This window comes from Sinohyriopsis cumingii, unplaced genomic scaffold, assembly GCF_028554795.1.
Source record: "Sinohyriopsis cumingii isolate HCF-2022 unplaced genomic scaffold, ASM2855479v2 utg001518l, whole genome shotgun sequence".
NCBI classification, from domain to species: domain Eukaryota; kingdom Metazoa; phylum Mollusca; class Bivalvia; order Unionida; family Unionidae; genus Sinohyriopsis; species Sinohyriopsis cumingii.
The window spans coordinates 411,270-483,358 of NW_028316010.1; the positions used below are offsets into that span (position 1 = coordinate 411,270).

General features: G+C 34.8%; 1 protein-coding gene across 1 annotated transcript; it reads left to right on the forward strand.

The window, feature by feature from the left end:
* The first annotated feature begins 16,359 nt into the window (after window positions 1-16,359).
* Window positions 16,360-55,573, forward strand: LOC149772062 (C-type mannose receptor 2-like). Its single transcript, XM_089947915.1, has 9 exons — window positions 16,360-16,483; window positions 33,120-33,290; window positions 34,671-34,793; window positions 35,354-35,467; window positions 44,251-44,421; window positions 45,219-45,332; window positions 46,337-46,450; window positions 51,830-51,944; window positions 52,477-55,573. The coding sequence occupies exons 1-9, from the start codon at window positions 16,438-16,440 to the stop codon at window positions 52,625-52,627; spliced, it is 1,119 nt and encodes a 372-aa protein (XP_089804041.1). The 5' UTR covers window positions 16,360-16,437; the 3' UTR covers window positions 52,628-55,573.
* The last annotated feature ends 16,516 nt before the right edge of the window (window positions 55,574-72,089 follow it).

A 72,089-nucleotide genomic window follows, 5' to 3' on the forward strand; every position in this document is an offset into this window, starting at 1 on the left:
TTATATATGTAGCTAAACTATGGGCTGCTGTTCCACAAACACAGCTTGATATGTGTATTAGATGTGAAAATGTTTATACAGACTTGATACTTCATTGTTGTGTTAGTTGTCCTTATATGTGTCGAACTTTCGAAATTCTTTCTGCGATTTTCTTACTGATAAATTTGCCCTGAGCCTGCTCATTACGTTATTTAATGTAGAAGATGAGCTGCAACTACAATATCATTTAGGTAAAAGGTTACCATCAGGAGTAATCGACAAAGAAAACTCCAAGCTATTCGTCCTGTATGCAGAATAATTTGTCATGCAGTGTGCAGCTATCTTCTGTAAATAACTGAAACTTACAACTTATGAGTTGACGAACACTTTGTTGATTGATATTGTGTAAGAATTTGTATTCTAATATATAATTTTTTTAAAATTTATTTTTTTCAATATTTATTGATTGTATTCAGATGATTTATTCTTATATCATGTAATCTTCCATGGAAGGAAATAAAGATGATGATGATGATGAAGCATAAATTATCACCTAGCAAGACAAATAAACAACAATAACCAAACACATATAAATATGGCTAATACTGTGAACAAAAGTGACATTTTAAAAAAATACATTTTAGATAAAGATGGAAACCATTTAAACGCAAAAAAAAGAATAAATAGCGGAAAATGTAATGTCAAAGCTGGGGATTATTAGAAAATACTAAAAAACATGGGAAAGGGAGATGACGATAAAAGCGTTAAACTCGAGGATCTATGTCATTAAATGTACCTATATCTCTTTTTAAATATAAGATTTGATGTTCTTCTTATTGCTGATGCATGGTGTAAAGTAGTAATCTGACCAATATACTAGTGGAAATGGAATCCACTCTCACCTGATAATTATAGAATGTTTGTGCTGCTTTCTAGTAAACATTTTACATCTACACTTGAATACAGAATTAAGGAGGTTTAGATTTTCACGATGTTTTTAAATGAAACCAAGCTTCGAATCAGATGTGTTTCCTTTACTCTCTTATGGAAATTTTAAAAACTTGCAAGATGAAACTATTTGATGCTTTTATTGAGTTTAGTAATGCTTCTGACAATGTTTGTAGGATAGGGCTACTAGTTCACAAGGCTAGTGTGAAATATTTAGAACAATATATGCATCATATAACCAAATCTGCGGTTAATTACGCGAGGAAGCAATTCGCTTTCTTTGAGAGTAACAAGAGTTGATGCGACGTGAAAATCTTTCAACACATTTATTTATCATGCATCTACATCACATATAAATCTATATGTTCAAACTTTAATCCACAGTTTGTATTACAAGTTTATGATCACTCTTATCCTTCGAATTGTGTGCTGCTTCACGATAATGACACTGTAAATTTGGTACTGACGAAAATATTTCGAACACAATTTAAATGTGCTTTACGAATATTTAGAGCTAGGGAAATGGAATATCAATTTCACACATAGTTTTGTGGATATTTGGTACACAAAAATACCAAAAATATAGATTTCAAATTAGTGAGAATCTTAAAGATATTTGTGCTGACTTTAAACAGCTAGGTTCTATTTGTTTGTAAAAATTAAAGGTTTGTTAAGTCAATTAAATTCGACGATGATCAAGCTCGAAATGTCATTATTTATTCATTCAACGGAAGAGGTGAGTTTCTAAAATGATTATATTACGGCAAAACCTCTTTTGTACATTTTTTAACCATATTTTCCAACAAATAATCGCAAAATTGTTCAAAGTCAGTTTAAGATGCAATGCATGAATAAGCTCTATGCGATATGCTAAACATAATTGGCTTTATAAATCAAACACAAAAATAAAAAAATAAATAGTTTTATAAATATTAAATTATTTAGGAAAATTGTCCGATATATTTTACGACTTGATGTACATAATGGAAAATTTATGTTGTGGATGTTACAGTTTTGTACATTAATGAATTATGACACTGAAGACTAATTTTTGCCGTTGGAGATCACGAGACCTGCTCTTTAGTTTTGTATGATATGTTTAATTATTTAAAAAGGAACTACTAAAATACCTATTTCTGTGCTAGACCTCAATGGAGTTTGCATTATTAGAACATAGCCTGATAGCTTTTTTAATAGCCCGACGGTTCCTTACCAATTCCATGCTATTGCATCAAACTGTCATATAATTATGCATTGTTGTTTCTTCCCCGAGCAAATGAGTGCTAATGCTATTTCCTACGTGATCGGAAAAGGCCAACATTTTCGTTGGTATGTGTCTTCATAAATATCTATATTGCCGCCTTAATATGATTCATGCACCTTAAATTATTTTATGTAATAAGGTATCATAAGATACACTGACAAATAGACAATACAAAATTAAATACACTTTAGCACGTACGATATTTTACCTATGTCATCTAGTGATAATCTCTTTATTATTAGAATAATTAATATTGTAAGCGGTGAAACATTTCTTTAATTTGATATCAATAATAATTTTTCAGTAATGATTGGTGCCTAAATTTTGCGAAAAAATGCAAAGGCATCGTGTAAACTTTAAATTGTGTATCATATTATATTAACTTTAAATCAAACATGCAGATCCATTTGTATGGTATATATATATATATATATATATATATATATATATATATATATATATATATATATATATATATATATATATAATCATAACTGTCAAAGTATAAGTATTTCATAATGAGATTCGATCACAGGTCCGCGGGTTGCTGCACCTATCGCCTTGACTGCAAGCTCGAACTCAATACCCTACTACCAAGCATACACCCTTAAGGATGATTGGTGATATGAAGGAAATGCTTAGATAAAAGGAAAGGTTATTGTGCTAAAGGTTAGATAATTTTGAATTTACACTTATATTAACATTCGAAGCCTGCTTATCGCGTTGCCGACAAGCAAATATATATAGAAAGACATAAACATATATATATATATATATATATATATATATATAGAGAGAGAGAGAGAGAGAGAGAGAGAGACAGACAGATATATATATATATATATATATATATATATATATATATATATATATATATATATATATATATATATATATATATATATATATATATAGATATATAGATATATATATATATATATATATATATATATATATATATATATATATATATATATATATATATATATACATATGTATATATAGATAGATAGATAGATAGATAGACAGACAGACAGATATATATATATATATATATATATATATATATATATATATATATATATATATATATACGTGGCTATATGTCGTTGAATATGTTCATTGATCTTTTCTTTCTCGCTAGTTGCCAATTACTTTATAATTTTATTATCGTGTGTTAGTGTTCTATTTTATGTTTCACCCTGTCATATATACAGGATTTCAATTACATATGTTGTATATGTTATATTAACTTTATGTCGTGTCCTGCAATCTTATGAAATACATATTTCCCAAATCAATCACACCTTCAATATTGAATCAGCTCATTATTGAAGGAGGAGTCTCCAGGATCCAATCTAGTATGTCTAGATCACGTGGTTTCCACACGTTGCAGGCATGAGAGTTTTATCATATTATGTTGTGCTTATGCAACCAAATTGATAATGTTTTCAAGGCTATGTTCTCGTTGTGTTTGTACTCTGCTAATTGTCTTTTTCCGATTTGCACATGCCTATCGGTCTATGGATCACTGTGTCGGTCTTGAGGAAGAGAACCTGACCTCTCAAACAAAACAAGTTCGAAGTGATCTATATTGTAAGCACCAGATAAGTGCATTAACAAAGACTTTAGTTCCTGTATTTTTTACTAGACTGTCGTTAGCCATTTAATTGGTGTGTAGATGATTAGAACCGTACATCGGCTATCAAAACCTTAATCAACGCTCTAAATATATGCATAAGAAATTATATGCATAGTACTAAAAGCTACACAACAAAAGGAAAACTTTGCCTTCAAATTAGGCAATACATCCTTTCGTGATTTTCTTGTGTCAATATCCTCACAGTATTGAACTACAAATATGTTTCAGTAACAATTTACTCCTTTGCATCGATATGTTTTTGCAATCAGTACAAAAGTTGCGGTGTGACAAATTATATAAGGTATTTAGATACAAATGCACAATATATTTAATTTCATTACGTTCGTTTATAAATACCATATTGTTAATGGATGTAGGCTTTTTTATTTCGTACCTATGCGTTTTGTCCATAAGCAACTGACCAAACAACCCTCACTTAAAAGTGTGTAACAAAAGAATTATGTTGTATGTGTTTCGTATGATATGTTAAAGAAAACAATCCAAATTGAATGTATATAGTTAAAGAAGAATTAGTTTCAATACATGTTTATGCCACTATTTTTGAGGAAACAGTATATGTTTCGAGTTTAGCAGACACTCCGCCAAGGCAAATAACTATTACATTTAGAACGGTTCATACGTTTAAAAAAATATTGCTTTTTATTTGAATGTTAGTTGATAGAAAGTTTGAAAACATCTTTAGCTTCCAGGTTTTTGCAGCAAGTTTTAAAGGAGCTTCATACTTTATAAGATCACCAAGACAGCTCATACATATATCATTACCATTAGACAAAGCTTGATCTATCTAACTTTACTATTAATACTCTTGCATAGATTGTTGGAAACCTGCAGTTGAATTATGTGTCTCTGTTGTTTAACTTTTCACGTAATATATTTACAATGTATACATCATTAACTATAGAAAAACTTGTTTAAAAAGTAACGTTATTGACATTATAAGGATACTGTCGTTCTCGGGACAGAAATTGGCAGTTCAAGATCCACCCGAACTGCTTTGTTTTTTTGCCATTTGCACTGCCAATTTGTAGCGTTCGCAAGAGGATGGAAGACTCTAATGAAGCAGTTGCAAACTCGTCCGACTAGGCAAGCAATTTTTGTACTTTGACATGCTTCATTAGACGGATATATCCAAGTCATGCCGTACTTTTCCGTGGGGGTAAGACGTCTATGCAAAGTACGTCTCAGAAAATAGAGATGGGCGCCTGGTAGCGTGGCATTTGTACAATATTAACGTTTAAAGTTGCATGTGTACTTGATATAAATTGGAACCTGCTGGTCTACTGCACGAGCAATTTGGCACCCATCGTTATGGTCGACTCAATGGTCGAGCAACATACTCTTTTTTGTTTCGCACTCGCAACCCGAATCTGATGCACAACACATCAGAATGGAGGATAATGCTCAGTTACGGCTCCCGAGAGTGCTTTTTTTTAGCTCTGCTCTCAGGCTTCCTCCACTCGCTAAATGAGTTTGGACCGGGCTGCGGTAGTTACTTTGCCCAGTGCAGTAAGAGCCTGGCGGCAATTATTTTGTTGTATCCAGTGGAACGTCCAAGTAACCGTGGTAAATCGCGGTTCAACGTCTGCACCTTTCAGTTCCAAGCGCAGCGAACAAAGGCCGTTTCTACCAGTGGGTAAGGGCTTGCGCTCATGGCACGATAGTCTAGGCCGTATAGGGCAAAGGAGGTTTAGTTTCACATTAGGTAGGTTCAGGCTTCATGCGACGTATTGCAGAATGTGCTAAGAATCACGTACACTCGGTCCTCATTATGACAGGGAGCGCAGCATGGATTGCCAGACTGATACAATTAAGGCAGAAACCCAAAATGGAAATGGGTTACGACTCAGGTACACCGAGGCAATGTTTCCTAAATTGCCTGGAGAGACTATCACCAAGCTTTCTCCATGTATACTCCCAGGGTACTGTGGGCAGGGTCTCTGTCGCCTTGGAAATCTAAACGATAGTTCAGATTGACAAGATGGTAGCTATCGCTTAACCGGCTTGAAGCAGCTGTTCCGTTTTTTATTGCCGTTTTCATGATATGTGTGCTTGTTGCCTGTTTTCATCTACATTATTGTGTTAATTATGTATTGGATGTTAAATTCGTATGTGTTTCTTCATCTCCTTGTTTTGGAAATAAGAACAATTAGACTTTTTCTCAGCTGTCTTGCTCCACTGTTTTTGAGCAAACCGCCATCACGTGATACTCGCCAGTCAACCCGATTATGCTACGATGGACCCTCATTAAATGCTTTAAATGATCACTCGTTGGCTCTCCACACTGCATTGTGCTCTAGACTATACGAACTGGGACTACATTCATCATTGCCTAAATGTAAACAGAAGCGAAAAAAGAAACGTTGTTTCAAACTGGCTGGCGTAAAACAGGAAGAAGAATTCAAGTTATCTCCTTTATTTCGGCTCAAAAATTTTAAAAAAAAATTCGACCGTTAATTTAGATAACCTAATTCAAATCCCTTTTTATTCGTCAACCTTTGTGTCAACTATCAAGGATATACCTCTGCGTATTGCATTATTCAATACCCAGTCAGTAGGACCACCGGAAAAGCGCACATAAATAGTTAATTATATCAACGACCAGAATATTGACGTCTTTTCCTGACAGAAACATGGCTAAAAACATCAGGTGATGAGCCCACGTGTGCAGATCTAACACCCACTGGTTACTCCATCAAGTCGTTCCCCCCCACCCCCGTAATTCTTGCGGAGGTGGAACTGCTGTCATCACAAAGAACTCCATGATAAAACGTCTTAACCAAACCATAGCATTTAATTTCGACCACACAACGTTTGAACTAGTCCAAACCACGCTCACACTGGAGCAAAGGTCAGTCCATTTTTTCTGCCTATACCGCCTTCCTCCTAGTAGAAAAAACAAGTTGGCTGACTCTCTCTTTTTGGAGCAGTTTCCGAATCTCCTGGACTAAGGAAATTTGATAGGTGGCAACCTGATTTCAAATTTCACTCTGACTGTCCCGGAAACCCAAATACATCAAAACTCATAGATTATATTAATGTTTTCAACCTCAGTCAGTTAACCAACGCACCCATAAACATGATCACATTTTAGACTGGAATCTTCATAGCCCTGATGATAACATTATACGGTCCTCCCTGGTATCCAATGACCTTGCATCAGATCACCTCTGAAATATATGCCATCTTGACTTATCAGTCCCTAACCCTCCATCTTTATTTGCTTTAATGGAAACATCCGTATGATAAATATAACCAAACTAATGCACGACATCCAAGCTAACCTAACAACTTGCTTACCTCCTACCGCAGAACAACTCGATAACTGCCTGCGTTCATTGCTTGACAAACATGAACCAGCCACCAAGTGCAGAGTATCAATTCAAAGGTGTTCTCCATATTATATCAGTGTTAGTGACCAGCGCTTCGCACTGCTATAATAGACCGCCAGAAATCTGAGAGGCTTTGGCTTTCCACCAGACTCACTATTCTTAAGCAAATATATGAAGCCGCTAAGAAGAGTGTCACAGATAGTCCATGCAGCAAAATCAGCCCACTACACTACTAAGATCATGGAAAGTTAGAGCTGCAAAGAGCTCTTCGAGATTACTAACCAGATTATGTCAAGGAACAAATCTACACCACTTCCAACTACTTTCTCTCTAGTTGACCTTCCGGACATGTTTGCATATTTCTTCCGTGATAAAGTACACACCATTAGAGATAAGCTTGACACTACAATTTCAATCTCCTCGTCGTCACCTTACATTTGGGATACAGAATTTGAACGGCAACCATTAGCAGCATTTGAACCTGTCTCTATGGATTTCGTACGTACAATCCTGATGAAGAGTGCACCAAAGTCATGTGAACTTGATCCAATTCCAACATCATTGCTGCTTGAGTGATTAGATCCAGTAATGCCTTCACTAACTGATGTTATTAATCCCCCTCTCTCATCCGGGGAATTCCCATCATTTTTAAAAAACTGCCATTGTAAGGCCTCTGGTGAAGAAACCAACACTAGACCATAACGATTTAAAGAACTACCGCCCAGTTTCTAATCTCCTATTGATATAAAAAATCTTAGAAAAGGTTGTTCTATTCCACCTTGTATCTCATCAAAATTCAAACAGTCTTTTTATCAATGTACAATCTGCATATCGCCCTTGCCACATTACTGAAACTACTCTTCTAAAAGTAGTTAATGACATTATATCTGCTTTGGATAGCGGAAAGATTACAGTCCTGACCTTCCTTGATTTTTTTCTGCAGCATTTGACACAATAGACCGTGATATATTACTTCACCGTCTCCAGCATGTATTTGGCATTCATGATCCAGCCTTACTGTGGTTCAAGTCCTACTTGGTCAAGATGACACAAATTGTATCTGCAAATGGAATACACCGCAGCTAAGTTGATCTGTGTTGTGGTGTTCCACAGGGGTCTGTTCTCGGACCTGTCCTCTTCATTATGTACACTCAGTCGCTCTCAGGTGTTATAGAACATCATGCAGTGTCTCACCAATTGTACGCTGATGACACCCAAATATACAAATCTAGCCATCCAACTAAAGTTGATGCTACCATCCAAGGTGTAGAGAGGTGCATTTCTGGTGTGAAATCATAAATGACATGTAACACGCTGCATATGAATGATGATAAAACTGAGGCCATTCTGATTACAACACAAATACTTTCTCATTCACATCCTTTACCCCAAACAATACATATCAGCAACACCAATATTAAATTCACACAATCAATACGAAACCTAGGTGTTACTCTGGACAGTACCCTCACATTGCACCAACATGTCATGAACATATGCAAGGCTGCATATATTGAGCTGAGATTCATCAGCTCCATTCGCAAATATCTTTCAGCTGATGCCACTAAAACACGTGTGTTTTCATTAGTACTTTCAAGACTGGACTATTGTAACTCAATTCTGTCTGGTTCATCTCAATATCTGCTCCAGAAACTTCAAAAAGTTTAAAACACAGCTGTTCGGATCATATTTAGAGTACCGCTATCAGAACACACCTGCTCACTTCTCTGTACCCTAACTGGTTATCCATTCGATCCAGAATCAAGCACAACATTTTTTCTCTGTGCTACATTTCGCTCTCGGACTCTGGTTCAATATATCTATCCGACCTCACCCATGTGTATACACCAGCAAGATACTTACGCTCCTCTTCTGACAATCGTATACTCATTATTCCCAGTACGAAAACAAAGTAATCTGGACAGAGTTATTTTGTATATCAGGGTCCATCAACGTGGAATGAATTGCCCGCTGAACTTAGACACAACGACACAGTGATCACTTTCAAGAGGGCTCTCAAAACTCATTTATTTCGACTGCAAGAACAAACTTAAAGACCTAATAATGTTTTCTACCTTAAATGTTCTCAAATTCTCAGCATGTTTTTTAATGTTTTCTAATTTCATGGTGTTTGGTTTTGTAATCATATCATTATATGTTTTTCATCTTATAGGTGTTGTTTAATGTTGTAAAGCGCTTAGAGCTTCTAAAGATTAGGCACTATACAAAGTCCTCATTATTTTTATAATTATTGTTATTATTATTATTATTATTATTATCATTATTATTATTATTATTATCTCACAACCAAGGCCGTCCATCCAGTTCTTGGATAGCCTATGAGGGCCTTCTCCACGGTTGGCCTCTCTGGTTTGAAACGCTTACAGCGCCACTTTTGTGATGATATATTCCGGAGCTGGATTTGTAATTCAGCGCTTGCGTGGATACCTGTCGTAGTTAGCCACATTTTTAAAAAGCTCTTGTGTATCTAAATACACTTTTTTCCGGTTAAAATAACACATGTTGCTGCGCTTTCCGCGGTAATGAGTCCCTACCAGCAAATCCTCGACAATAAAGGAAAGCTTTCGCCGATGCAGTTATCGACTACGTGCGCCTTCCTTGGGACATCCTGCATACAAAGTTGGGATTCGAGCGTGTTACAAACTTGATAGTAAAGTTCATAATCATTAAAACTCTATCTACCTAAAATGTTTATCAAACAATATAGCTGGTAGATGAGTACACGTTTGTATAGGTATCTTACTTGAATAATGCAATATAGATAATGGCCTGTAAATAGGTGTCAGGTTACTCAGGTACACAACAAGCAATAATATGTGCTGCATGTGTTGCATGAAGGAGCTTTAGCACCAACTGTTCCTATAAAGATCTTAATTTGTACAGCCAGGCATTTTTGCAATATGTCACAACATGACAATTACAAATTGCGATAAGTCTAAGTGCCAGTGTACGAGGAGAGTACGCAACAACTGGACACAAATACATGATATTAAAACTATCATTTAATGTATGTCAAAACATTCAAATTTACAATGAACATTATTCACATTTAATTCAATAAACAATACATTAAAGCATCACTACATTTAAGCTAATCAATATGAAAATATGTCAGTAGTCCTATGTTCATAAATGTTTCTCACAGAATTTAGTCTTCACATGGACAGGGAATATGACATCTATTCGTTCCCACCATTTCTGCTGTGCATGCCTGCTTAAAACATCTGCTCAAGATTTTTAGATACCTATGCAATGTAATTTTCTTTACTCAAATCCATGACGTTTTCCACAGTTTTAGTGTTTCTGTTTTTGAACCATCACGTTTTACCTTTCTCAGTGGCACGTATATACTGAAAATAAATTCCCTTGCAAAGTTTGTATCTGATCATCATATTACGAACCGTACTGCTTCTGATGAAAGTTGATACTGTCCTATATAATCATAAAAATGACTTTCCAGTTACTTAGGAATTGTCACAGGACACTTATTTCATAACGAATCTGGCTTCTAGTATCAACTGGGGAGCAGCAGTGAACATTATATGTCAATCAACGACTTTTAATATCAACCCTTATATTCGACTCTAGAAATCACTCTTTATACAACTTATAATTTTAGACAGAAGAACAATAAGGAAAAGAGAAAAGAGGTCTATCAAGATTTAGAAGAAATGGAAGTGAAAAATGTAGTGCTCGTGTACAGTTCAGTTGCTGCCATACCTAATATGTATTGTAACATCGACGACAATTGCTAAAAAAGAAATGAACGAAATATATTGAAATTAGGCACATACACCTAACCATTTGATGCAAATATTATTGGCCGCAACAAACGTGAGAGACGAGGTATTGAAATACCATTCTGATCATTTTAACAGTGATGTAGGAGAAATGTTCGTATGTGTTGCTAATGAAATGGTTTAAATTAATATATCCTCAGAATTAATTTAATATTTGTTCATGCGATGGATTTACTTTACTGTACATATCAAACATGCCACCATAAATTTTTGTACAAGATTGACACACACACACACACACACATATGTATATATATATATATATATATATATATATATATATATATATATATATATATATATATATATATATATATATATATATATATATATATATATATATATATATATATATATATATATACGTGATGACGGACAATTGCCGAATTCAAATAAAGATCATTCATTTTTTTAACGTTGAAGGATACTTGGGTTAGACAAAATATGCATTATTAACAGACTGAATAGTTGTGTCTGCTTATGGACTTCAATTTGTAAATTCGCATGCACTGCCGTTAAGGCACCACGATGGTAAACATAATTTGCTTCAAAAATAATGTTAAGATATACATTATTGGTATGATACATATCTCATTTAATCATGTCTTTGGGTTTTGTTTTGCAAATCAGTCAATCACGTTCTCACAAATTGATCATATTATTAAGAAAATAATCAAGGTTTTATTGATGCGGTTAACAATAAAGCAGACATTATACAAACTCTTAGTATTTCTGCAATAAAGTCCACAATTGATTTATCATGACGGAACATACAATGACCAATGTCAAAATTATCTACAGTATGTGTCAAAAATATTTATTTTTGTCACAATGTGCTTTGATAGTAGATATATGCACGGAATATTATATCTGTGATCTGAACGTTGGCAAGGAATAAGTAAACTCTTGTTGAGTTTGGAGTCTGTCATATAATTGTCGGTTGTATGGCAGATTGAACAACTTTCTTAATATTTTATAAAGCAATCGTTTTATATTTATGAGCAGCATATTTTATAAGTGGTTTCCACTGTATTTGTCCTTCAAATACTTTGTCGCTAACAAAAAGTTAAATAAATTCATAAATATCATATTGGTGAAAATATATACATGTATCGGGAATAACATATTTCTGTTCTAAACTATTTTCTTGAAAGATACAGGTATAATGTGAATACCAAAATTATTTAAGATAGTACATGGAATATAGCGTAATTTGCCAAAAGGTGTAACTGTCTTTCTCCATTTCCGATTCAGTTCTCAATATCGGTAAATAGGGATATCTGACATTGTAGTCTGTTCATCTTTTCATTGTCGTTACGTTATCATGTTTATTTTTATGTTCTATTTCAAGTATATCCCTTTAATATTTAGACATATTAAACTGCATGTATATTTGCTACGTCAGATATGATATCACTTGCACTCTTATTTTCCATCCTGTAGTCTGACGGAGTACAACTTATGTTACATTGTGCAATCTTCAATGTCCTCATCAATATATAAGAAGAGTCCAGATTATGATCAAGGATGCTGAAATCATAAGTTTTATTCAGGTTGCAGGCACTAGTATTTCATAACATATTCAGTTGTGCCTATTTCTCCAGATTAATAATGATTTGCTAATGTATTGATCATTATAGACGGGTGCGTACCCAGTACATTCTTTACGTATCAGTTTTCATACCTGTAGTGCGGTAGTTTCCTCTTGAAGGCTGTCTTCTGGTTCATATTTATATATAGGCTTGAAATGCAAAAACTACAGACACTGTCTAATTAAGTGTTTTGGATAACCAGGACATGAACAACAGTTTTGCATTGCGGCCACAGCCACGTGAATCGCGAAGTGTGTAGTCCAAAAATGTTTTTTTCCTGCAAATAAATGCATATACCGTTTCAACCAGATCTACATACTGTTGGAACCGTATTAAAATTGTGGCACAATGATATTTTTACTTCCTATTAAAATATGATTTTTCGCTGCAATATCAATTATTATGTTAGAGCAATACATTTGAAAACTTCAACAGTAAATTGGATCTGTCCTTGTATCATAATATTCTAATATTGCAAGAGTAATTTTCACAAATTACGATTTCACATAAATTTGAATATAATTGCTGCAGTTTGCTGATATAGGCTTAACAATAATGATTTTTGTGTGATATTGATAAGATAAAGTTTATTGCTACATAGGCAAAAATCATCGCCGGATTTATCTGTAATTAGTAACAGCCACCTAACGCCGGTTAAATTAGTAACGTTTGTCGCTGTGTATAAATATGGATACCTTTGAACATTGTTACTTAAAATACATACGCATTGACATGATATAGGTTAAAAATGCAAGGATAATTTATGGAAATAGTAGAGAACAAATCCGGTTAATGAAAATTACGTCAAAAATATTATCGTATTACTGAGGTAAGAAAGACCAGGATTATATTTAAGATATAGACTATACTTTCGTTTGTATGTGATAGGCCTCTTGTAAAATCATGCCGACTCGGTAGGGTATATTAATTACATATAAATATGATATTATGACAATTGAAATTACATAGGATAATGTCTTATGAATGATGCAAAATATCCGCAAAAATACTGCAATGCAGTACGTCTATGCCCGCAATAGTGCCTTTGCAATCGTAATACATTTTCATCTGATGTGCATAATGTCAATATTATATTCCTTCAGTATCATACTCCATCTCAACAATTTCTGCGTGTTGACTTTTGATTTTGTCAGTGAAATTAAGGGGGTTGGGATGACTGAATACCATAATTGGAGAAGAAACTGACATTCTATCGACTTCAATGTGCTGTAAAACTAATATCAACGCCAAGCATCAATTCTCTATTCTGTAACAGTTTATATGTTGCTTATTTAGTATTGTTAGAAACAAACTTCATTAGATGTTCCACACTATATTTGTCTTCTCCAATTAATACTACCAACCCTTACATCACTTGCATCAACATATAGTTTAAATGATTGCCTAAAATTTGGAGCTTAAAGAACTGGTGCACTTTTAAATATGGCATTTTATTTTTCGAAAGATTCCTGACTCTTGTCAAGCAAAATAAATTTGAATTTCTTACCAAAATAATTGACCGCGGTTAAGCAATTAATCCAAAATTTTGAGCAAACGTTCCGAAAAGATCCAGCATACCACGAACTCTCATCAGCTGGTTTTTACTAAGATACACAATAAATTGAGTGATTGCCTTGAAGTTAACCTCAGGTTTAAAATGACCATGTCCCATAGTTTGTCCTAAAATCTAAAAGAAGCATTTAAAAGCTCATTTTTGCCTAAATTAATTGTCATACTTGTGTCAGTCCGTTGATCTTAGAATTGCAATACGTTTTCCAAAATGTAAAATGTTTTCCAAAATGTAATTGAATTACCGTTATAGATTATGTTCAAATAGGTACAATTACGTTGACTGAATGATACATAGGGTTATCTCTACCAAATTACGTCTTAAATATTTTATGTACCTACGTTATCTGTGTTTCCTCTTAATAGGAGTGCTAATGATTTAAAGTAATACACTTACGTGTTGACAATTATATAAGGACTATGCTATTTAGTCGGAACAGGATTCGGAGGTACGGGTAAGAGAGTCATAACTATATCACCAGGCTGAATACGTCAATTGTAATTGTCATACCTAAATTTTATTTTCGATTGAGTTTAGCAAACATTTGTTCCTACTACTTTACAAGTCTTTGAAACATATTTGAAATCAGAGACATATTCTAGAAGATTCAAGAAGATTAATTTCTGAATAGTCTGTTGAAATAACTTTATAATTTAATAACTTCATTTTTCGTATGATAGGATGGTTGAAACTAGTTCAAAAGGATGAAATCTAAACTTTTCTTCATCTGAACCACTACCATCAGAAAACAACAAAAAAATTAACACTCTCGATACAATCATTTCTTGTATCAAGGTGATATGAGCGAATCATATTTTTCAACGTTTGATGAAAACTTTCAAGAACCCCGTGAACTTCAATGTGATAAGACGAATATGTAAGCTATTTGAGAGCAAATTCATGGATGACTTGTTGGAAAATACCAAACATAAAATTGAACCCTTGAACGGGATGGATTGATTTTGGGGAGACCGAGAAAAGTATGAAATACCCAGTACTTTATCAAAGCGTTCATTAGGCTTTTCGTTTTATTTTTTTTCTAAGGAATTAGCTTTGAAATTCTAGTTAAAATCCTTTTAACGTTCAAACTTTGTGACATATTTTACATTCTAGTTTAGTTAGTTCAGTCATATATTTTAATATATGTTTCTGGCATTTGTCACTTCTATATATTCATACCCAAATGTTCACGCCTTGGAAATTGCAACATACTTATACTTTCTTCGAGTCTCTGAAATGTTTAAAAGTGGCTCATTGAAAGAGTCTCTGAAATGTTTAAAAGTGGCTCATTGAAAGAGAATTATATAAAATCACAGATTAAATGAAGTTATTATGTTTCTTAATAGAGTACTACCTTGGAAACTTAATTTATTATTTGATGAATTCACGTAAGGATTTAATTTAATTCAAACATATAAGTTTTTTAAATAGTTACATTTTACGGGTCAAAAAATAGTTTGAATTGAAACAATATTAAACATGCGCATAAAAGGGTCTTACAACATAAGGTATTATAAAAGATGCTACTACACATGCACACACCACATACAGACATACATATTCTGAAGACAAATGTTGCATCCACCATTAAGACTTTCTGATATTTTCTTTTCGACTAAATTTTATATTTAACTTAATAATATGATGTTATTTCATTACGCTGCATCTGTAGGATGCTATTGAAAGATGCCGATAGTTATCAAGTTCTTATTAAATCAATAAATACTATATGCTGTAATAATGCAGCATTTCTTAAGTTGGTTCAGTTAACGTACCAGACACATGATTGCAAAGATGTCTTGAAAGTTGATAAGATTTTGCTATTTAAAACTATATAAACACTTTGTGTGAATTGGCTTAATATATTTAATTTTGGATTTTAAATCAAAGTTCAAGCGAGATAGCTCCGGTCATATAAATTAAAGTTTCAATCTGTTATATCATTTTGAATATATCTGGAGTGTATAATCTTCTTTGCATAACATTGCGATAATTCGTATTGCAGGTGATGTTGTACCATGCAATATTGCGATCTTTTTAATTGCATGTATATTTGCTACGTATAACGGGATAATATTTATCCACTTCTGTCGTGTCATTGAATATGATGAAATACATGGTAAGCAACTCATGTAACATCCTGGCATCTGCAATTTACTCATCAACATCCTATAAGGTTACAGGACATGATCTAGGATTTTGAGAACATACGACTGACAGGCAGTAGAGAGTACTAACATATTCATCTGTGTTTATGCATCAAGACTGATCATGCTTTTACCGCATTTATTGGTAATTATCGCTGGTTGCATACTCCGTAAGTACTCTTTATATTTAGTTACGCAATTGTATTGCAGTAGTTCACTCTTCTAAGTCGTAATTTGATTCTTAATCAACCAAGTGTTATTTATCTGGATTGGAAGGCAGCTGGGCATAAGGATGTCGGTGTCTGTCCACTTGGTCGTTTCTACAGTGCTAACAGCGTGTTTAAAGTCATTGTTTCAGACACCATAATTGGTAGTTATTTGACATGTCTTTGCAAATACTTCATGACGGGAAGAAGACCTCTCATACGCATCGGATCGTCGTTATACATTGTTATGGGTCTATGCTCTTAAAATAGGTAACGTAAAACAGTGAAGACAATAAGCTATGTAAAATTAACACATACTTTACTTCCCTAAGATACAAAATGAAAAATGAGAAGAATGCATTTACGGTATTGCGAAAAATGTCCACAAAGTACTGCTGTATCAACAGTCTCTTGTTGAATCACATACATAATATTCCAGGTTTGAGTATATTATAAATTCCAGTGAATGCATTTATTCAAGAATTTTATCAGAGCATGTTTGTATTTCCAGAGAAAATAATCACTTGCATTCGATAATTTGAAGACAATAAAATTCAGCCCAAACTGGTCATAATTTAATACAACTTAAAGTGCTGGATGTCAAAGCACGACTGGTAAAATTCTAAGTCACAATATAATATAGTTCTCTGGTTAACATTAGGTCATAATTAGCATTTTCTAAAAACAACTATTACCTAAAAGAAAATAGCCTTCTAGAATGCTCTAATGAGCATTATTTATTTACAACACAATAGTCTACAAAATTCACTTAAGATTCTCCAAAACCCTGACCCTGATCAACATATTTACTCTTTCTTGTTTACCAGAATACTAATCCTGAAAATAACCTCATGCACATAGAGAATAATGAAGCTATTGTAAGTTGGTTACACAAAAGAAATAAATAAAATATTCAATCAAGTAAAGCAGAAATGAACTCAATTTTGGACAAGGTTAAGTCCAGTATACAATGTTATATTTCAATAACATGTAATGAAATAGAAAAACTAAAACAAACAAACAATTGATTGAATTATGCACAATAACATGTATATACATACATACATACATGCGAACCATTCGGCCAATGTGGGTATGTGAGAGAGCTTGCCAGTAGCTTCTCTAGGGTCGGTGGTTCTTTCTGGGGATTTCCCGGGTTTTTCCTCCACCATTAATACTGGCCGCCATGTATAGCCTATCGTGTGCTGAAAAATGGCGTTAAACTCTACAACAACAACAACAACAACATGCGCACCAAGAACTTCTTTTCAAACAGACTGTCTTCCGTTATTTACCTTGGTATCTATACACTACATCAGATTACATCAGCAGTCACAAAATACATGGATGAAACAAAAGAAGATACCTGGCAGGTACATCTATTGTTTTAGTAATCGAATGTGACTATAGTTTTTTCTGATGTGATAATTTTTTCTCACTTTGTACTGGCGCTAGGAAATTACTTAAGTTATTCGAATATAGAACACAGAAAGTGTAGAAGGTATGCAAGTTATTATTTATTGCAAATAATACTATAGAAAATTGCTCCTCATTTTATGTGCATGCAATCCATTGGTAACATAAAACAGACACTTCAACTCAGGAGTTATTTTTTTAAATAATGCACTCATCTGTGAAAAGTGCACAAGCACACTAGTTAACCAACAAATCGGAAAGGTCCTGAGAATGACCAGCCACATAAAACATATTCGGGCATTAATATGGCTAATTTGCCATACGAAAGGGTAAATGTTTTCAGCTTAAACTAATTGGGCCAGAACTGACATCGAAAACAGTCAGATATTGGCTGTGTTTCGTTTTTGGAAGAGTGTATGGGAGAATATATGCTAACTTATTGTTGTAACAGTAATTAGAACAACTGATGTTAACATAATTCAGTTGCGTATACTTACCCTTATCACTTGAAACCCGGTAATTCTCGCTGTTCATGTAGGTGGAAAATTGTTTCATAACAGACGAGTGTAGTTCAGAAGTATGACAAACCAACATTATATTGAAAGGATGCAAAAAACTGATTTCATGGTGTAACACCCTATGGACTCGTCAAGAAAAGCATAAAAACTTAAGGTATATAGTTAATTTGTCTTCGTGTAAGTCAGATATTTTGCATGAACAACCTAGGTATTAAAGTGGATAGACCGTCCGCTTCGGATGCGGGAGACTGCGGGTTCTAAACTCAGCTGTGTCATGTCAAAGACTTATACAAATTGTGTTAGCAGCGGCCTTGCTTGGCTCTCAGCATTAAGCGGTTAGTGTTTGGACTGGTTACGATGGTGTCGGGATCATGTGACTGGGTGTGGCACTATGTTACATGTCTGCGGAATGATGACTCAGTGCTAGACATCGCCATAAACTACCATATTGCAGAATAGTAGCGATATGACTGAGAAAGTGTTCAAGCTACGTTAAAACTCCAGATCACAGACACATATCTTTCCCTAAAATGTGTATCTGTTTACAACAATGAATTAGAAGTATGAAGGACATTTTTTCAGAGATCGCTGGTAATGGATCATGGTAAGTATCGTTAAATATCTTTACTAGCTTAATTACCCGTACTTAAACTGGAGTCATGAGTTAAAGTTTAAACATTAAAACAAAGAAGTAACTATAAAACATTAGAGGCGTGCGTTTAAAATAACGATTGAAGATAACAGTTAAATATTAAATAAAAAATAATAGTAAAAAATGGCTACGAGTTTCGAAAGCGGTATGGGACAAACATAAAGAAAAACAAATGTCGGTGTGGGTGTTTATATATAAGATAATATGTTATTTATGCAATACTAATCTTTGTTTATCGTGTATTTTACTCATGAAGTCGTTGATATGTACTAATTTGTCTTGACTTTCGGTGCAAGGCGACATCGGTTTTGTTATCTCAATAGCCAGCATTCGTTTTGCATATCATACTACACTCGAGTTTCCATGCATTGTCTGATTCACGAAACCTCAAACTGGAAACAAAATGTTATAAGCACTTGATTCGCCCAGGTCATATGGTCATAAGAAAGAAGTATCTCAATACAATATGTCTGTCTAAAAGCATAAGGCTTGGAAAGCATAAGAAAAGCCTTATTACTTAAATGATAATACAGTAGTAGAAAAATGATCGATTACAACGCAATACAATGTCACATCCAAACAATGTAAACAACATAAATACATAAGCAAAAGGATCATACATTATATGTACAAACTACTCAGATATATTTATAGTTTACATTTCAACCAGTATTTTCTCACATTATTTTTAATATCGTTGATACGAAATTGACATCACCATAATTTAAATATTAAACATGTAATTGTTTGAAGTCGATGAAGGCATATCTTTGTATAAAATGTTACAAAATTGTGGGATAATCGAACTGATAGAACGCCTTTAACTGATTCTTGATAATGATATATTGCTATAAATAAAAACGGTGTTGTCAGAAGATTTTACATGTAAGCCTGTCATGCTTCTATCATGATTCATTGCTAATCTTGTTTGTATTTTCAACAATGTTAAGGATATGCTTGTCATATAATTTGAAAACATTTAAACAAAAAATGGTTAGATCATACACCGTTTGAAAGTTGTTATGTTGTAAGAAATTCAAGGATCATATCTCTGTAAAACAAAATTTTTAACAAATATGCCAATAGCTTAATCTAAAATCTTGCAAAGGTGAAATTTGAATGCACGTTTCCGCTAATCTATTGACGACGACGTGCAAGCGAGAGCCAGTATCACACAGTGTATGAAAGACATTTCATTAGAAATCAAGCTTGAGGAATATTTAGTATATTAGACAACATATGCTTTAGAAAATGCAGTTCTAATAGGTAAGATCTTTTCACTCTTTTTGATGCCAGCCTGTTTGTCTGTATGTGTTCTGTATGTCTTTATATAACCTTACTCTTTTAGTTGATATTGCATTTATACTTAAATTACGTATCGAGATCGGTCTTACAATTTTGGAAGTTTTTTCCATGTGTATATTGGGACGATTTTATTGCTGAGAGGTAGGACTGTTTCCACAATCTAGCAAGCCTCAATTCAGAATTGAATTAATATTTTTATCGAATTTAAAGGCGGGAAATATAAAACTTATGTATGCATCATATTTAGATGGTATTATCTTCTAAATTGCCAACAAAATACTCTCATAATTGTTTGCCCTTGAAGACCTCAACCATAATTGACAGCTGCTTTAAAAAATTAGAGTGACTAAATGTACTGAAAACCTATTGGTAATTTATGGTGGCCAAAATTGTTTCGGATGAAGCAAAGGTGATGCAAATGTATATGTTGTAACCAACTGTAAACATCAAGGCCCACCTGTAAGATTGCATAACTAATACAAGCATCGGATATGTAGCCATGACCATAATCAAAAATGTAAGATATATATTGCGTAAGAAGTAATATGCTCGTGTAGTTGGCACCTTTATAATGGTACCATTTAGAAGAAGAAGATAATACACATACGGAGCTCATCTGCTTTGGCATTTGCTAGGACATCAGTCTTCTACAAACTTTGTTTTGGTTGGGTGACCCACATTTTTAAAACGTACGACAAATGCCAGATGGCCGCTAGAAATACTAGCAAATAAATTATTCAACCACTCCGTAAATGGCAAGTTCACATTTCTTCAATAAACGAAAAGTAACTGACATTGCCTAAATTCACACAAGATTAAAATAAACATTAGTATGAACATGACGCAATCTTTGCTCTACCTTCACTGTCTTTTTCCGGAATATGTGCGATATTGGGACTTTTACAGAGGGTGTATGTCTTTGAAAATATTTATTTGTGTTTATGCATATTGAAACGGACTGCACACTAATTTAATAACAAATATCATCGTATGTCTTTCAGATGTATACATATTTTCACAAAAAATAAAAACAAGTATTCCTTAAACCTGATGGACCTTATTTAACTCCATCCTAAGATAGCCCCCTTATCTGTGAAATAAAATTCTGAAGCTGGGTGCACTTTATATGTTAATCGCATCGCTTTACACGGTCTTGCCGACCTTTTAACGTAACATGTACATGTTTGAGGGTATTGCATATCACGTAACCGTGTTAAATGCTGCTTTTACGCCTGTTTAAGTTGTTATAATTTCCTTTTGGAGCATGTGTCATGCATATAATTGAATATATACATGCTTTGTGATTGAAACGGAAAAAAAACGTATACATAGGGATAATTCTATTACAAACATATTTAACATCGATCATTTTCCTTGCCGAAATGTAGAATAGACCATTCAAATATATCTCTTATATGATTTGTTGTAAAACAAATATCTTTATTTTTATTACATATGGTCTCATATGCAGCACTTTGTATGAACTGCAAGTCATTTCAATTAAAGGCGTTTATACTTTCCATATTTGTTCCCTTGTATAACTCTGCCAATACAGACTGGAGCTTTAAATAATTAGTGACTCACTAAATGTAATGAAAACCTATTGGTAATTGATGGTGGCCACAAATTATCTGAACTCTGCGTTTTGCTATGAAATATTGTTTAGCGTGAAGCAAACGGTTTGCACATTGTATGTTTTAACCAAATGTAAACATTGTTCACCTATTACATTGCATAATTAATAGAAGTACCGGAGACGTAGCCATGATCAACTTCATAAGTGTAAGATATATAGGGCGTAAAGAGTAATATGTACATGTACTTGGCACATTTGTAATATTAAGATATATTTCAAAGATGAAGATTATATACATATGGAGCACAGACCTTTAGAACCCTTGGTTTGGCAGCAGACGTCAACAGGTTTTGCATTGGTTGGGTGACCCACATTTTTGCAAATTCGATAAATGCAGAATGGTCGGTAGATAGAATAAAAATACGTTATTAAAACACTCAAGAAAACCGCCACTATTCTTCAATAAACTAAGATTTAACAAACATAATAGATTGCCTTAACCCCCCAAAAAACCCCAATGAAATACAAGTTGGTATGAAGGTGATGCAATCTTTGCTATACCTTCATGATAGATGTCCTTTTAGGTGAGATGCAAACGACATATGTACGATATTTGATTCATGAGAGGCGTATCTTTTAAAATATATTTTGTATTTCTTCATATTTATACGGAATATAGGCTAATTAAAAACATATCAATGTATTTCTTTATGAGAACATTTGATAAAGATAAAAACCTATTTTCACCGAAATTAACGTGTAATTAGACCTTCAATATAATGTACGTTTTCAACCCCCATCCAGAAAATGCCACTGTGAAATATAAAAGCAACATTTTAGAACACCTGGGGATAACTTATTAGAAACCAAGATACTTATTGCCTTTTCAGACTAGTAGGATAGTTTTCAAACTATTTCCGACTGAAAAGAAAGAGAAGAGAAATTGATCTTGAAATATTAAATCGCAGTTACTTTTTGACCCAATATGCGCTTTTAGCCAATTTACGTTTCGAAAACTCGAACTTTTACCAGTAATTGAATGTAGGGCAGATATATATATATATATATATATATATATATATATATATATATATATATATATATATATATATATATATATATAATACTCCTATTTAATCTATATTCCATTGTAAATTAAACGTGTCACTAAACAATTCACATTGATATTCATTGTCGCCAGTAGTACGCGACTGCATAGTGGCTGTACACAAGCCATATGTACTAATCAGATAAGCTGCCATGACGCACGAAAGCGGGAAATGCACAAAAGTTGTACTAATACGATCACATGTGAATAAATGAGGCACACATACTCCATCAAATTAGTTTAAAGTCCGTCATATGAATCAGTTCTCTGTGCAGTATACAATTTTTATTTAACAGTTAACCCTTAAACTGCTCGTCGGGACACATCATGCAAAGGTATGGTAGATCTTGTATGGACATCTGATTAGTTTTAGCCAGGTAATTGTTTACACATCAGAGCACTCAGGCTTGATATGAATGGTTGCTAAATTAAACATGTTTCGCACGTCGGGCCCTGGAACAAGCATGATGTCGTAGTTTGAAGCTTTCATCAAGGAAGTTTTACAGATACGTAATTAACATACAGGCTACCTCGGAAACAAAATTGGTTGATTTTCAACGTAGTTTATCTTTCGATTTCGATTTCCGTCTCCAAATGATGGCTGATGATTGCAACGATGACATCAATTTTAAAGTTATGAACTATAGCAAATTAAGTAAGCTGAGAAAGTGTTACTCAGTAAAGTAAAGGAAGGTCTGCAAAACGGCTAGAGTGTTCTGTTATTGAAGCAATAGTATCGCGTACTAAATATATATGACACCGTAAATCGTTTCTAACATATATGTGTGCTCACGCAACAAAAATGAACAATATGATTGTCACAAAAATGAAAATTATTATATGTTCATTTTTTTCGTTAAATTTACGTTGTCAGAATCGTTCATTTTTTATGATCCTGTACTCGCGTGCATTTCATATTGCACGCACGTGTGCCCAGTAGTGTTGTATGAACTACTTTGCTAACAAATCATGTTACTCTCACATATTAGACGCTTTACGTTTTGGTTGATTACATTTGTTTCTGAATGAACTAAAGCAGATAGTCTTGCTATTGGTGTCAGTTAGGGTCCTTGCAAATAACATGTATGTAACAATAAATGAACGGTCTTCTTTATCTGTTACAAAGAATGGCAAAAAAAATACACCTACAGTTTTACAACCTGAATGTCCTCAAAATGTACTTGTTTAGTTCTGCAAATCCGAATTACAGGAGCCATGTCAGGGTTCTCAAGCTTGATAACACATTTCGAAATTGTACTATCATTTTGAATATATTCCAAGTACAATTACATCCTCCTTACTGCACTCAAAATGAAGTAAACATTATATTCGATAGCATCTTTTTGATAATTGCAATTTAAAAGCTTCTATATTTTCCCACATTATGTTTTCAAAGATTCAATGACAGAACAGAAACACACCTGGAGATGTCAACACGCCGCTGAAATCCGATGTACTTCATGTAGAATTGGCACAGATAAATCCAGTCCATAATCAAAATATTTCGTAGAAATGAGAGATATACCAAAATATGTTCATTCCGGATCAAATGGAACAGGTGTTGCAATACGCATTCATTCGCTATATGATACCAAATTTAAATTTTAAGTGTACCAAAACGCCATTTCCTATCGAAAGTTGTGTCTAGCACGCGACAAAGTTCAAATTTATCATTGCAGGGTTATATGCACATTAAAAACATTGTTGTTGTGTAATGATGAATATGCGCTTGTGTATTTAATTTGTAATACGACATACATTAATTAAGTTTCTTTCTTGTGGTGTAATTTTGTTTTATAATTAAGCCTTACGTATAATAAGAAAATGAACATATAATAAAAGGTTACTGCATTTGTATCGGAATATATCAACTCGTTTTCTAGGATTGACATACTGCATTCTCAAGGTCGTACATCGTTTCCATCCGAAAAACTCACATTTTCCCATACAAATGCAGTAACCTATACATGTTATATATTGCATCTCAAGAAGCTTTATTTAGTGGATCAGTCGAATTTTCCCCCATATATATATATATATATATATATATATATATATATATATATATATATATATATATATATATATATATATATATATATAATATATTATATATATATATATATATATATATATATATATATATATATATATATATATATATATATATATATATATATATATATATATATATATAAGTAGAGGAGAAAATACTACAACTAATGTTGCTCAGCAGTGCATTAGTCTCAGACATAGCATTGAAATGAATTCTAGGTTTTCATATAAAGTATATATTTCCCTGTTCTGGTTATCACTGGTGAAACTGAACGTAAAGTTGAATTGGATTAATTCAATTTTTGTGGGCCTTTTAAGTCCATGTTACTGTTGGGTTGAGCATGTTCTCAATGAAGTTATTGGATCAAACATTTTGATGATATTCCTTGGTGTATTATTTGAAACATTAGCATTTTTCTGGTACTAAAGGTAGTTGCTCTGGCAAAATAATATATAGCATTCGATATTGAACACCATCTGGTTATATAATAAATTATATATTATTTGATATTTAAAACTCTCTGGTTATAAAAGAGGGTATTCTTTGTGCGTATGTCTACAAGCGGTTATATTATTTTTATTTGAAATTCACTTTTGATTCTACCTAAATATCATTTTAAATTCACTTTTGATTCTACCTAAATATCATTTGTCACGTGTGTTCTGTTTGAATCTGATGTTTTGTCTTGGTTAAAAGGGGACTAAATGGTTAGGACGTATCAGGTATTTAACCATATGCTATTTGATTTGTTCATGACATTTCTTGTAATGATTCACATGCAGCAAATTGTGTTGATGGTCATAAAGGAAAATTTGCATGCAGCAATAGAAAACTCTACGATTTACGAATTCGACGTATATGTTTAATTTGGAATCCGTGTAATTTATATTAAATTTGTGGTTTTATTTTCACAAATACTGTTGTCGTCAGTTTGCCATATATATATATATATATATATATATATATATATATATATATATATATATATATATATATATATATATATATATATATATATATATATATATATATATATATATATATATATATATATATATATATATATATATATATATATATATATATATATATATATATATCTTCTTCTTGGCATCCGTCCGTCTACGGGAGACGATGGCATAGCTCCAAAGTAAGCTTTTGTCTATCTTTTTTCTAGCTCTCTTTTCAGCTAGTTTTATTCTTCTCTCTTCCTCTGCGTTTGAACTCCCTGCCTGACAGCTAGGCGCCAGCTGGAACGGTTGCTTGCACAGCTCTCCCAGTCGTTCACATTGATGTTTGCCGTCTTCATATCCTTCTTGCAAACATCTTTGTAGCGCAGATGTTGTCGTCCAGTTGGTCGTGCACCTTCTGCTAACTCTCCATAAAACAGGTCCTTGGGAATGCGACCTGGGTCCTTTCTTTTGACATGGCCAAGGCAGCGAAGGCGCCTCTCGCTGAGAATGGAGAACATGATGTTCATGTTGGCGCGTTCTAGAACCTCTGTGTTGGGTAATTTGTCCTGCCACTGGATGTGCAGAATGCACCGCAGACATCTCAGGTGGAAGCTGTTGAGTTTCGTCTCGTGTCTTGCATAGGTGGTCCATGTTTCGCTGCTGTAGAGAAGTGAGCTGAGTACGCAGGCTTGGTAGACACGCAGTTTGGTCTTCTCTGTTAGGTTGGGGTTGTTCCAGACTCTCTGGTCAAGTCTGGCCATCACTGCTGCTGCCTTGGCAATCCTGCCGTTCACCTCAGAATCAATGGAAAGTGAGCTGCAGATGTTAGACCCGAGGTATGTGAAGTTCTCGACAACTTATAAGTTGTACCCATCGATGGTGACAGAGGGAGAGGAGTCTGCGTTCTGCGCCATGACGTTCGTTTTCTTCAAACTGATGGTCAGTCCAAATTCCTTACAAGCATGGGAGAGGCGGCATACCAGCTGTTGCAGTCCATCTTCCGTGTGTGATGTCAAGGCTGCATCGACGGCGAAGAGCAATTCACGGATGAGTACCTCTGTGACTTTAGTCTTAGCACGGAGACGGGCGATGTTTAACAGCTTGCCCTCAGCCCTGGTATGGATGTACACTCCCTCGCTGCAGTCCTTGAATACGTACTGGAGAAGCATGGAGAAGAAGATGGCAAAGCGCGTCGGCGCAAGGACACAACCTTGTTTGACTCGAATATATATATATATATGTGTGTGTGTGTGTGTGTGTGTGTGTGCGTGTGTGTGTGTGCGTGTGTGTGTGTGTGTGTGCGTGAATATGCGGATAAACGGCTTGCACATACGAGTCAATATTCCATCACGACTAAGCACACATCACCAAAATATGATGGCACTGAATCGATGTTATATGCACTCGTGTGCAGCAGACACACACGCATGACGGCGTAGTAATTAATTATCATCTATCTACTCAGTCAGTCTGGATTCCTATTAAAGAAATCAAGGTATATATAATGAATTATAGAGAATTATAAATATACACCTGAGAGCGCGGAAAAACGCTATCCTTGTATTTTGTAGAAGAATACATGATAATAGCAGGCAGAATTAATATTTTAATAAAAATAATACTATCATACAGGTTAGATAATTTTTAATTCGTACTCTACGGATATAGTAATATCTGCATTAAGATATTAATTATGCCTACCATTGTGTTCAAGCAGTTAAAGCATTATGAATGTATCTAGCTTTTCTAATTTTCTCTCCATCATGTTGTAATATTCTAACCGTGCGATAGTATATGTGCTCTGTCAAGTTTTACCCTCCAAAATGACATATTTTAATTGCAAATATATTTGCTACGTATAACGTGATAATATTGCCAAACCTATGTTGTGTCCTGGGATCACAAGTGATGCACATTAACCAAATTATGTTGCATCCTGTAATGTGCAATGTACACACGAATTACATAGGAGATTTTAGGAGACGATATATGGATACATCTGTCAGGCAGCAGAAACTAATGGCATACTCACTTATGTTTATGGATCAAGACTGATAATGTTTGTACCACTCCATTGATAGTTATCGTCATTTGCCTACTCGGTAATACTCTTTATATATACTTACACAATTGTAGTGTGGTTGTTGACTTGTATAGTTTGTGTTTCTTTTGTGCCCTACCAAATATATTTTTGACCGCTTTCCAAAGTTATTCGGCCAAAGATATTGATATCTACAAGTCTGGTCGTTTATCTAGTGTCAATGGCGTGGCTAGGATGAGCGTATAAGACACCATCACTAGCAGACAAATATTTTGCTATTGTATATGGTTTATCAGAGGAAACCGATCTCTTAGTGGAAAAAATAAGGCCGTGATCTATGCTAGATGTTTCATAAATACACAAAACAATATCTTTAGCTGATTTTCGGATAAGGTAATGTGTTATCTTTTATCATAGTCTGTAGCTCTGTCATAAAATCCCACGCAAGTAATCAAAACCTTGTGCATTTGGCATTTCATTTACACTCCATATGTCTATATAAGCTAAGTATAGGCATAATAAACACAATTAACCACTTGGTATGTATGTATGTATGTATGTATGTATGTATGTATGTATGTATGTATGTATGTATGTATGCATGCATGCATGTATGTATGTATGTATGTATGTATGTATGCATACATGTATGTATGTATGCATGCATGTATGTATGTATAAATATATGTGTGTGTGTATGATTGACTGATTGACATTCTTTATTTCCTCTTCAAAAAGGATTTCATTCAGATAGTTTTAATTAATACACACTAGAGATACGGACATAATGTGTGCTTGATCCTGAATCGAACGGGGTCTCTACAAATGATCGTGGCAGCCGTGTTTTTAACGTTTTGAAGTTTTTTTTTAGAGAACGATACCATAGACTAGAAGTACCTCAATGAAGCAAATTACAGATTTGAAAGAAATAATTAACACACAAGTATTTTAGAGGCATCATATGAAATTTAATTTCAAATGGATTTGATGGGTCTAAGCTCCAGGTATGACATCGTTATGTAGAGTGATACCTAGGATTCGTACTGACTGTGACTTTAATGTTGCTATTATAGTTTGAGATATATAATTTTAATTTGAAAGTCTTTACGTGGTGATCAAGACGGTTATAGATTTATCATCGTTAGCATGTTACATATCCTTCTTGACCTTAAATTAGGCTTGGTTCTCTATGCTCCTTCTATGGTATTATTAACTTAAAGTGGCCAACTATATGTGTTTATTTGATAATAATCAGCGTACACTTGGTGAGACTCCGAATGTTTATTTATGACACTTGAAAGCGGATGAGTGTATATAAGTTAGATGACGGGGATGGTTAAAGAACTTTGCGGAGCTCCAACACTTATATAAATGAGGCTAGTATGTCTACCATTTACGAAACCCTTGTGTCCTGTTAACTTGAACCCCTGTAAAGCTATATCACGAATACCAAAATGCAATGTAGCAGAAGGTGATGTAAAATATAATGGTATATTGTGTCAAATGCGCATATAAGTCATGGGGGGAACGAGGATGTCAATTAATATATACCATAGGAGGGTATGCTTTTCGTTATCAACAAACTCCTGTAATATGTTACTCTATCTGAATTTGGTGTAGGATCGAGGATGCTTAGAATATAAGACTGACAGGCAGTAGGGATTAGTAACATATTAGTGTGTGCTTATGTATCAAGAGTAATAATGCTTTTACAACATGTATTGATAACACTTGTCTGGTGCGTGTTCCGTAATTGGCCTTACTATTTAATTCCACAATGGTAGTGTGCTAGTGTGCTAGTTACCCCTTTAAAATCATATTTGTGTTTGTATATCATTTAATGTACTATTAGCCTGGTTTGCAGAGCAATTCGGCATAATAATCTGTATGTTCGTTTCTACAGCGTCAACGACGTATTTAGCGAAAGTGTTTCATACACCAAAACTGTCAGTCATATAACTTGATAATGTACTTGCTTCATATCTGGAACAAGACCTCTAAGAGGACATAATATAGCCCTGATCTAAAGTTGTATTGTTATAAATCAACAAGTTTAATTCTTTATTTAAACAATATTGTCTTCTGTCATTTATCTTAATATATATGTACTAAATGAAATGATGTTAATATATTCAAGATACCTTCATGAAACAATATAATATATTATATTATATACATATAGAAAGTAATGCTATACTATAATATGAATCTTGCCTTCTGATCAGGTGATTTTGTATATGTTTCACGTACATTAATGTTAATCAATAAACTAGTTGTCTAATGAATACGTATGTGCTTCAGATTGAAGGTTGTGTAGCTGTACTGGTGATTTATTGAAGACAATTACTTCCACCAAATAAATGAGTAAATATGTTGCCCGGCAGGCAAATTCATTTTATAAACTTCGAATACGAGTATAGTCTGTTCAGATGGGATACTTCGTCTCCTCTTTTGACACGCTATATATTGTCATGTACAAATCTGCTTAAATATTTCGAATATAGGAAACAAAATGAGTACAGGATGTACAATGTGCGAAAATGTTGGCGATTAATACAATACAACGTTATAGGTCATTCTGTGAGATTTAAATATGACGCAGCATTCATTCAGTGATAATACAGATAATTCTCTCTCAAATCTTAAGTTGACGGGCCATAACTTGTTGATATGATCTCGATGACATTTGTTAACGTTTACCGCTATTTATTAAATATCCGCAGAACCTATTAAATATAAAATAATTCATAGACTCAGCAGGACTTAGGAACAAAATATAATTACTATCCCTACAAAACCAAAAGACCCAGTAACTAGCTAAATAAATTTAGAAGCCACCACATAAAAACCCATAACATATCTTTCAATTTTATTAAAGTATTAATAAATAATTCACTTACGAAGCACATATAAAAAACTAAGGAAACCGCAAAATCGGATGTCCTAGATGTCCTTAACGAACCGAGTAATAAGCTAGGATTCCGGTCCCAGATGTCCTTAACGAACCGTGTAATCGGCTAGGACTCCGGTCTCTTGCTAAATAAAGTATAAATAACATTCAGTCTCTAAAAACATTAATTAATAAATAACTTAAAGAGGTAATATTTAAAAACTTATAAATAACATAACCTACTAAACACACCCTAAACACATCGACTAGTAATACCATAATAACTTTGAAAATCTCTCTTCATACATGATTTCTACTAAGAACCTCTATAAACAGCATAGAACATCCCCCTCCTTTTAGAACATTTTGGAGAAGAAAAAAAGTCGAAATAAAAAAAAAATCTCAAGAAACACCAGGCAAATGCAACAAGAAACCAGCAATGTAAAGTAAGCAGGACCGTTCCCGAGCTCTCCTTTCCACTAATGACAGCCAACCATTCAAATGTAGGGACCTTTATGGACCCACAGATTGAGGCCAAACTATCAGGGTTCCTTGAATCCATAAAAGCCTCGGGGAGGTGGCACCATCCCCTTCCCCAGGAACAACTAGCAGACTGCGGTGCAGTCAGAAAAAAGTGGCACATGCACAATTGTGCGCACGCCACTATAATTAAACTCAACAACAACAACAAGAACCTATTACTAGTTATCATTTTCCGAAACTATATTTAATATTGGGAAGAACATTTTTTCAGAAGCATTCATGTAACTGACTTTTATTTGCTACTGTGGTTCATTCATCACTAAAACCAGCAAATGAAGCCTTAATTTTAAAGTATTTACTCATTAGTGAAAAGTGTATTTACATATTAGGTAACTAGCAAATCGTAAATATGATGAGAATAATCAACCCCACACAAGGTCTTTGACAAGGCCTATTCCCCTCATAAAATATATATTTTTATCTATGCATGTATGTATTAATGTATGTATGTAAGTATATTTGTATGTATGTATGTATGTCTGTATGTATGTATGTATGTATGTATGTATGTTTGTATGCATGCATATATGTGTATGACGACAATGACTAATTTTTTGTTTGTTGCACTCTCTGTTCAAGTAGGTGGGTTTTAATTGCAGGCATATTTAGTTTACACCATAAGTAAATATTAAAGCAATGATTCATGGAAATGCTATAGAAACCGATCTTAGTCGTGTAAGACTGCATGAGCTTTTAAAAGTATATAGTTCAATAGTAGTTAATAATGTCATGTTAGTCCATTATATGTCTTGAACGACCCTTCTACCAATTATGTAGGCGACACTAAGCCAAGGTAACTCTTGAATATACTTTAACAGAATTTGATAATTCATCGATTTTGAATAAATTTTCATAAAATGTATTTGGTACATAGTTCAGGTAACTTGTTAGATATCAATCCACATAACACCATATTTCTTGGAGCCTCAGAGTGTATAAAGCATACCATAGCGGCCTCTACGAAAATCACAACGACAGCCAATGAAGTAAAAAGAAACATCAACATTATTTAATGGCACTCATGTCATTATGATGCGACTGTTATAGAACTTAAATAAATAAATAAATAAATAAATAAATAAATAAATAAATAAATAAATATATATATATATATATATATATATATATATATATATATATATATATATATATACACACACACACACACACATATATATATATATATATATATATATATATATATATATATATATATATATATATATATATATATATATATATACACATATATATATCAACCTTTTTATGAAGTCTTCACAAATACATGTTCCATTAGAAAACTGAACAATGCTGAAATTAAATATATATTTATAATTCCTTTGGGAAACACTCATTGTGGTTAAACAAATGTGAGCTACTACTCAGGGCTGTAACTATTTCAACTTATACACCTGCTTATATTGATGATATTAATTTTATTGTTGCTCTTCTTCTATTTCTTCTGTTTCTTCTTCTTCTTACTATTATTATTATTAGTATTAGTAGTAGTAATATTTGCAGTATTTTTGTTTATTTCTTTAGTAAGTGCGAGCTCGTGTGGCGCAGGTTTGTGCATCGAAGATGAAACTAGTGGACACTGCTACCAAATAGAAGATAGTTGGGTTACATGGTCCCAGGCATCCAACATCTGCAAGGGCGTTGGTAGCAATTTGGCTATCATCGAATCGTCTGAGGAACAAACGTTTATAGCAGGTGAAAGATACAATTTATCCAAACTATTACTTTGTTCATTTGTCTCTAAGTCACAATAGCTCAGATCTATTTGGCTGATATACTCAGTTTATCTTTTGAAAATATGTAGTTGATTTGTTGCTTTAATTTGGATGTAACGGCGTACGAAGCACTGCAAAGCTGTATAACAGCACTCAAAAGGTTACGGGATAAGGTAGTATGTATCGAAAAGATTTATTGACAACGAGAAATACACACAACGATAACATGGTGAAACTATTTGTAGGTTCCCTATCAACGGAGGATACAAATGGTGAATCTAGGATAAATAGGTAAATTAGGGTGATTAACATTACAAATGTTGGTTGAACATATTTAAGGGAAAGATGATTACACTCATGCATTATGTTAGAGCAAATTTTAGCTTCCAACAAGGAATTTAAAAAAGAAGACACATTTAATATATCAGCAAGTTCCTTCATGTGCTGTACATGTTAGCAATTATAGTAACGAACGTATTTACCTTGGAGATCCACATACTATATCAAACATTGAAAAGGATTCATTTGAGGAAATTTGAATTGTTGCCCTTTGATATGTGGGAGTGGGTTAGATAAGTATGACCATTTCTAATTATTGCAATGACTACCTCATGTTAACCATTGGTTATGTAGGAAAGAGCCCATTTTAGTTTGATCACATGGAGCATGGTATTGCCACCTTCATTCCAAGATGCTTGCCATTTACTAAATAAGAATCAGCCGATACCAGGTTTAAAAGCTGATTATGACATTTCAGTTCGGATGGTTGTAGATATAGGGCGGCACATATGTATAAGTAAAGCCTTAATTATATAAACAATGCTTTACTGACTCTCGCAACAATGAATATTACAAGCATTCAATCATTGAAACGATACAATTAAGGAAAGATAATCTATATCAAGAAGGTATGCAGAACGTTTGGATAATGATTCATGCTTAGTTTTATCATTCATCCTTTTCTTGTCGCGTGGACACAGTTTTCTTGCAGTTTTATACTCCAAATAAATGTGTTCATCCTAATATATTAAAGCTAGAGAAAAGTTGTATTTTGTCTTAATCCACTGAGTTGGTTATTCTCCAACAAATATGATGAATGATCTTATAAGAACATTACAACATGTATACACACATCAATTGAATTTATCGCAATATCTTGCAGTTCAAGCAACACAGTGTGTGTGTGCAAAAACCAGATTTTAATATAGAATTTTTTTTTCTCTCAATGAAATGTCATTTTTTACGCAAAAGTGCTTTTCTAAAATGAGCTTTACTTTTTATATTTTTTAACTCTTAGAACATGCTGATTTTATTAATAGATAACTGCCCAAGTCTTTGAAAAAATGCATTCACATTGCAGACCAAATTCAGAAAAGAAAGTTTACAGCACTTGGATTATGGATCGGATCAGAAAAGGTTCATCCTGAGGAGGAACGTACCTGGGTTAATGGAGAGAAATTCTCCTATGTGAACTGGGAAGAAGGTATACATGTCTGTTGATGTTTCTTAACATTGAATTATTTTAGCATCTTTGTTTATATTTACTTAATATAATGCTATTTTATATGTCCGCAAGGGTTAGAAAATTGACAACTTTGAATGTTAAAAATATTTATAATATTGCAAAATTTATTTACATTAGTAAAATACATGTCGGGAGCAGGCACAGTAGCAACAATTTTGAAAAAATATATTAGGTTAAACAAAGTGTTTGTATGGTCAGTTTTTCAAATCATGGCCTGAAGATGAAAACTGGCATGATATATGTAGTGCATTATACAATGACGAGCTTGAATAAATAATAAACCCAATTTCATTTGTTCTTGACTGAATAAATATACACTTTAAAATTATCACAAGCGCAATTGGGGTATTTATAAATACTGTAATTAAGAAGACACCATGTTACTTAATTTAAATTATACATCAAAGCAACATAAGTATTATTTACTAGTGTACAGTAATTCCCAGAATGCACACAAGACCGTGTGAATTATTATTTGCAGTTTTGAATTTTGCATATCTTTTAAAACTTAAAACAAGGTCAGCCTGATAATCCTCCAGCCGACGAGAACTGTGCAGTAATATATACCGATGACGGTACTTGGCGCGACTACAAATGTACATATCTGCATGGATACATCTGCGAGAATACATGTACGTACAAGTTTTACATTATATCTCATCTTGTGAAGCCATCCGTTTCGAATTTATGTCATTATTTTTTTGTTTAATTAAAAACAAAATTATTTACTAGCTCTTCCATCAAACGCACAGTATTAAAATGTCATGACGTGTCATCATCGTGTAAGAGAAATTAATAAACCTTCTGGAGCTTCATCTTGACGTTTTAGAGATAATTTTGTTTTAAAACCATTGCAGAAGTGAACAGAAATTACAAGTGTACACTTTGCAGAGATATATATTTTGGAGACTTACATATACAACATTTTTCTCTTCAAAAAAATACAATGGCTCTTGCAAGCAAATGGTGTGCAAGGAACTTAGCAACCGAATTGCTTGTTTGTAATGTCAGACTATATCGTGAAAGGAGTGTCGATGAATATTTTGTCCTAAATTATTGAATATCACCGAATTAGTTAGCAACCATGTGTACTACAATGTCGACTAATTTAATGAGTGGGAAGTGGACACGAAGAAGAGTTATTTAACTTTGAATTTTTGTTTCGAACATGATTCTGATTCTAAAGAATTCACCATACATGTTTACATAGGATTTGCTTCGAATAAGGATTGTAATTGGAGAATGCAGAATTGCCCACTGGTCTATTCATTTCGGAAAGTACAACGACTAGGCAAATGCAATGATTTTGCGCATTGACCTAAGCAGCTGAATTGTTTGGTCAGGAATCACGTTATTGAATATCATAAAGCATGTTATCTTCCTAATTTGTATTTATTGGCTTTGGTCAATTTTATGTGAAGACTGTTGATAGCTTTTCATAGATTGCGAAATATGGTTTAATTATAATTTATTTGCGAATTTACTTTTATTAAAACAAACACTCTTGATACGTCAAATAAACGTTTCGTTAATACATTATTCATGTATAAATCGAAACATTACAAATAATTGAGATGATTGACTTCGTTGTCGTCATTCAGCATTGTCACTTCCTGTGAACTGGTGAGGTAACGACATGTAAGTATGGCACACTACAAAATAAACAGTGAATTTGCCTACTTTTATATTATACGTATGCAAACTTTTATACTTTCTATACGTATCAGTTAAATTGGCGCATTATATCAGCTTATACGTTATGGGGACATATAGATGTCCTGCACAATTGACTGTCAATGGTTTTGGAGGGCCAAATGGGATGTTCGCAAACCAGCCAGAGTAGAAAAATGGGATTAACAATGTCAAGGTTCGTTAGACCAGAGTATCAACGGCGCAAAACGGTGCTTAATTCTGAATATGAAACAAACTTCTCAAGTTTATGAATTACTCCGTCTTCGGAAAGACGATACAAATCTGATCAGGATTTTAAGTGATTGAGAGCAAGGAAGGAACAGTGCGCAAAGATTAGAGACATAGCATTTCATTGATAGAAAATCTTTGACCACATACCCACTGAGGGCATTTTTCAAAGTCAACATAAAGCTTAAGCGCCCCATCAATACGGAACGGGCAATACTTGACTTGACCAAACAGCCTTTGCATATCTTCTACTGCAATGAGATGAAAGGCATATGGAGTGCTTGCGTAATATATTGACACTGATAATCTGCCTCAGAGCATTGCGGCTGTCGATGTGGAAGACAATATTATCGAATACGTTCACCTATGTGACATAAGCGACGAGCAGGACCCACTCTACAAAACGACGAACATAAAAGGACATCAGCAATGTTTAGTATAAGTGTTAGAGAAAGCCCGTCGCCATGTTCGTCAGTCCTCAGCCGCATGAAGTATTCTATATCTGCATCAATAAGAAAATCTTTAGTACCTTGGACACGTTTGGTTTATTATCCTGGATGGTATCATGACGCCGGAAAAGTGCCACAATAACACACGACAAGAGTAACAATCCCGAGCGGAAGATAACCTCAAAGAGCTCTTAACTCGATACGAATACCATTGTAGGGATACATGTGTGCCTTTGTTCGCACTCCATTCTGCTGCTCTTCATATATATATATATATATATATATATATATATATATATATATATATATATATATATATATATATATATATATATATATATATATATATATATATATATATATATATATATATATATATATATATTTCCAATAAACTGACAACGAACAGCGGGAAACTAATATCTAACTAGCCTTAACGATCTCGACTCTGTAATGAATATTTTTCAAAGGCAAATACAAAATATACATATGATAAACAAATGCAACAGGAAAACAGTTATGTTTGCAGAACTTTACATGGCTGTTTCTACAGGAAGTAAACCTTTAAATTGAATAGGCTTCAACTAGCTTTTTTTCAACTTGTTGCGGATACTGGATATTTTTTTATTGACCTAAAAATTTAGTGGAATATCTTGAGCGACCACAAATGGTCTTTGGCGCTGTATTGTCTGCTTTACTGTTCTCCTGGCGGATATATTTACCTCACCAGTGTGTCTGGCTACATGATTTGATTATATAGACAAATCGGTATCGTTACTGATTCTAGAAAACATCGGTTATGCGCATCTTGCTGCTCATGCAGACGTAGCATATATGTTATGCATTTGTCTCGTGCTTCATCTTTTAGTAACGCCACACTAGCTAGCTAACATAATCTACTCATTGCAAGCCACTCTTATAGTCTCCCTCTTCGTAAGCAAAACATATTGTTCATTATTTTACCTTAATAGCCACTCGGCCTGCGTACCGATGAAATTGCAAGCCTCACTTCGCCTTGAGTCCCTAGGTATCTGACCTTGAATTGCGACTCTGCGCCCATGTTCTTATATCAACGGATGAACCTGTATCCTCTCTGGTGTCCTTATAGCTGTACTTTACAGAACTCAATTAATCAAGACATTTTAATTATTTTACAGTGAGCGGATAAGTTGGGAATCGATTCCTATGTAACCTCATTTGAACTAGATGTTAGATAATGAACAGGATCATTAATCTTTACAAAGGTATCTTTGTAACTATACAGTTTTCAAACTGTTTCAAGGAAGACCCAGTTAAGCTTCTTTATTTTTCCTTGTGAAATAACAATATATTTAATGTTTCCAAGGGTAGTTGGAAAGTAGACGATTGTATTGTCATCAGTGACCTTTTTACCGTAATTTAAATCATAGAAGCAGAAAACACCCTTTCAAACCAATATACGTACACTTACCAGTTCCCCATAAAATATTGCATCTGCATTTGGTGTTTTCCGGTTATATAGATACAAATCATCCATGTTATTATTCACAATACCATTTCGTTTTCTATCATTTATGTTACATTTATGAACTCTTCAAGTAGAACTACAGGGTTAGGTAGCTGCTTATTGAGGTTTTCCGATTCATATGGTTTTATGTCTGTGTTTGGATTTTCAGCGGAAAGCCTTAAAGTGATTTATATGCAAAGTAACAGGATATGCACCTGCTTTCAAGCAACCGGTCGGACATAATATCGAAATCGCAAAATGCTGGAGATTTTTTTGTGATGTGCAGTCACACTGCTCAATAGCCGACTTCAATAATAGTGTTTTACTTCGTTTGTTCCAAAATGAGTGCATCTGTTTCCAATTAGCATATGACAGTCACAAATGCAGCTCGTGGAAGTCAGTCAACGATGATGTATCTTTGTATTACAACCCTCATGACAATCTTTGGCACGTTGATATATGCTAACATAAAAGGTGTCATTTTAAATATTTCAACATTATAATGTATCTAGATGACATTTTGAAATGTATCAATAAGTATTATAATCTAATAGCACAATTAAAATAATGCACAATACAACGAAACTCTAGAACATTGACATATGCCGAGAACAGAAACTACGATGCGGTTTGTGTGTGCTTACGAAAATGCCCAAGATAACGAACTACTTAGCGACCTTGTTAAATATATTACAAAACAATACTCCCGAAGTAGAAAAATAAAAGGCAAAATAATATTGCAAGTTCATTCTGCGACAATACCGTGAGTATGTTTGTTCGATGTGAGTGAATGATGTATATAAAACTCAGTATTTTTACGTGACGTGAAGTTTTTCATCCACGAAAATAAATCTATCTGTTTTTTAATCAGTGCAAGCAAATGTTCTTTTTCATGCTGTCGTAATTGTCTATCAAAATGTATGTCAGATTGGTGTAGCAGACTTCACAACATCAGCTGTTAGCCGTTTATGTTTTCTTGGGTTAAGGTAAGGTATAAAACCGCATAAAACATAATTAGTTTGTTTTTTTTTAAATTGAAGAATAAGTATTTGCCTCTCACCGGTTTGAAATTGATTCGTCTGTGAGCAAGGCGGTGGTATCTAGAAGTAGACCATGCCATATATCATATCCATTATCGAAATGCAGTGTATCCAAATGATGCCGTAACTATCACCAGCTGGAACCAACTATCACTGAATGTTTCAGCCTTTATTCAGGAACACCTCCCTTATAGGGTGGAAGGGGGAAATGACAATGATGATCAGTCTCTATATGTTGGTAGTAGGTAGCCAGCTCTTATCCGTGCGTTGTATCCATAGCCAGCATCAATGCTCTATTCAACAGCTTTGTCTATTGCATGAACCTTCACTTTTCAGTTGTTATCTGTTATCCCTAGAGAATGAACAAGTTCCAGACCGATTGAGCAGGAAACCTACAACTTCTCACCTCTAAGGCAAAACCTATTTACTATATCCTTTCTCTTAAATGTCTCCAGCTGTGCTATATACTTTCCAAGTGTCTTTAATGAGACTCGTCACACTTCTCCTCCCAATATACATCCAACTTGATAGCCACCAGCATCTGTAATGACTCTAAGAAACTCTAGACGTACAGACGTATGGACAATAAAGAAAAACACAATTGTTTCTGACATCCACACTTGAGTCCTAATTATGTGTCATTGGTGATTCCCATCCTCTGTGGCAATGTTTTACTGGTTCTTTCCTCTTTGACAGATTGGATAAATCTTGTCCTGGTGATTTATGCTGGTCTTTTCTTCTTTCTTTCCCTCTTCAGAGGACCTTGTCATGTCTTCTTTAGACTCGGATTTATATTAGTGACTTATGGTATGTTGATATGACGCAAAGAGGATATTCGGGATTTGTGTTGACTCCCCATCGGTGCATTTTGTGTGACTGCAGAATGCCATACACTAGTCTCGCCGCATGGGATAGTATTGCAATTGCAATGCTGTCAATGCCCATCATGCCAGAATATGTGAAACAGTGGTGACTGTTAATTCATCCATGAATCTCCCATTGGCTCATTGTGTGTTTTCTCTATATTATCCCTTTCTGTTGCTTTGAGTATGCGTTTAAAGCTCACGTGAAACAGAATACCAGAGATGGTACAACTTGCAAAGATCCCTCGTTTCAGAGTGAACTATGATGTGACGACATTTGTTCTGTAAAATGTAACATTATATTTCTCTTATAATTTGTGATTGACTCTGACACATTCTCTGGTTTATGGTAATGGTGGTCAAGAGCTGATTCAACCAGTTTACGTGCTATTCAACTATATGTATTGATACGATAAAACCATACAATTGTCAAATTCCAACCTGAATCCCGCCGTATTTGATTTGCTGAAGTTTGGTACATCTGTGCTTAATACACCCACTAAAGTCTGAGACTAATCCGGTCTACACTGATTTATCGTTATTGTTCTTACTGATCATGTACATGGTTAATCGTTCTTCTACGACAGACAAGAATATATGTTATCCTACGCTACGTAACTATATCCTGAAAGATTAATATCTTTGGAGTTTTTTATAATGGTTCAGAGCATCCCAGTGTCCTGGCAACAATTAAGGATCCTCGTTTCGTTTTCCACCTTATACCTCTCATCAGTCCGCACATGTATCAATGTAACTTAGGACAAACTTTGTACACTTTGGACAGGACTAACTCTAGCCCCCACTGCAACTTCACTTACATATTTCCAGGTAAAAACTCCCTTTTATGTCGTACAAGATATTAATTCAACATATAGGATCCTTGGACACTCTGTCGGTTCATCTTATCTCTAGTGTAGAATGTAATTGTTTCTAGAACTCTTCTGGTTGAAATCTGCTACACTACATATGGCCTGACGGATCTTCTCCCAAAAGAGGCAAATAACGTTTCTAGGATTGCGATAAAGACCGCTCCCTTGCCCGGCTCTTTTCTCCTACTCATGCGCAGCTCTTCGCCATTCGTAACATTAATCAACCTTTCTCTCAGTACCTCACTCAATTTTCGCGGTCCCCGCCTTATATACATATACAGCGTCCATAACCTTGTATTTATAATCACCAGAGTTCTGTCAGGATCTTGTTTAATTTGACCTGTTGTCTATTGGGGCATGTGCTATGGATAACAAGCCTCTCCATTATGATGTAAAAGCTATCGTAGAAAGGAATTAGGTCACCCTTCCTGTAATGTTATTTGTTATTTAAGACTAACTGTAGAAGGCGTTCTATAGTATTTATTATATACAAGACATCAATACAGCTTGGAAGGGGAGCAAAGTCTGCCCTGAGTGTATATTTCCCATGGAACTTAAACCCTAGTGAATGTATAACATAAACCAGCTGTTGGTGTGTATCAGTTCTAGTCCAGTGTGGAATGTCTGATTACTTTTACTGTCAAGTGATATTTCAAAGCTAATTAGATTAAGGCTTACACTACACTTCCCACATTCTCCTGCAGATCTGCATTTAGGATGTTCTCCGATCATTCTCAAACTTCTCCCATGCATTTTATTGTCAATCTTTCGACCCCCTTCTTTCTCCCACCTACGTCTGTGAATTTATTGCTGCTGATCTTGGAGTTCAATGACGAGGTGTCATAGCTAGAAACAATAGGTGCTCACTCGTCGCATGGTGCGAAGAGTGAGTTAGACTCTCTTCAGTCCTAACGATAATGTACTGAGTATGCATCGCATCCACTCGGACCGCTTGAGTACCTGAAGGTAAATTGCTGCGTAGATAACTTCGAAAATGCGTATTGAAACGGTTTATTTTATGCTAGGTTGTGGAGTATTGGATTTACAAGAGAAATAATTTCATAAATTGCTAGAGTGAAATACGTGACATATGTTATGACCACCGTGTCGAAAACATTATGTTTTGCACAACTACACACCTACTACACGAAAAGACAAGGAACAACCTAATAGCCTACCGAGAGATGAAGGCTCGAAACCATGGACTGAACGGCAAATAAACATGCAGTTGAATGGAAAGTGACAGGCTTGGTAGTGGAGTCTTGATGACATTATTGAAAACTATACAATACTTTAGGGGTATGAAAATATACCAGAAGCTTGAACAAATATGATGCAACTCTTAGAATATGATTCGATAAGACCATGAAAGATGTCACACAGCGTTTTTATTTATTCAGGATTAAACGTAGTAACTTTAATGTGTATTGTTTATAACGTAGAACTGTAGAAAGAATTTGGACATAGAAAGCAAGGCCACGTTTTCGACAATCCAATATTAATATAGTCTTGTCTGCGAAAAGATTATGTGCTTCATATTTCTTTTAAACCTTATATATGCCCATGTGAAAAACTATATAAGGGATCTGGGTGTAGAATAAAAACAATTCTGAGAATACATGTTCGCCACTACTTGCAAATAAAACTGGACTGACTTTTAGTCATTATATGTGATTAGAGAGGTCACATAAGGAATATATAACGATAAGAGACCATACTGTCTCAAAGTATAAGTGGACTGGATATAAAATAGCATGCGAACTCGAAAGACTATATCGGCATTAGCATTCGTTTTCATTCATATAATTAATCCTTACCAAGTGGTAGTAATAACATTTGAGAAATTTGATTTAACTGCCACAATTAATTACTACTACTGCTACTGCTGCTACTACTACTACTCAGAAAGTGATGGTTCATTCGACATATACATCAGATACTACAACTAGATCCTCACTTTTAAAGTTTGCGCTGTTAAGGAAAAGTTCAGACTCAGTGTTCAAGTTTGTGATGTTTCCCTTGGGGTTTTGCAACGTGATAAAGCTATTTGTCAGCAAGTAACTGACCAAAGATGCACTGCGACTGAGTGAGAAAAAACAAATGGTAAGTGTAACATGGTGTAAATTCCAAAAGGAATAATTTCACAATTTTGGTATATAGTTCAGTTTCACGTTCATTTTGGTGATTGTTGTCGTGAAACTTCATATGAGCTAATTTGAGCAAACTAAAAGCGAAGTAACTCAAACATATATAAAATGTATAAAACAATACAAATTCGTCGATTTTAAAAAAAGTTGAATTTTATGAAGATGGATATTTCGTACACAGTGTGAAAAGATGGTACATGTGTCGTTGATCATTATCGTTTTTAGATGGGCCTCAGAATTGATAAAATTAAACAAATAAGTTCTTCACACATCACCATCATGTACTAGCATTGCCGTTTTTTCTCACATTGTCCAAATAGGCATTGGCTGGTGACACAAAACATGTGTGCGAATTCTGCGTTTCTGTAGTTTCACTTTCAACTGCACGTTAACTAAACCCATGCTGCATGCATTGAATTGAAACAAATATTAACCTACCATGTGTATTATGCACTTACCCTGTCTTATATCGATAATACCTACATATGTTTATTTACGTATCTTTGCTTACACAGTTATCATTATCATAATTATCATAGTATCATTAGTAATATAATTATTATTATTACTATTATTCGTTTATATATTATTATATTATTATTATTATTATTATTATTATTATTATTATTATTATTATTTAGTAAATTTGAGCAGATATGCAGCCAGTTCGTACATCAAAGATAACAATACAGGCCATTACTACAAATTCGACAGTGCACTGTTGACATGGACAAACGCATTTGACATCTGCAGGGAAGACGGTGGCATGCTGATCGTCATTGAAACAGCTGAGGAGCAGAAGTTTATACAAGGTACATATTTCATCGTAATTAGTTTTCCTCTTAGTCTTTATACCACATTATGTCATATCTCTCTCACTATCTCTCTCTCTCTCTCTCTCTCTCTCTCTCTCTCTCTCTCTCTCTCTCTCTCTCTCTATATATATATATATATATATATATATATATATATATATATATATATATATATATATATATTAGAAGAGGATATAAAAGAGGTGGAGTATTCAGAATAAGTAACCTTAACTATCAATCCAACATAAATTAAATGCAAAACGTTTCATTAACCCTCGGAATTGCTTTTCCAGGTCACCGATATTTGTAGGTGTATAATGAAGGAATGGGATATATTATGTTATTTACTGTATTGAACGGCTTCGTATTAAAATATATTCAATGATATGTCTCCATCATATAAGGTTTGGTGAGATCATTTTCGCACAGTCTTAAACTCTTAATTTATAATCTAAAATGGATTATGAAACTCAAAGCATCATTTAATTTATATCTTTCATTGATCAAACAGGACACTAAATTGAATATACTTTATCGGATAGTTTCAAGGACAGACATATAATTTACATAATGGGCACCAATTATAGCATTAGCAATTGAATTGATACAAGCCCTAGGACAATCAAGTAACGCCATTTGTAAACAATAAACATTTGTGTGCTGGGGCTCATAATTCCTCAGTAGAATGTTATTTTATCTGCATGCATATTGTCCAAATGTCTAATACAGAATATAATAATCTTTCTATCTAAAGTATGACCTAAAGCTTTGAAAAAAATTAATTTGCCTTGCAGGCATAGTGTCGAAGATAAAGTCTACATTGTGGATAGGTTCAGAAAAGTTGCATCCGGAACATAAACGTACATGGGCTAACGGAAAGCAATTCACATATGTCAACTGGGCAAAAGGTATATACATATTGTAACGCTATTTATTGAAGTTTCTTTCAAGTCATGCATTGGATCATGGCGGTCACATTTCCTTAATATAATGCTATTGTAAATGCCTGGATCTTGTTTAAGCACAGTGGTCCTGTAGATGGAGGTATGTATATTATTTTCGGATAATATGTACTTTGGGATTTTATTACATTTACCCATTTTTATTCATCTGCATATGTGCAATACTTTAACAGAAAATCACGTTAGGTAGATGATTAAGTTTTTTGTAGCAAAGGAGCCATTAGTAAAAGCATTTTTCAAAATGTCATTTCTAGTATCTGAGAAAGATGCAAACAGCAACATATATGTACTAAATTGCATTTTGCAGATTTCGTTGGAAAATATATAACAAACTAAGAACACTGCTAGAGTTATTTACTTAATGACACAAACATTAAAGACAGTTCAAGCACCATTAGGATATTACTTATATTAAATGGGTGTGAAGAAACGAATTTGAAATAAAATCTTTTTCAAATAATATTTTACTGGATAAAATGATGGACAAAAAGAAACCTTGTTGTTGTTGTTGTTGTTGTTGTTGTTGATGCTGTTGTTGTTGTATGGTTTAACGCCATTTTTCAGCACACGATAGGCTAAACATGGCGGCCAGTATTAGTGGTGGAGGAAGATCCCGGGAAAACCCTGGAAAGAACAACCGACCCACGAGAAACGAAACTAAGCAATTAATAGTCTATCAAATTTGTACCTTAAGTGATGATCTCAAAAACTGTTGTATGTATATTTTACTTTCAAAAGAAGCATTCATATTGCAAAATAATATTTTATACAAAATGTTAATATTAAAATGCCACTGTTTTACGCAGATTTAGTCATGTATAAATTCTATAAATGTACGAGTACTTTTAATTGTATGGAGGTCCCAATAGCACCGGAAGAGAGACTGTCATCTTTGTTTGCAGTTTTGTACTTTGTACATTATCTTTAACGATTCGTTTTACTAATTCAAGGTGAGCCTGGCAATACTGCTTACATCGAGAACTGTGCGGAAGTTGTTACTTCTAATAAAATGTGGAACGACTACGATTGTTCAAAACTCAGAGGGTATATCTGTGAGAAAACACGTACGTACACAATTAATCAGAGAAATAATCTCAGCATCACTTTGATAGAAATGTCATATTTTGCTATTTTTTAAAAATATTTTACAACAATATTTTTGGATCAATGAGGGTTTCATCGTCGTTATGTTCATTATACATGTATGATAAACATATTTTTTAGAGCAGCTTAAATATTGTGCCTGAAGAATCCATCTTAGCAATAACTTTCAAATATTCGCAGTAGCGGCTCCAACTGAGCGCCCAATTTCTGCATTGCGGAAAGCAATGCTTTGCAATACAAGTCCTTGCCTAACACTGACCAATTCCAGACGAAGAGTAGAGAAAGACAACAACAACGGTTTTATTCGATTCAGCCCTTGCAAGTTATGTTAACTGTCCTGTGTGTAGGCATACTGTTGTTAAAGTGCTGCGGTCAGCCTATCTTTCACCAACACCACGCTCTTGTTGATTTTACCTTGTTAGTTAGAATGTGCACTTGATAGTATATAAAATGTATATCAATATTTAAGAAGAGTATTCAGCCTGACACAGCGCTGATTTGGATCTGATCAGGTGTGTCAAAAAAGCGGATTTGTCTACATTTACTAGTCGGGGTGCTGCTGATATCAGCTGGATTAGCAACACGTGCATTAAAGTACATGACTACGACGGACCAACTAAATATCTCCAGGTGATTTAAAGAAAAATATAATATTGGACACAACGTACCAACTTCGTGCCGGGTGAACTGCAGACGTTTGGCAATGTTTTGATGATGGTGTATGAACCACCACAATTTGTGACATGCACGTATATCTATCCATCTATCTATCCATCTATGTATCTATCTATCTATCTATCTATCTATATATATATATGCTTAGTATTAAAGGAAACATATCTGTTCAGGTTATGCTTATACATTTGATTTTATAGACTTGGTATCTGTAAACTGATACACACAAAGTGCCCCTAACTTGCCAATGACATACTTGATGGTCCAGAGGGTTGAACGTCCCAAAGATTTAAGGGTATCTCGTTTTGAAATTTGTAACAACTTTATGGTCAGAAACTGAGTAATAGAAATAAGCAAAACCGACATGTTTTGTATACACTAACAAAGAATTTATTTATCAAAGTTATAAATGAAAATGGAACTTACAGTATTATGAAGTGAATCCAAAATAATCCTTACAGAGGTCTATTAAAGTCGTAATTTAATGAAAATTTCCTTATAAATTCCTAAACCGGAAATGCACTGGTCCGCAAAAAACCGTGACGTTGGCAAGATGGCGTTGTCTATCATTCCTACGAATAATTTATCACAGGTCCAGATGAATGTTATGGTCTCAATAATGAGCACCATCCTTTTCTACTGAACATTCCAAACATGTGATTTTACTCTCGACTTATATCTAAGTGCAACATAAAACAAAAGGAAAACAAGCAGTGAGAATGATTCCAATCTCTGAAGAAACTGACTGTCAATTCTCTCTTTATATAAACCATCTTTTTCGACTATATGTCGCAATAGACGCAACGTGAATTATCTTACTTCTCATTTTGCGTTGAACTTTCCTATTCATGTTCCTAGACCAACGAATTAGAAGCTACTGTAATCTTCCACACACATTGAAACTCAGTCATATAGCGAGAAAGTAAGCCAAAAGAACCATTAATTCTTAGTATTAAGATTATTATTAATAACTATCAACACCTACTTAAACAAATATTTATAGAGCCTATGTTACTAACACGCTCTTGCTAGACTCAAGTCAAGAAGCAAACTTTAACTAAAGACTTTCTGCATTTTACAGCTATAAATAAAAGTTGCAAACATTAAATAAAATCATGTACCAGGAGTTACAAGAAATATAGATGTACATAACCAAATTGACATCGATCTTGCACAAGTATACTGGCTTGTTTTGCCTACCAACTGACAGTTCTGCGGTTCTCCTATTACGGTATTAAGAAACAGATTGTTTCCAGTCAGTTAGACTCTAACCGATACTATTCCTATCAGCAGTATATCGCTATTACTATATTTGCCACTGCAAAGCCTTCAAAAGTAAATCAAAAAAAGCCCATACTTTCTTGAACTTAAGAGGGTGATGTGAAAACATTGCGTGTGCAATGCCCCTAAAATAAGCCAGTATGAAAGCGAATTTAATTAATATTTCGTGATTTATTATTTGCATACCCATAAATGATTACTTTTATTGGTAAACATGCATAGTATTTTAATTATGTGTAGATCCCTCAAATACTTGCTAACCTTTTGACCAGATTAGAAATTGAATAGCTTTTGTAAAGGCGATTGTGGCTCTTGTATAAGGATAATACTTGTGCTCTGAGATATTGGTCCGGAATATTATAACCATATCTTGATTAAATGTGTTTTTCCATTGAGCATCGCTCAATAAGTGTATAATTTAATATAATATTGTACAAGAGGCACTTGCTAGATTACATAAAGAGAGAGACCTAACAAGCAAATGCAAATGCCGATCCACCCACAACATTGCAATTGTATTCACGGTCAACACTATATGTAAAGACTAAGTCAGTGTCCTTCGTTTCCAAACATTGTAGTCATGTTAACCATGTATATAATCGTGCGGCCTAATAACTTGCGATGTTAATGGGCGTGTACATAGTAGTAATGAGATACTGGTTACGTTATTTTCTTATCAGGTGACTTCCTTCTAATGCATGTGACTCTATTCCCTCAGAAATTCCTGTGGGTAACGTTCGCGCTTGTGTATGTGTTCGTCATATGAGTGTCAAGGTGGAGGGGTAGAAGGCTCTAACGTAAATACGCAAGACAAATACCTTGTGATTTCCCAATATCAGCTGTATTAATTAAGAATATGACTACAAAATTTTCGTTTCAGAAGGAGCATGCAAATTGCTGCTGTCAATATCAGGTTTCCGTCCTTGCCAAATATATTTGTGTAGCTCCTGCCTCTGGTCCTTTCATCGCCGGGCCCTTATATCCCGCTTCGTATTGTTAGAAATTAGGTGTTACGCTGAAAAATATCTGCCATGCGGACGATTCAGTTCTTTGTTGTGTTTTATATTAATTTTGAAGTTTCTCTCACAATCGTACAAAACGGTTGACTTGACTTAAACTTGCAGTTACTCATTTTAAAACAGTGTTGTTGTTTGATGCTCAATATATTGTATATTTATTTCCTGTCCAGTCAGTTCTTTACATGTGTACAATTAGGATTAAGATGCATAAGTTATACGCATCAAGCAACGTTTTGGTTCTACATACATTCATGCAAGGTCTGCATGAAAATGCCTTATTCTAGTAATTACTAAGCCTTTATATTGTAATGAAAGATAATGGTAAAACGACTCTAAACTGTAAAATAAAAACACATTAATAAATTGATTGCCGCAATGGCTGCATGTCTTATTCCAAACAAGTTCATTAACAGCTATGCTGGAATAATTTGTCCAAATCTACTGATATCAGCAACCTATCGAGAAAATTCTAGATTACCAACCTCAAGTTCACCCAGGTGGAATTTATATTTTGAGGTTGATACCTATTATCGGTAGCAGGGTGCAATGGAGACAAGAGCGCCCATTCAAAACATTGATTGCTCTGCCCTTTTATATTTACCACGAATCGGTTTAGACGGGGAAATATATAGATGAACTAACATTTCACACATACTGGCTCATTAATGAATCTTGATATGATACTGTACTAGGATGTCGCGAAACGTTGTTTGACAGTTAATCGTTTCCCATCTGGAAAAACCACAATATTACAAGTATGTCAGCTTTATTCATATCTCTAGGTATACGTATCACTACAGATGCCGCAGCTGAAGTACAGTCGGCATATGAATACATCTACATTTAATTGAGACATTTTTATTATTGTTTTGCTTTAGAAGGCGCTGTAACTGATCTCGCTTCTATCGTAGCTTTTATTTTATTAGCTTATGTGTCTATACCCTCAACGGGGTCGTCACACTCTTGTTGATTTTACCTAGTCACGTAGAAAGTGCACTTGGTATTATATAGCATGTCTAATAATATTTGCGGAAGTTACTCAGCCCAATGAGGCAATCAAGTATGATCATAATGATTATGATGAAATATCTAACATATCGATCTTTAGAATCACAGTGGGAATTATCTGTATTATGAATCGCAAATTCTGGGCACTATGGGTTTGGTCGTTACCCCGAATGTTATTGCCAGTTATAATCATATCCATGAGGAGAAAAGCTGATTACTGATTCATTTCGCCGTAACTTCGATCGATTTACAAATACCTTGACCGAGTCCTTGCCACGATAGATAAATGGTGTCTCAATTGTTCCGTCTCATATTGGCAAAGAATATTAAAACCCAAACGGACTCATTCGGCGTCTTGGATTGTGTTTGACTGTGGAACGTTCAAGCATTTGAAGTCCGCGTAGATGATACCTGGTAAATTCATCCTTCGTTGTTCGAAATATATTTTCAGAAAGTGTTTATCAGTTTTTAACATGATAGTGCTCTACGGCTCTTGGCAGCTTCCTCTATAGTAAAAGTCATATTATTCAAGTAGCTATTTGGCATAACTTAAATGCATGTAATGTCTGCATGGGCATTTCTTACACTTGTACAAACTATGCCTGCATATTATTCGCCAACAATGTGTGATCCTAACATAACTGTATACCGATTAAGGGCTGTGCAGCATTAGCAAATCAAATTATTCTGTTTGAATATATGTATTGATTGCTGAAAAAGTGGCATGCCCTTAATACATTAATAACTATGCCACTTCCTTTATGTCAGTAAACTGTACAGGTGGTTCGAGATTACCAAAATCAAGTTCATCCAAGCGTGATTAATGTGTTTACGTTGGTCTGTTGGTCATCGCTTACATCGTTAATTCAAAACATCGATTATCACGATTTTTAAATTTATTACAGCACGTAGCTGAATGCATAATTGCGTCGAAATATAACTCGATCCACGAATCGGATTATACTGGAAAAACGTCTTTCTACGCTAATATTTTTGTTTTTTGTCTGCGCGCTCGATAATATTCGCGAACAGATCAGATTGTTCGGCTAAGTTGCTTATCCTCCTTCACTCCAATACCACATCAAGATATGGCCGAGCAGTGAGAGCATCATGTAGAGATAACAAATGTGATTTACAGTCTTCACAATGGGATGTTCCGCTGCATATTAAATATTTTACATATTTACCTATATTGTGTTATGATGTCTTTGAACGGTTTATGTATATGAAAGTTTATCTAACAGTGTTATGTGTTCATAAATAATAATCTGCAAAACTGAGAAGAGTTTCCTAAAGAAGTAAGCAAGCAGTCAGATAAATCAGTAGCTTACGAATCTTCAAAATTCTTTCTTGTAGCTCCAGGAAAACCAAATACATTACAACCACAGGTCTTTGTCATAGGTGTTGCTGTGGGGTCAGCATTGGTACTTCTTGTTGGCATTATTTTACTCTACTGCTTCATACAGAGAAGGTAATGATATTAGAAATAGTCTTATGAAGCTTGCTGCTATTATAGCTGCTACTACATTGTCTTTGAAAATGTATGAATAATGTCTGGTGTTCTGGTACGGGAACCTTTGATATTTAGTTCTGATGTTAAAGTTTGAAACTAGAAGGTCTTTACTTACTGCATATCGATAATTTGATAACTTGCTCATTACAAGAATTTCTGCATCTGACATTAAGTCTAAATATTTACATATATATATGCATTTGAATGAGATTGAATCAAGCATGCTTCCATTCCTATTTAATGCTTACATTTTATTTCGATGTTTAGGTACATGTTTGAAATAACAGTTGTTAGTATTCTCTGTAATGATAAAATATATCCCTAGCTATTTGCAAACCGTGGCTGGGCACCTAGCTGGTTTATTTGGTTTATAGTTCACCAATAGTGCACAAGTGAACAGGGTATATCAGTCAGCGATGTGTATTCTCTTTATATGTTAATCGTTAATTTTGCCTCTTGAGATCTCACTTTATAAAACTTACAATTTTAGAAAGAAACACGAGGAGAAGAGAAATGAAGCCTACGAAGAAGGACACAATATAAGAATGAACAACATCGAGAACGTGTACAATCAAATTGTTAAACCACATGACTCATACTGTACCATTGATGACTTGTCAGGGCGAAAAGAAATGTGTTGAAATTAGGGACTGTAAATAATGAATGATCGGACCATAATTCCTCTATAAAGAGTGTTGTCGTGCGTAAATGTAATTCTAATTCTTAAATGCGCCATCCCAGCAAGAATGAACCCCCTCTGCCCCAAAAATCAAAAAATTGAAAAAAATTAAGCAGAAAAGAATGATGTTTAACCCATATAATGTCACGACGACATTTTAAATTACAACATTTTTCTAAATCAAACGCTTTATTGTTTTTCTTCGATAAAATGTACCTAGTTACATATATTTATAAATTATACTTTTTTAATTTGAACATTGTGATTAGAATCACAGTGTGAATAATCTGTATTGTACATGAAAAATCGAGTGATAGCTTAGCCAGCTTCGATATTTTCATTTAAAACTTAGTCCTTCATGCAGGTTACAATGATGCAAGTATTAGACGAGGAACTTTGTAGGAATTTTCTCAGTCTTTTTATTCGACAGCATGATAACCAGTTCGATTTACTTTTCATTTCTATTTTTAAGCTTACAAACCTCTGAATACCTCGAATATCTACAAAAATATCTAGGTCTATGAATTATTAAGATATAATTCGCTTCACCCATTGTATCACTGTTTGATTCTTCATTGTGTCATTGGTCTGTTTTGGAAATTATATAAACATAAAAGCATCCAGTTGAAATATAAGACAATGCATAGTGATATACGAAACTTAAAATTAAGAGAAATATGAAGCCTATTTATTCAAGTTGAAAAATTGCAAACCACATCATTAATTCAAGCATACTATACATAAAGGCAGCTGAGACTTCAAACAATCGATTTATCACTGTCAATAAGGCGTTCTGAATATTTTTCATTCGACATGTATATTTACAGTTGATATGTATTTTTGGTTTGTTTCTACAAATTGCAATGTATACAGATGCAACTGATTCTGCAATATAAAATCAATTAAAATGACTACTATACATCACCTGAGATGTTTCAAGTCTCTTGAAAAGGAATTAAGAATGACGATGTATACATTTCATATAATGTTTGTTCCTAAAATTATATGAACATGAGATTCTGTATTTATTGCAAGGGTTATTCCTTAAATTTTAACAATAGAGGAAAATCACTACTAACTCTCGAGTGTGCTTAATATAAAGGAGAGAGGGGTGTTAGAGTTCCTTAATTATATATATGCAATAACTATATGTTCCTTTGGAGAATATTGACTATTTTCCAACTTGAGGATTTACTGAGAAGGGGCACAAAATATATCTTCCATTTAATTTTAGGAGAATAAAATTTTAAAAGTGCTAAAATAAAGCATAGCACCTGGGTTGCGGCATCCAATCAATTCAGCGTGAAACACCTTAATCCACATATGCGCATTGAATACACGCTTAATGGAAATATGTTAAGAGTGGAACAGAAAAGAGACTAAACATTATCTTTTAGTGGTGTTCACAATGATAGAAACGTGGTTCAGGTGACTCAGTCTTGATATGTGAAATACATGTGGTTTTCATATGCCCTCTTAGAGAAAGCTGACGCATAGTATAATTATTTTGTCAACATGTGTAGCAGTGTAAAACAAACGAAGCCGTGTTTATCTATTTACTGCTTTTTTTACATTAGTCTGAATTTTTGTATAGTGAAAATAACAGCTAACTCAAAAAGGTTTCATAGCGTTTTGTTGCCAAAAAAGTGAGTATATTCTTTGGTGTGTATAACATACACGTCGTCTCGGCAGTCAGTTTGTGAATATATCACTAATATTAGTTTTCACTGTGTGAATGCGATGGGGGAGAATACATACGTTTGAGATATTCAAGATCACCATCACTTTGCAAACGAAAGCAATCTAATCGTTCTTGTGTTGGGTTTCTTTCACCTTCTCTAATTGTTTTGCAAACCACTAGCACGTCAATGTGTTACTTGTGTTGCGGATTGTACATACATCAAATATTTGAGAAATATTTACTGTCCTACCTTAGTCACGGATAACTTAGAAAAGACATAGCATTTGCTGATGTGTTTAAATTCTTAAACAGCGTTGTACTACAACATTGCCATACCGTTTACATGCGATTTGGAAGAGATTAAGGTGGTGCAATGAAAAAAAAAATAGTTCATTACCTGCATATTTATATTTTCGATATAATATAATTGCTTTTCTGACTACTATCGAATGTTTTAACAATTAGTTAACTCTAAAACAATTATGTCAGAAATTTTCCATCATATTCATATTGGGTCGAATTGTATTTAAGTGCAATTATGGACAAATATATGGCACATGTTGATTTTAATTGAACTGCAAAAGTAACTTGATGTGAGTGGGTGACAAATTTACAATGAAGAACTAATTAATGATGACAATGAACCTTGCCTTAACCACATAGTCACTGAACTAAATGATGTACTCGTGTAACAACACAAGTGACTGCTATGATTATAAAATCGGCTTTTTTCATTCGTAATGGTAAACTGATCATTTGTTTACACAACAAAGTTATGCAAATAACGGAAATATTAAATCTGGCTTTCATTTTTAAAACTGGTCAATATTGAATTTAAATTATTCACCTCCATTGCATGCTGGCATAATACCGTAATTGTAAAAATATTATACTATCTAGTATGACATATATATTATATATACCCATTCACCTTACTCGAATCGGCTGAGTTTTGATTGCAAAATATGTAAAGAGTTTTTTTTTTTTAAATATTAATACCTTTAATCAGTACATGTGTCCAACTGATGTACAATTTCATTTCATATGCTTTTTCTTTAAACAAGCACACACAATTATTATTGGCAACTCCTGAGATGCATTAACATACTAAGAGATTTTACATATCTTTCTCACTGTTTTAAACATCTAAATAAGTTTATCCTCTTTATAAATGTTATTTTGTATTTTATATTTATTTATATATGCAAATAAATACGCTTGACGATTGTTTAGTCTCAAAGTCATATTTGTACAATTTGAAAGCATTGCATTATTTTATCCTTTACCAGTGACGGAGACGAATGCCTCTTAATTTATTAATTAAAATCATTATAGCATTCGAATAAACATGGTAGAAGAATTTATTTTTCTTTGCCAATGGAAATGTGTTTTAATATTACTTTTGTTTTGTTTTGTATGATACGAATTACAATTTAATCACATTTGAAGCTTTTGTGGCTTATCTCAACAGCAGATATGTTTTCAATAACAATTAATTAGATAACATTTCTAAGCGTATGGATTCAATGATAAGCTATTTAAAGACTGTGTTGCTGTATGCATTTAGATCGATATATGCTATTTAAATTATGGACACCATATTCTGTTTTCACTGAAATTTACAGTCTGAAGTTTAGTGTCCTCAACATGCATAGGCTAGTGACAATGTTTCTAGCAAAACCGTCTTGGATGAGTGCATGAATTAAATTTGTAAGAACTATTTTAATATATCAAATATACGCACAGGTTGTTGCGTAAGAATTAGCCGCATCAACTGGTCAAAAATGAAACGTTTTCGGATGACCATGTCATCGTTACGCTGTATGCCGTGGGCGTAAAATAATAATAATCTCCGCAGCAGCTATAACGTGCGATGGTATGCAAATTACAAATAATAGCTGCCTCAGTTGCCAAAATAAAATTTTCTGTCATATGCAACTATAATGCTTACCTTTTCAATGGTTAAAATACTATCTTGGAGCACAATTACAATTTCAGATATATCGAGCTACTGGCACATAAACTATAGTATTACGATATCGCCTTTCTTTTAGAGACCAATGCTACCTTTGCTACTTTGCACGTGCACTATAGGCTTTGTGTCTCTCTTCGTATGTGAAAATTGTTGCATGATTACGATATTGTTTTAAATGATGACATCAGTAAATGTAACAACAATAACGAATATAAACAAGCGAAATGACAATGCACATCATATCGTCACTGCTATCATCATCACTGTTTAATTTTTAAATTTCGTCATACTATCCTGAAATCCACAACGCATAATTCGTTGTCAGCTTTATAAACTATATCACTGAATACAATAATCAGAGTAGAAGCCGGGATAATATACACTTTAAAATGGGGCAAGGCCAGTCAAGCATTCCTTTTCGACTGAATCATGATTTATATGGTGCTTGTTAAGTTTCTAAGGATAAAAATACACAGGATAATCCACACCATATTTATGTTTGAAGCAATGCTCCACCACGCCGCGATCACTAGTAACAACATACATTTTAAACAGTTGCAATTATGAGCTCAAACAGCTTTTTACATATGGAATATAAAATGGTTACAGATCCATGACATTTCTCAGAACACCGAGATTTGTATTTCCTACTCAGATTTAGCAATTGTCGAACAATTTGAACAAAAGTTCCGGTATTCCGATAATATTAGGTCATACCCCAAATCTTATCAGATACTATTTACTAATAGGCTGTGGCAATCCAGAGATAGCCTTGAACTTAACATCTTGAGGCTTAAGGTGAGCATGTTCCACAATGCATTCTGAAATTGTGACGAAACCACGGCAAACACACCTTTACATAAATTAATTTTCATATTTCCATCACTAAGTTAATCAAGACTTTCCAAATTAGTTGAAAGTGATATTATATATGTACCGTTTTGGATGTTTTATCTCGATGTTGGCTTCACAATTATCTGGTACGTGTGCTATCATATCAATTAAATGTTGAACTCTCGATGGAGAGTATTGTATACCAAACGGCATCATTTTATGTTAATAATGTCCATAATGCGATGCAAATGCCTACCTTATTTTAATATTTGTGTTAGTGAAATTTGCAATAATCCCTTCCAAAGGTTACATTTGTTGTCATATTTACATTTCCAATTACATAAATGCAGTCAATTATGCATGGCTTTCATAACTAATTCATTGTTGTGACACGTTTCACATTTATATAATCAGTGCATATAAAGAATATATTATCAAGTTTAGGTACAGTGATACAAAATTAACTCCACTTACTTTTGCTTGGTTCTACAAAATCATTTTCCAACAAATACTGATAGAAAATATCCATGTGGGAGTCCATTACAGTGACGACACCACGAAATGCAGAGCTCTCAGATGTGTAAGCAGAAGAGCTTGCCGCTAAGGAATAGCTCTATACTTTCAACTATCAGCGAAGCAACCCTCTCAATTACAGCCCTGAATACCAGATCGTGTCATATGCCTCCTTCAGATCAAGAGAAACACCTCCACTTGTTCGTTTCTTCTGAAAACCGTTTTCAACAAAGGTAGTCAGAGTAAGGTTTGATTACAGGTGTTGAGGCCATGCCTGAAACCTACCTATTAAACAGGTATGATGTTTTCCAAGTCCGGACCGATTCTTTGGACAATAAGGCGTGCCAGTAATTTTAAACCGACTGACAGCAAGAAGACTGGGCGATAGCAAACTGCATCATGGGGATCATTGTCACATTTAGGGATCTCAATAACTTTTGCCTGTCACTACAAGGCTGCATCCACTTTTCTCGTACAACCATGATACCATGATGTTCAATGCGACGATCCATACCTCTGCCTTCGGGCGAAGGTGTTTCAGGAAATTAGGCAGGACTTTCATATCCTCCTGCCTTGTCTGATTTGATGTTGCAGAGCGCTTGGAGTATTTTGATCTAGTTCATCTAAATCGACGGTAGTATTGTTTCCACTCATTACGTACTTGATGTTGGTGTTGTTTCTTCATGGGCGCTTTTGCCACTTGTAGTAAATGACCAGCAGCTGCATTTGGTTTGACAATTGAGATGATTAAACTAGTGGTTGGTTAGCGGTACCAAGTCAGCAAATCAAATTACAGCCTACAGAAGACAATATTCATATAAATAGAGTGTATATACTGGAAGACGGACACGAGGGACACACTGAGTGGCTGCCTTGAAAATGGCTCTTTCAAAGCGGTGGTACGATTCCTTGATTGGGATGCAGCGAGATGTTATAATGACTATGCTACGCTCCAATATGTCACTGTACTTCACTCAAACTGATTTGAGGAAGTAACAACGCCACTGCGGCAGCTGTGCATAGTTGGCATTTGAGGTCCAATACGATACGAATTGGTCTATGCTGACTTTCTGGGAAGTCATTTAGAACTGCTTGGCTTACTGGCCGAGGATGGTCATCAATGGAGCTGACACAGAAGTCCTGTGAGCTGTCATTATGCCATCTTGCAGAACAAAAGGACCACGTTGCTTGGTGTCGAGGGGCAGAAGGTAGTTATGTTTAAATGCACACTCTATCAAATGTTCGCCGTCTTCATCGAATTACGAGTGGCCCGAGTCAGGGTGATGATCGTTGAAGTCGCCAATATAGACAGCTGGGTGTTAGAAGCATATTATTGTCCCAACTGGCACTGGACAGTTTGCAGACATTACCAATCTTGTACCCTCAAACTTGGATCATATCATATAATCTGGTGGAGGAAACTGGACAGGAATCAGAAATGTATGTGTTGCATGGCCTTATTTGGTGCATGACATTGATGAGATGAGGTTAAATCTTCCAATGATGTGGGTCAGCAGCAGAGAGGGCGAGCAGACTCTAATTGGTTCACTCGTATTTCGTCAAAATAAGCCTTCCTGGAAAATCGCAAAAAAAAAAATATAAAAAAAATAAACGCGATATCAACCGTAAGACAACCCTGTCAACGACGAATTGGCTTACCCGTCTAACACTGGTAGGTTTTTCTAATCGCGATACATCGAAGGAAAATGCACGATCGTGTCGGTGCCAGTTTGGAGGCGGGCCCTCGCTGCCGCTATTATCCAAAAATCGTATCAAGACCGAGTCGGCATCGTGTTCGAGGATCATGTAAATTTATCGTGATAAATCCACATGGGCTTAACTGAGCCCGACTAAATACATTTGTGAACTTAATTATGTCCATATCTTCGCTGCACCAAGTCTGATGAATATTTCGTAACGAGTGAGTATCAACTCCGTTAAACACAGCAAGAATATTACAATTATCCCTGATCACTTGAGGAATTTGTGTATATCGCTGGGTTACATGAATCACATTAGTGTTTTTGTGTCTGCCTATTCAGCATTACATCATCGTACACGATTAAATTGTTAATAGATCCATCAATATCATCTACAGACGGTGCTTCGCTAATATCAGTGATAAACTCGATAACATCATCACCGCGCTCATTTAACGATCTTGCGTTTTCATTAAAATCTTTAAGTACATCATAACATCGTTAATCATCAACTGATGGTGCTACCAAATAAAATTTATCCCATTTTAATCATCTCATAATCAAATTAAGTAACAGTTGTGTTTTAGCACTTCCAGATGGTCCTATAATAATCATACGGACAGAATTTGGTACCGCTGCATGATGCTTGACCGGTTCTTGCTTTCTTGTCGCAGAAAAATCAATCACATTCATGGTATATAAAAAGAATATGGATTTATATTGTGTGAAATGCAGGATGCGTACCTCAACAAGTGATCTAACAACCATTACAACAAAAAATAACAGATCAGAGGTTACGGGTAAGTTTGAACGATGCGGTACAAAGAAATTTAAATTTATTCCCTCACAGTCAAAGTCAAATAACTTTATAAAAAAACGAGGAGGTGATATTGCAGCAAAATTAACAAAATTACCGGGAGCTCCGTGTGCTAAATACCCAGGAGAAAAACATCTTCCAAGATATAATTACTGTGGTCCTGGAACCCGACTTGATATCAGACTTGACAACCAAGACCAACCAAAACCAGGTGAGTATCCAATAAACGCTATTGATAAAGCGTGTCATGCTCATGATGTAGCTTATAAAAGCAAAGATCTACAGGATAAGCATATCGCAGATGTGAAATTAATTCACGCGCTAAATTCCATTACGAATAAATCTTTCAAGGAATCACTGGCTAATTGTTTAGTAAAATCCGCAATGAAAGGTAAATTAGCGCTAGGTGCTGCTAATTAATTATAATGGAATCGATTTATTATTCCCCAATAGGATATTGGAAAGGTAACGCGGCGATTAGTAAACTCGCCGAAGTGCAAAAGTTATACGTGTTACTGCTAAAAAATGGTTATCCCGACAGGCAATATGGCAAATTAACTACCGCTAATTAAACAAATTCACTTTGCACATTTTGATGTTAGTGTTCCTAATGAAGTTCATCAGGCTGATATATTATTTTTACCACATGATACTATTAAAATTGGTAGACGTCAAATAACGCGTTAACTGTCGTTGATGTTGCAAGTAGATATAAAGGAGAGCCGATGTCAACAAAGACAGCAACTGAAGTTGCTTCTTCGTTTGAGCGAATTTATCAACGAGGACCTTTCAATGGCCACAGCTGTTACAAGTTGATCCTGGCAAAGAATTTCAGGGTGCAGTATCATCGCTTATGAAGCAACGACATACTGCACTTCATCGTGATCAGGCAATTGTTGAACGATTTAATCGAACACTTACTGAGCGGTTATTTGGATATCAATACGCAAAGGAATTCATTCAAGACAAGAGATCACGCGAATGGGTTGCAAGATTACCAAATGAGATAACCGCGTTAAATAATGAGATTACACGAACAACCAAAATGAAACCCATTAGCGCAGTCACAAAGAAACATATACGACGTGATTTTTCAACACAGCCAGTTCTGGGCAATGCCACTGTAAGATATTTATATGAGCCCGGTGTACTTGAAGGCGGTAAAAAAAGAGCGACTGATCCTATTTGGAGCATCACGACACACAAGATATCGAACATAACAAGATCCACGGGTAGACCCGCAATCTACAGACTGGATTCAACTGCTCATCAACGTGGATGTACACGTGAACAATTACAAGTAATTCCCGAAGACAAACAATTACCACCGCGATCACTTAACTAGCGCCCCTACGTCGATTACATGCAAGACAGGTCAACATCGTTGTTTCTCGTGTATGACCGCGTCTGTAATGTTTTCTATCTACGGTAAATTGTCTTGGATTATTACTCGAGTACTGCCATAACATTATACAATTACAACTTGCACAGTGATTATTCTTCTGCTGCTTTAGTGCGTTGTTAAATTCAGCGTCAAGATCAGAATCGCGTTTTTTTTGTCACTTTGTTTATAACCATCCAATTGTTTTCTTATTATATCGTTGTCAATATCATCATTGATCACTGACTATTCTCCGCAGTTGAGATATTTTTCTAACTCTAGACATTGCAAGATAAACTAAGTTCGACCATTCGATACGATCATCAACGATCCAAACAACTGTATCAGTAATAGTTAATCCTTGAGATGAGTGAATCGTCATTGCGTATCCTAGAGTCCACCGAGATTGGTCAGCGTGAAGAGCATCCTCAACAACACTGACTTCAACTGCGACAATACCATTCAACACAAGATTCTGTTTCCTTGACTCTGATAAGTGTCCTGGTATATCAACGTCAATATTCTGCCGTCGCGTATCAGCTGGTCGATAACACAGCGGCATTGGCAGTGTTGAAAATTTTTCTTTATGTAACTGAAACAACCGCTGTTGAAGTGTATCTCTATCTTTCTACTTGACACTATTAAATCGTTTGGTCTCCATGTTTCCCAAAAGTATTTCATAGTTGTTTCTGAAATTATTTTACGCGCTATTTCACATTGAATTTTGTTCGGTTGTAGTCTGATTAATACTTTAAATTCCTTTAATTCTGCATCAAGAAATTTGTGATCATCAGTTATCTCCAAGTAATAATCAACACAATTTTTCAACCAATCGTGTGGAGATGGTCGAACAAACGGTGGTGGTTGGCCGTGATCGCCGCACATTATCACAGCTGTATTTGTCAATAACAACCAATCGAGAAATGTTTCTAATATTTCCAACGACACTGTGCACACCTCATCCCAAATGATGATCTTTGGAATATATTTCTCTCCCATTCGATCTGGAGTCTATGTGCCACCACTGTATTTGAAAAATCCGTGAAAAGTACAAAAATTAACTCCCCGTTGTTTCATCTCCTTGGTAAGTCTGTGTGTTGGTGTTAGCACAATCATATCATCGTGTTTCTGTCGAAATAATTCGATTACCCGAGTTGTCTTACCAGAACATCCCGGCCCGTTCAAATAAACCGTATTGTGTCTGGATACTGGATCATACACGGATGGTTCAGACGATAATTCTGATATCTTATAGCTGCGATAATTATCTTTAACCGCAACATCAGCGGATTTAAAATAGCAATGTAACATTTCCTTTCTTATTCTCCACGAACCCCATCGTTCATTAGTGCTTGTGAAACGAGCCAGTAATTCTGAATATTTTTTATTCAAGTAAAATGAATCCGTTGCAACTCTAACTGCAGTGTCAGGAAATCTATTTATCATCTATAGCAAATTTATAGAAACATAAGCGAGCATTGAAGATCTTAAATGTGTATACTGAAGAGATTCTCCATCAGTGTAACTAACAATTGTGCCCAACCGTGTTCTGTCAGACAAGTAAGCGTCTTCTCGATTACAAAATATATTTGTCGCAGCGGCATCGGCAATTATAAAGTCTAATTCAACACCATCTATAATCAGTCGTGAGTGATGCCGTTTATGATCATATGCACCACCTTGAGTAAATGTACCAATTACTTTTCTACTGAGATCTTTTGCTGTTTTTTCACTGTTGTTGAGTTTAATCCTGATATTATTAGGAGCATTATCGACGATGACATCAACAGGAGTATTTGGACATCCTCGCTTATATTCTTCGATGACCTCATCTACACTGATACGCTCCGGTGTTGGTAACCAAAGCGTGGTCTGCGTCCGATATGATATAACTGCTTCACTGACTTTCAAAGATATTGATACGCGGTTGTCAAGCATATATCGTAATAACCCTATTGGTGCCCAGCGTCGCTCCGAGAAGTGTCTACCAAACCAAACATAACAACGCGGATGAAGATTCTTAGCGAATTCAAACGACACTATACTAGCGAATCTTGTCAGGTCAAAATCGGGTAATGGACCATTAATCGCCACCCGTGTCATCTCGTTTTTAGGATGTCCGAATCTTTTAAAATATCCAGCATACTCACCCATCCCGAGAAAACTTCCCGGATAACATGCGACCATATCCACCGAATGACATCCTTGTGGTTATATTCGGTATTCCACAAACCGCCATGTCCATATTCAATACAACTTAACTGAACATCTTCGACGAGCCCAGCGCGTGCTGGTCTCCATGAAATTCTCTCTCTTGCGGCTTGGGCAGCAACTGACGAAACTGTAAAACAATTAGTTAATAATTGCTCAGTATTTTCTGAATATCTTTCTGACGAGTAATATCTCACGACAAGATCTCGTGGAAATATTGTTACCGCGAATGTACAATCATGAGCGTTATGATCAATAATTTCAATTGGTGCCACTCTCGATTTCTTCGGCGATTCATATAAAACCTCTCCGGTTAATGTTTTAACTACCATTGGAAATATTAATTTACCTGATAACTCAGCGACATCGTTTATTGTCGCTCCTGTATCCTTCACCGATTCAGCCCACTTCGCTATTTTGTCACGTCGCAGATAAGTTAAACTGTTTCCACGCTTCGCATTTGTAAAATATTTCATTACTCGCTCGGCTACACAATTCAATGATGAAAATCTCATCGGGGCAAGATCATTAATGTTAGGTCTATCATTTAGCTGATAAATTGTATAAATAACCGCGGTCACAGGATACGATCGAGCGTAATATGGTCTGTCAATACCAGTTAACATTCCTGGTTTGGAATCTTTCCTTAATACAACAGTTTTTCCATTAGCAAGGACAGGATCTTATTTGTCACGGATAATCCATGTATCAGAATCTGCTTGCACAATAAATTTTATTCTGAGAAGGTGTTTCTGATGATCGTAATCGATAATCGTTTTCGCTCGTGTTTCGTTCATTGTAGCATCAATAACTTCGTCGTCGCGTGTAATTTTAAATGTAGACCACACGTGAGATGCTCCATCATCACGAAAGTCTTTTTTGGCATCCCTGATAATATCAATCAGATCAGTCAGAGCTAGCCTCCGCGAGTCAGGGGTTAGTCTGTCAAGATCGAATCTAGAAGCTTTCCAGGGCTTCATTGCAGATAATCTGTCAAACTCATCCATATATAATTAAGACAAACATTTAAATAAAAAATATTATATATAATGAATCAGTGTAAATGGTTTATGGTAGGATGTGTAACTCCATGTGGCAAATCATGTGTAAAAGAATTTTGCGGGCAACATTCACAATATGCTCGTAATGGTAGTTTAGGACCAATACCATGTCTCAGATGTGGTGTCGGAGTCCGGGGGAAGAACAGTTGTGCACTCGTTGCGATGGTAAGCGATACAGGGAACTTAAAAGATATTATGACAAGACAAATAATGACAGTGACAAAGTTATAAAACGTGAAGAGGATTATTTAAATAAGTTTTCAGACAAATTATAATTTAAACAAATGATATTATTATATAAATGAACCAAGATTTTGTCAAACATCCCACCATTAAGAATTATGAAGCAAATCGTAATGGAGTAGTTAGAACGTTAAGGCTGAAGAAACCAGTTGGTGTTGTTAATAATTTTGGTTATCTTACATTCACCGTTTGGAAAAAATGTATCGCTGTCATCGATTTGTATTTGAGGTTTATCACGGAGAGATCAAATATGGTCTTGTGGTCGATCATATTGACGGAGATAAACTTAATAACTCTTTACAGAATCTTCAGGATATTACACAAAGGGAGAATTCTGTACGAGGGAATGTTAATCGGTTTAGGAGCGTTAAAAAAATATGTCAATGTTAAAACAGGCGAAGAGATAATATTTCAGTCAATATGCGCAGCTGGCAAATATTTCCGTATTCATCAGATTTCAGTCCAACGTTGTGCAAATAATATAATGAGATCATCGTTTTCATATCGGTTTGGAAACTGGATTTCCTTTTCCTATATCCCATTAGTGTTAGATAGAAATAACGAAGATAACTCAGCTGGAGATACGTCATGCGATGAGTTACCTCCCTTGACTTACAGAAGGTTGCGCAATACGCACACATCATTTCCTAATATCCAGAAAATAAATAAATTTCGAGTTGTATTTTTTTTTGTAATTCAAAAGAACAAGGTTGGTGATTCTCTCTATTGTGTACACACTAGTTTCTCAACGTGAATGTAAACAATTCCCTGTCCACGCTTGTAATGTTAATACGGAAGTAAATATATCCGATTACTCCCTTAATTTTACAAATGCAGAAATACCTTCAGATCTGAATTTGTGTGTTCAGATCCAACCTAGTGTTTTAAGTGTGTTTAGAATGAAAATTGAACTGGGAATGTTAACTGTTAGCGATATAATTCGTTGGTGGTTAACTACATAATAATTTTTAAATCCTATATCAGTAGATTAGAGCCATGGTGCAGTGGTAGATAAGCTGATTCCTGTTTTGAAGTCAGCGGTTCGAATCTCGTAACAGGCATATTGTCCACCGTACCGATTTATAGGTTTTTTATATAATTCGGCGCCAGCAGCCCATGTACACCTCTCTCATCTCGTCAAGCAACGTGATGAGTCCGTTTTACTCACCTCGGGGTTTGATCTTGGGGAGGTGTACATAAAATTGAAGTGCACAGACAGCCTTCTGAATATTCTAACATTTCGTTTCGCTTAGAAAATTCGCTGGAGGTATGTTTGTGACGCCCCAAAATAAACAGTAGCGTGGATGTATAAGCCCCACAAAAATAACATTCAGAAAGAATGTTTGGTTAAAAGAAATGGTCATGAGATTTCGAGAAGACCATAAGAAAGGTCTCAAACAAAGACAAAGAGCCTTAAACAAAGACAAAGTCTCAAACAAGGATCTCATGAAAGACACACAGGCCAGTGCAGGGACCCATGAATGATAACCGCTCATCATAGCTACTGTTTATTTTTGGTCTAAAATATTTTTCTTTTAAATGTATGATATTATATATATATAATGAATTACGAAAATATTAATGATGTAATTGTTGCTATTAAAAAATTAGAACATGACGGTATAAATGTATCTGATGAACTAAATCCTGAAAAAATTGTTTCTGAATTTGAAACACTGCAGGACGCTACACACGAAGGAATATATATTCTGCCATCACAATATAGATTTATGAAGAAAATTCAGCCGGCTATGTGTCAATCACTAGCCACAGTAGAAGAAACGCGAATAAAGGAATTTGTTTCGTTGTCTCGTGCAATTGAAAAAATTAGGTCGAAATTATCTCTTGAATATGAAGCAAACATGATAATTAGTACTAATTAAGAAACATGAAGCGATCGAAAACGAAATTTAGACTCGTTGATTGTATCAAGTAGGTACCTGGAAATCAAGTAGGTACGTGGAAATGAAATCGAAAGTAAAAAATAAATTTCTGATTATAGTATAATATTATTTTTTATTTTTTTGTTTTTCACTGACAATATTATATTTATTTTTTGTTTTTCTCTGAAATTTGCTGGATTTGCACGATTTTTACTAGTAAATACCTATCAGAGTTAACAAATCGAATGATTTGCACGATTTTTACTAGTAAATACCCTATCAGAATTAGCAAATCAGTGGAGTGCTTTGCACTCTATGCACAAAATATGTATAAATAAAATATTTTGCTGTTCCCCGTGCACAAAAATAAAATTAGTATACATGCTTGTGAAATCAGTCGATGCACACGATTTTGACTACATTAATACTATTCGGAATTGAGAAATTTGACAGATTTTCAGTAAAAAAGAAATTTCTTATAATTCTGAGCGACAGTCAGTAAAAAAATATCCAACTTGACTGTCAGGAGAATTTTTATTTTTTTCTTGAATCATAGATTTAAAACTGTTATCAGTTTCACGATTTCAAAAGTAAATATTTACCGTTTTATTTCTCAGATCCAATAAGTGGCCTGATTGGTCTATAAGATTGAAATTTATTCTTGATAGTGGATTATGGCATCGTAGATAGACCGGATTAATCGGCTTTTGCACAATCAAAAGTCCAGGCGGATCTTTTGGTGTGAATGAATAAAGAATGCATCCCTACTGCGCTTGATTTGACATTGTTGTGTCCGTGCTGTAGCTGTTATCAATTACATCACACACAAGGCTGACCGCGACTACAGTAGTTATATTTGTGATTTCCGGGGATATATGTCGTCCTTGCCCCACTGGGTCATTATTGTGCCGGAGAATAGTTGCCGCCGGCGGTGTTTCTTTGTACCGTGGAAGTATATCATAGAAGTAATCATCGATTATATCATCTATGTATTTTTTAATACGTCTGAACGATCAGTAAGAAATTTAAAATATAGTAGATCCTCTTTTTTATATTGTAATGAACGAGAAAAAATTGCTTAGCTTTATCATCCTTAGTGCTAATTACCGCTTGTTTGCTTTTTTGAATCATGAGTTCGTAACGAAGTATGAGCTGATTTAAAAAACTTAACGTGGAAATGATTTCTCCGCGATCTGGTGGTATCATCGTGAAATACTTATGTAGTTCCTTTTGAGCTATCTTGTAATTGTGTTCTATATCGGCTAGTATTTTTTTCCATGATAGCTACCGTATAAAACTCTCCGCCACAGACCCATACTGGTATTCTAGCCTTACGTAGGTTTCGAATTGCCCACTAGGCGACGGCCTACTACCAAGTTCATCAGGAATTTTAAATTCAAACCCATCTGTGAATATTAAATCAAATCTCGTACCAGAGAAGATGAGTCAAATGATAGAATGTTCAATATTTGCATTATAATTTTTATCAATCGTGGTATAATCAGACCTTTTCGGTTCAGGTAGTGTCGGTATTTCAGGCGGTGAAATTTCAGGCCATCCGAACACTGTTCTGATCGAACTCTGATGTATATCCACGGCGTGTCAGGAGAGTTTATCTCGATTGCAGAAGACAGAGTTGGTTCGTAAGCGGTTATTTTTTTATTTTTTTTTTTGGATTTTTTTCCTGTGATATTTTGTATTCGACGCTGTATAGATTTCTTAGATTTGATAATACCCGATTGATATTCCAACAACGTTCCAGTCGGGTGTACCATCTGGCTTATTTTTATTTGCAAACACAGACTAATTATTCGCTGGTAATCCACCACATGATTTTGATCTGATATTGAGCCAGCTGTGATATACTCGCAACTGTCCTAACGCGATCTCGCTTACCGAAATCGCAGTTGGAATATTAATACTGAATTCAGGCTTGGTTGAGCTTACTGTTATCATCGTGGTCCTTGCTGTAGTTGTATTTGCGGCTGTCTGCTGAAGTAATTCTGTCATTGTTATATATTTTATTTTCCTTCAAAACGTGGACTTCATTGTATGTCCTTGTCATCGTCGTAAATTCGGAATCTGATATTGTTTCGTCGTTGAAACTTGATGATAGCAGCGACGATAATTTTGAGTATGCTGCTGATGCTGTGTTTAATGGTGTATCATATTCGTGTAGTTTTGTGTTCGTGCACGTTGATATCATTTTCGCGATTATATTAAATGCACCAGCCCCGGCCGCTGATGATGAAACGCATATTGTTACTGCGATTGCAGTTGTTACCGGGGTCAACACCGATAATACTACTCAGGTGGATGCAACTAACGCGGATAACGAGTATACTGCAATGTCAAGAACAACTGCTCGTCCTTATATTTTTCTACTTTTAGAGTATGCTCGTCAAAAATAGTTTTTAACTCTGACTGCCATTCACGTACTTGATCGTATCTGTATTGATGAACATTTAATGTTGTTTTTGACGCTGTCATTGACTTCGTCGGGTCCATTTATTATTTTGCGCAGTAACCAATTGAGGTGTTTCAGCTGCAAATTCCAAACACCACCAGTAAGATGTTGCGGTTAATTTTTTATCAGCTCTTTCCATCATAAACTTTTCTTCGTTTCCGCTATTTAATATGATAGACACATCCCCGGAAAACTTGTTGGTGGAATGACGCCATGGATACGATGTAAATATCTCAAATTTTGCAGCACTGAACACAGACATTTTATACACACAAGTAACTGTTGCGGTATATTTGATAGCATTATTTTGTTTTGACCATGTTGCGAATCCAGATGATCCTGTGCATACTATGTTGTTAATATGCCCGGGAATAACTCCAGGTGGGACTTTAATCAGACTAATTTTGTTAACGATATCAGGGATTCCACTTACAATATCTTGTTATGTTTTCTTGATTTTTTCAATGTTAGTTTTGATATCAGAAAGCATTGCGTCAGCGGTGAGCGGAGTACCAAAGAATTATGTGGTTTCATTAATTTTTCTAAAGTTTCTACGGAGATTTGTAAACGCGTTTACGTGAACGTCATACTCGGCCCGCCACGGGGATAATTTACCATCAACGGTGCTGTAGTTAACGTCAACGTATTTTTTGTTGCTGCGTCTTCGTCGGCTGTTGGATCCGATAACACCACTATTTTATTTCCATTTATGTTGAGTTCACCTCTCGTTGTGTCTCCGGTCTTTTTTAAGCGATCCGCTTCAACTTTATGCATATTGTCTCTGAAAGTTGCAACTGATAACTCGAGTCTCTTATTCTACCGCCGTCACTAAATACAGGGCTGTTATCCGATTTAGCTCCAAGAACCCTGCGAACTATATCATTCCATTCGATATTGCTGGTTTTTAGCTTGCCATGCCGGTCCTGAAAAATAACAACCTCACCTGGGTCTATCCCGGATAGGTCTAAATGATTATCAATCTCATCTTTGGTCGCATATTTTGATAAATCCACATCCTCGTGTTTTTTACGCCTGATATGATCACGAGATCTTCCGTAAATGCCAACCATTATTCTTTAGGGATTGTTTAATTTATCCGTGGTATACTCGTGCACGACCTTGTGAGGTGGCTTGATTGATTTTGATAACGCGTCAAGTACATTAAATACTTCACTGCCGCACATTGGTGGATCGCTTAATGTTTGTGTTGGTAGCGTTGAGTAACTAAACCGGAATGGGAGTGCTTTGCACGTATTTTAGGAATTAAACCAGTGGTGCTAACCCATAACAATAAAAATAAAAAATTCCACGTGGATGCATCGCGTAAGCAACCCAGTGAGTTCCTGGACCATCGCTGTTTTCGAGATTAATAATTCCAGTTTCTGGATTATTCGGTTCACGCGGTAACTGATCTCTCATAAAAACACCTCTGAATTTTTTTATATTTAATTGTTTAGTGGCATCGAGCAAATCAAAATTTGACATCGGTGCAAGACGCGCTGCGTCTGTTGTTAAAAGCGTTTTGGGTGCCATGAAGGCGGAGTTCCTGGAAGTATTAGACCCGCTCCAGATTGTTCCACTGGTAATCTTAGACGACCCGGCTGAGGCATATTTTCCATTTTTTTAAACACCTTGTTGGTTTTTGTGTCCGTGATGATCTCTTTTTTAAGCTTTCCTTGTGTAAACTTCCCTTTCCAGTTGCTTTCTTTAAAGCCATTCCAGCATCGGTTCCAACAGCACCAAACGCGGCCGCTTTTGTGTCAGATGGTGCAGCAGCAGCTATCAGCGCTGGTATTGCTGCGAGAAGTGAAAATATACCACCGGTTTTAATCATGCTGCTGATAGCTCTTGGAGCGAAATCAAGTTGAACTCCGTTTTTTGCTTGCTTCGCTTTATTGAAATGTTTTAGTTGAGTTTCAGTCAACGATAACTTGTTTCGGCCACCATCAGCAATTTGATCTTGCTTTAGTGTTATCGTTGCCTCGTTTGCGCTCGCGTTTTTTGATTGTAATTTTCTCGCCTGACCGGGAGTCAGAGTGACATTCACGTGACTATATGACATTTTTATAATTAACGCGATTGGTCTAATTGTCTACATGTTTTCCACTGGGGCATCAATGACTCTCATTCGCCCACCAGCACCTTCAAATAACAATGTTGTATCGCTGAGTATAACAGCAATTGCTCTATAATTAACGCCATCTGAATTTACGTTAGCTCGAAAATGTATATCAACGACAGATTGCTTAACTAAATCAAGATGTTCCAGCAAAAAGTAATAAATTATGTACAGTGTTGTAAAATCTAACTGCGATATTTGTAAACCACTGTCAATATTTTGGTCACGTCCCAAAAATGTCATCAAATGAAGATATGCACGTGACACATCATATTCGTCAAAATTCAATACTATATTCTCGGATGGTTCTTGATGTCCGCTTATTCTTAAAGATACTTCAGATACAACAAGTTTGTCAAATACCATTGGGTTTCTTTCTTGATTGTTTAATCGTGCAGCATCTTGAAAAACAACAAACATATGTCTTGGTGCAGAAACACCTAGCTGTGATGATATATGCCAAGGAAATGAACTGTCGACGGGATTTTGATTACTGTCGGTAGTTGTTGTTAACCACGATAATATTGATTTGCCCCGTT

What these genes read in the sequence shown, in the direction of transcription:
- LOC149772062 (XM_089947915.1), top strand. Translation starts at nt 16,438, where the DNA reads ATGCTTTTACCGCATTTATTGGTAATTATCGCTGGTTGCATACTCC. An exon ending in TATCGCTGGTTGCATACTCC is followed by an intron (nt 16,484 to 33,119) that starts GTAAGTACTCTT and finishes TTATTTCTTTAG; the next exon opens with TAAGTGCGAGCTCGTGTGGC. An exon ending in TACTGCTTCATACAGAGAAG is followed by an intron (nt 51,945 to 52,476) that starts GTAATGATATTA and finishes TTACAATTTTAG; the next exon opens with AAAGAAACACGAGGAGAAGA.